The sequence below is a fragment of the Salvelinus fontinalis genome, chromosome 6 (assembly GCF_029448725.1).
Source record: "Salvelinus fontinalis isolate EN_2023a chromosome 6, ASM2944872v1, whole genome shotgun sequence".
NCBI classification, from domain to species: Eukaryota; Metazoa; Chordata; class Actinopteri; order Salmoniformes; family Salmonidae; genus Salvelinus; species Salvelinus fontinalis.
In genome coordinates, this window is record NC_074670.1 from 38,909,851 (window position 1) to 38,981,939 (window position 72,089).

The 72,089-nt window shown below is 43.7% G+C and overlaps 3 protein-coding genes across 4 annotated transcripts; 1 reads left to right on the forward strand and 2 right to left on the reverse strand.

The window, feature by feature from the left end:
* Positions 1-5,289: 5,289 nt before the first annotated feature.
* LOC129857808 (transforming growth factor beta-2 proprotein-like) lies at positions 5,290-28,195 on the reverse strand. The gene is made up of 7 exons (XM_055926402.1): positions 26,753-28,195; positions 12,088-12,251; positions 9,040-9,172; positions 8,810-8,920; positions 8,273-8,441; positions 7,761-7,914; positions 5,290-7,475 (listed from the first exon to the last, which is right to left on the reverse strand). Exons 1-7 carry the CDS (start codon positions 27,096-27,098, stop codon positions 7,317-7,319), a joined length of 1,236 nt encoding a protein of 411 aa, XP_055782377.1. The 5' UTR covers positions 27,099-28,195; the 3' UTR covers positions 5,290-7,316.
* Positions 28,196-44,573: 16,378 nt separating this feature from the next.
* Positions 44,574-60,443, reverse strand: LOC129857809 (uncharacterized). The gene is made up of 2 exons (XM_055926403.1): positions 53,271-60,443; positions 44,574-52,454 (listed from the first exon to the last, which is right to left on the reverse strand). The coding sequence occupies exons 1-2, from the start codon at positions 53,287-53,289 to the stop codon at positions 50,941-50,943; spliced, it is 1,533 nt and encodes a 510-aa protein (XP_055782378.1). The 5' UTR covers positions 53,290-60,443; the 3' UTR covers positions 44,574-50,940.
* A 38-nt stretch (positions 60,444-60,481) lies between these two features.
* On the forward strand, positions 60,482-65,037 carry LOC129857810 (alpha-N-acetylgalactosaminidase-like). 2 transcript variants are annotated; one of them, XM_055926405.1, is made up of 10 exons: positions 60,482-60,616; positions 61,029-61,185; positions 61,596-61,736; positions 62,033-62,244; positions 62,443-62,537; positions 63,165-63,326; positions 63,714-63,911; positions 64,153-64,293; positions 64,487-64,722; positions 64,852-65,037. In XM_055926405.1, the coding sequence occupies exons 2-9, from the start codon at positions 61,031-61,033 to the stop codon at positions 64,709-64,711; spliced, it is 1,329 nt and encodes a 442-aa protein (XP_055782380.1). In that variant the 5' UTR covers positions 60,482-60,616; positions 61,029-61,030; the 3' UTR covers positions 64,712-64,722; positions 64,852-65,037. The 2 variants fall into 2 exon arrangements, with proteins under 2 accessions (XP_055782380.1, XP_055782379.1); XM_055926404.1 differs by having other exon boundaries at positions 64,487-65,037.
* Positions 65,038-72,089: the final 7,052 nt, after the last annotated feature.

The window sequence follows — 72,089 nt, forward strand, 5'->3', positions numbered from 1 at the left end:
CTTAACATTAGTAAATATTTTAATGAACATAACAAAATTCAACAACTGATATGTAAACTGAACAAGTTCCACAGACATGTGACTAACAGATATGGAATAATGTGTCCCTGAACAAAGGGGGGGTCAATATCAAAAGTAACAGTCAGTATTTGGTGTGGCCACCAGCTACAGTGGGGCAAAAAAGTATTTAGTCAGCCACCAATTGTGCAAGTTCTCCCACTTAAAAAGATGAGAGAGGCCTGTAATTTTCATCATAGGTACACTTCAACTATGACAGACAAAATTTGGAGAAAAAAAATCCAGAAAATCACATTGTAGGATTTTTAATGAATTTATTTGCAAATTATGGTGGAAAATAAGTATTTGGTCAATAACAAAAGTTTATCTCAATACTTTGTTATCCTGTTGAGGCTAGGGGGTGCTGTTGTCACTATTTATGGAAATCGTGTAATTTTTGAAACGGCTTCCTACAAAATTCTTGATCTTCCAATATGCATATTATTATTATTATTGGATAGAAAACAGTCTATAGTTTCTATAGGCGTTGAAATTTTGTCTCTAAGTGGAACAGAACTCATTCTACAGCAATTTCCCTGACATGGAGTCAGATTTCAGAAATTTTGGCCCCTGTTCTGGAGTCAGTTTTAAGGCCACTGTTATTCCTATGAGTATACGGACACTGCTTACGTCTTCCCCTGGATGCCTTTACGTGATGACGATTTGAATGGTGTCGATTGCGCAATCACAGGCACTATAAATGCAAAAACCCTGTAGGCAGGAACTCTTTTCTTGGTGCGTCATGCGCGCGGTAGCCACCGACCCGCACTTGTTCCAAGCATTAGTGTAGGGAGTAATATTTCTCCGGTCATGTTTCTACTCGTTATAGGAGTTAAAAACATCATAAGGTAGTTAATTTAAAGCGTTTTATAGCAATTTATATCCGTTTAGTGCGATTTTGGGACATTTATTTCTGAGACACTGTGAATCTCTGGGCAAGCTTCCAGTTCATGCCGAACGCAGTTGGCATTTCCACATGGCAAGAGGACAGCTTTCCACCAAAAGACGATTAGACCCAAGAAAGGATGCTTTGCCCAAGATTCTGATGGAAGAACAGCTCAAAGTAGGAACAATTTATTATGATAAATCGTGTTTCTGTCGAAAAATGTTAGTGGCTTAGGACGCCATTTTTTTTTACTTAGCTTCGCTTGGCGCAAACTGTATTGAAAAGTAAGGATAATTTAAAAAATGTAATTCCGCGATTGTATTAAGAATTAAATTGTCTATCAATCGCTGTCCACCCTATATTTTTTAGTCACGTTTATGAGTATTTATGTATACGACTAGATCACTGTCTAATATGGCGCACGAACATTTTCTGACCAGCTGGGCTACTTTTCTCATTGTCTAACCATGATTTTGGTGGCTAAATATGCACATTTTCGAACAAACTGTATATGTATGTTGTAATGTGATGTTACAGGAGTGTCATCTGAAGAATTCTGAGAAGGTTAGTGAAAAAATTAATATATTTTGGCGATGTTTACGTTATCGCTCTCTTTGGCTAGAATCAATGCTGGGGTAATGTTTGCACATGTGCTATGCTAATATAACGATTTATTGTGTTTTCGCTGTAAGACACTTAGAAAATCTGAAATATTGTCTGTATTCACAGGATCTGTGTCTTTCGATTAGTGTATGCTGTGTATTTTTACGAAATGTTTGATGATTAGTAGTTAGGTAAACACGTTGCTCATTGTAATTATTCTAGTCCATTTGTGACGGTGGGTGCAATTGTAAACTATGCCATCTACCTGAAATATGCACATTTTTCTAACAAAACCTATCCTATACCATAAATATGTTATCAGACTGTCATCTGATGAGTTTTTTTCTTGGTTAGGGGCTATCAATATCTTAGTTTAGCCGAATTGGTGATAGCTACTGTTGTTGGTGGACAAAGTAAAGATGGTGGATTATGCTAATGTGTTTTTAGCTAATAGATTTACATCTTTACATATTGTGTCTTCCCTGTAAAACATTTTAAAAATCGGACATGTTGGCTGGATTCACAAGATCTGTGTCTTTCATTAGCTGTATTGGACTTTAATGTGTGAAAGTTAAATATTTAAAAAAAATATTTTTTTTGAATTTCGCGGCTCTGCCTTTTCAGTGGGGGTGGGGGGGGGTGTGCCGCAAGCGGAACGTGTGTCCTTGAAAGGTTAAATACCCTTTGTTGGCAATGACAGAGGTCAAGCGTTTTCTGTAAGTCTTCACAAGGTTTTCACACACTGTTGCTGGTATTTTGGCCCATTCCTACATGCAGATGTCCTCTAGAGCAGTGATGTTTTGGGGCTGTTGCTGGGCAACACGGACTTTCAACTCCCTCCAAAGATTTTATATGGGGTTGATTTTCTATGGGGTTCTTTGTCCTCCAAACACGACGAGTTGAGTTTTTACCAAAAAGTTATATTTTGGTTTCATCTGACCATATGACATTCTCCCAATCTTCTTCTGGATCATCCAAATGGTCTCTAGCAAACTTCAGACGGGCCTGGACATGTACTGGCTTAAGCAGGGGGACACGTCTTGCACTGCAGGATTTGAGTCCCTGGCGGCGTAGTGTGTTACTGATGGTAGGCTTTGTTACTTTGGTCCTAGCACTCTGCAGGTCATTCACTAGGTCCCCCCGTGTGGTTCTGGGATTTTTGCTCACCGCTCTTGTGATCAATTTGACCCCACGGGGTGAGATCTTGCGTGGAGCCCCAGATCGAGGGAGATTATCAGTGGTCTTGTATGTCTTCCATTTCCTAATAATTGCTCCCACAGTTGATTTCCTCAAACCAAGCTGCTTACCTATTGCAGATTCAGTCTTCCCAGCCTGGTGCAGGTCTACAATTTTGTTTCTTGTGTCCTTTGACAGTTCTTTGGTCTTGGCCATAGTGGAGTTTGGAGTGTGACTGTTTGGGGTTGTGGACAGGTGTCTTTTATACTGATAACAAGTTCAAACAGGTGCCATTAATACAGGTAACGAGTGGAGGACAGAGGAGCCTCTTAAAGAAGAAGTTACAGGTCTGTGAGAGCCAGATATCTTACTTGTTTGTAGGTGACCAAATACTTATTTCCACCATAATTTGCAAATAAATTAATAAAAAATCCTACAATGTGATTTTCAGGATTTTTTTTCTCATTTTGTCTGTCATAGTTGAAGTGTACCTATGATGAAAATTACAGGCCTCTCCCATCTTTTTAAGTGGGAGAACTTGCACAATTGGTGGCTGATTAAATACTTTTTTGCCCCACTGTACATTAAGTACTGCAGTGCATATCTTCATGGACTGCACCAGATGTGCCAGTTCTTGCTGTGAGATGTTACCCCACTCTTCCACCAAGGCACCTGCAAGTTCCCGGACATTTCTGGGGGGAATGGTCCTAGCCCTCACCCGCCGATCCAACAGGTCCCAGTCGTGCTCAATGGGATTGAGATCCGGGCTCTTCGCTGGTCATGGCAGAACACTGACATTCCTGTCTTGTATGGAATCACGCACAGAACGAGCAGTATGGCTGGTGGCATTGTCATGTTGGAGGGTCATGTCAGGATGAGCCTGCAGGAAGGGTACCACATAAGGGAGGAGGATGTCTTCCCTGTAACGCACAGTGTTGAGATTGCCTGCAATGACAACAAGCTCAGTCCTATGATGCTGTGACACACCGCCCCAGAACATGACGGACCCTCCACCTCCAAATCGATCCCGCTCCAGAGTACAGGCCTTGGTGTAACGCTCATTCCTTCGACAATAAACGTGAATCCGACCATCACCCCTGGTGAGACAAAACCGTGGTCTGCCACAGTGGTCTGCCACGGCGAGGACGATCAGCTGTCCCATCCTGTCTCCCTGTAGCGCTGTCTTAGGCGTTTCACAGTACGGACATTGCCCTGGCCACATCTGCAGTCCTCATTCCTCCTTGCAGCATGCCTAAGGCACATTCACGCAGATGAGCAGGGACCCTGGGCATCTTTCTTTTGGTGTTTTTCAGAGTCAGTAGAAAGGCCTCTTTAGTGTCCTAAGTTTTCAGAACGTTGACCTTATTTGCCTACCGTCTGTAAGCTGTTAGTGACTTAACGACCGTTCCACAGGTGCATGTTCATTAATTGTTTATGGTTCATTGAACAAGCATGGGAAACTTGATTTCTACGAAATATCTTTGAAAGACAGGGTCCTGAAAAAGGGACGTTTGTTTTTTTGCTGAGTTTATATGCCTCCCTGCTTTTCTGCGCGTGCTCTGAGAACGCGCCCTGGAATACGCGGCCTTGCGGGTGTTGACCTGATTAAAGACCTTTCTCACGTCGCCCTTGCAGAGCGAGCTCACCCAGTCCTCTGGGTCGGTGATGGCCCTCACACCCGGCTCGATATTGTTTTTTTCAAACGTCCCAGTTTTCAAAGCGTGCATAAAATGCATTGAGAATGATGTGTTGAACATTGCAGTCGTGTCCAACGGGGTCATTTGAGAATACAACTGACCCCCCATTGGTTCAGGCTCAGATGATGCCAGAGTCTCGTTGGGTCCAGCAGAGATGTTGAGACATGTTTTATAAGGGGCCAGATGTCTTTAGAGTGGAGCCAGGCACTAGGTTGGCCTAGAGGGTGTGTGCGTGTCTTCCTTAGTTACCACACAGTAAGCCCAGCTATGCCCGGGACCACACTGTCTTTATTTATCTCAGCGGTTACGTAGATATCTGCCATGTCATATTTCTCCCTGGGCAGCCTGCCTGTCTCCCTCTCACTTTCAAGGTGAGAAGCGTCATACCAGAACAAACTGACTCACACCTCCCACATACTTTTAATACTGTTCATAATCCTTCCATCTCTCTTTACTTTCCTGCACCCTATCTGTGCACACACTCCCTCTTTTTCCCTCCTCATCTGCAGACTCCCTTTCGTTCCCTTAGTCAATATCTGGCAGTTACTCTTCTGGAGAGTTATTAAATTCTGGCAAATACTGTAAATGTATATTCATGGAGTACTAACAACGTGCCATTCTAGCTTACCTCCATAGCTTTTCACAGTAAGAAATAGAGAGAGATGCATTCAGTGCTTGTGTTGGAGATGGAAATGACAGCACACTCATGCAACATAAGAAAATCATAATGTTATTGTTTTGCTCAATGGGAGTGTTTTTTGTTGTTGAAACTTCTCTCTCAATGTTTGATCAAATGTTTGTAATATCACGCTTCGTTTAACACAGATTAACAGAAAAAAGAAAAGGCGAATTGTGTTATTCCCTTGTAATTTAAATAATTTATTTACCACTAGAGTACAACAACAATAATGTGTTACAATACATCATAGTGGGTCAACAACAACAAAAACATAATTATCATAAACAACAACAACGAAAAATAATAGCTCTATCATGACAAGATTGGTGCCTCGCTCCTCTTCCTGGTTTTCCAGGAAGTCCACTGGCGCGGGTGCCCAAAGGGGGGTGGGGTTAGGGGCGGGGTGGTGTCACCTACACTTCCTGCTCTAAGTCACATCATCAAAACTCCTCATTTAATAAGGGGGAAGTAACGACTAATAAAAAATAAAAAACAGAATCAAAATAGCGTCAGTGCAATTCTTTGTATCCAACAATTTTTATTCCTACAAAGGACAAAAACCTATGACTGAATAATGGCTTTACACTTTGAGGGAGGCGGGCGAGACGAAGCTTTTCAGATGCAAATGAGCAGATATAACGCTGGTGTCCATAACAACTACTGCACAAATGCAAATATGACCTTTTGACCTCCGACCTAAAGTAATCTCAGACCTAATGGAATGGTCTCAAAGGTTCATGGAGAATCTCTGAACCAGGTCACATCTACTGTCCATTCTCACCTATTGTACCCCTTCTCTCGAATTATCACTACAACACTACTATACCTCCCTAACTAATATACCTCCCCATTCCTATACCACTGCGTCATATAGACAAGGACAACCCTGTTCCAATAAGAACAAACCAACATATCCACAGAAATCTTAAATGTGTGTTTATGGTGACATACCTTGTGTGGTTGATGGAATCACTGTTGGGCTCCCTAAAGCATTCAAGATTCAATGCACAAGGTAAACAGAGCTCAACAGTACTTTGGGAGACTTTTACATTTTTTAAAAATCAAAATGTCAGAACTGTTCATTCCAGCAGTCTGAATATGTTGCCTGCTGCAGGGTTCGGGATGGGTGTGTGCTTTTTTGATGAATATGCCTGTGTGAGGATGAGTCTCTGTTGAAAAGGTAGGCATACTAGGTGTGCTTATTTTCTTTCATTCTGTCTCTCTCTCGCAGTCTCCCCCTTACAGTCTCCGAGCCTCTTTCTGTCTTACGTGGCTGTTACAGCACATATAAACAGCATATGGGATGCGATTATAACACGACTATGTTATAACATATTAGTAAACTGACATTGGGGAGTGGATTCATCCACCACTTCTCGAGAGAGTTGAAAACGCGTTGGGTGCTAACCATAAAACACTGGATTTTAAATAGGCAATACAATTATCAAAAAATCAAAACAAAATATAAAATTACAATAGTTTCAAAAGGATGCAAAACGAGACAAACAAAATCAAGGAGATGGCTTGCTTTGAATGATGAAACCGGGGGGCGGTCGTCTTTGTTTCTCAGACGTATTATTTCACATATAGACACGTATACTTTTTTTCCAGTGTTTGCCGTACTCTTGCGTCTTTGTGTGACAAGTGTGTGATGTGAGGCATGTTAACAGGGCCTTTCTAAACACAAAAACACAGGCACGCCTGTACAAAAGCCACAGCTGTGTGTGTGTGTGTGTGTGTGTGCACATGCGTGTGTGTGTGTGTGTGTGTGTGTGTGTGTGTGTGTGTGTGTGTGTGTGTGTGTGTGTGTGTGTGTGTGTGTGTGTGTGTGTGTGTGCATGGTTGTTTCGGGAGACATGTTTTCTGTACCTAGATCTGCTCAGCACCTTTTCCACTTGTGCTTGTAGGAGATCAAATATGTCTTTACAATAGTGCAGTGATCGTGTGACTGACTGTGTGAATGTATAGTATGTGTTTGTTGATGAATGTGTATATGTACAGTATGTGTATTTGTGTGTGTGTGTACATGTGTGTGTACGTGTGTGTGTGTGTGTGTGTGTGTGTGTGTGTGTGTGTGTGTGTGTGTGTGTGTGTGTGTGTGTGTGTGTGTGTGTGTGTGTGTTTGTGTGTGTGTTTGTGTGACTGAATATGCACGCGTGTATGAATATGTATGACTGAATGTGTGTGTATGCACATGTGTGTTGCCTTGTAACAGTTCCTAGCTGCACTTGCAGGACTTGACGATCATGTTGGAGAGCTGCTCTATCTTGGGGGTCTTGCCGATGTAGTAGAGGATGGTGAGAGGTTCAAGATCCTGAGACACACAGCAGGGCGAAGCTGACGCCTCCGGGTTGATGGTGTTGTACAGACCTAGCACCTGAAGCGAAGAATCACACACAGAGGTCAAGTATGAGGCTTGATGTGGACAAAGGCAATGGTCTTTGACCAGTGCTGCTTGAAACTATGAAAAAAACAAAAAAATAGGAATGAGACGATCTACAGAAGAACTCCACTGCACAACGCTGCCACAATGATCGCTACGCCACACTGCTACTCTCACCACTGCTCTACACTACCACTCTGACCTCTGCTGGCTCTAAACTGTGGATTATTTGGATTATTATCCTGTGGATTATTTAACCTTTGACCCTTGACTTCTCACCTTGGAATGCTGGGTGTCAGCGCTCCATAGATAGGGACAGGCACCGGCGCAGAAGTTAGCGTTGTAACCCTTGGGCTCGTGGATCCACCTCCAGCCCAGATCCTTCTTGAAGTCGATGTAGAGCGACCGCAAGCAGCAGTTATCCTGGACGTTTCTGTGTGTAGGAAGACCGAGAGAGTTAGGAGTGAGGGATGGATACGGTTCTGTGGGAGCCACACGTGTGTGTGTGTTTGTCTGTGTGTGGGGGTGTGTGTGTAAGAGAGTGAATACATGCATAGCTGTGAGCAGAGAGAGTTCTGCAATAAGAACAATTGAGAAGTGTGTGTGTGTCACTGAGAGGGTGAACTGCTGACAGAGAAGGTAACTATTTACTCGGTATGTAAAGTATCTATTAGGTGTGTGTGTGTGTGTATGCGCACATGCTTGTGTGTGTGTTGAGTTCCCGACAGCAGAGTGGTGTCGGGGTCATGTGAGAATCAGTGGGATCAGTAGGGATCAGTATGGGTCAGTACCTGGAGCAGAAGGCAGCGTCCAGGGCTCGTTTGGAGCGGTGGCTCTTGTGCTGGGACTCCAGGCGGTAGGAGGGCAGCAGCATCATGAGCAGGTGTGGAGCCTGGGCGCTGTGGCGCCGCTTCCTATACACCTTCAGGTCTCCGCTGTGGTGGAAGCTGTCATCTATACCTGTCAATCACACACATACATATCATCAATATTCATCATGTTCATACAATGTCAAATCAAGTTAGGGGAAATGTGTGACATTTAAGTGTGACATTTTAAAGTGGAAATGACACATTTTTGAAGTTTAAAAAAAACCTTGAATACACTACAATTTGCATTTCCTGCTGCACAGGAAAATTCTCTGTGACACTTAAACATTTCAGACTTGATTTTCCCAAATGAAAAATGTATCAACCCCTTCAAAACTGTCCATAATAATTCACATTTCCTGTTGCTGCAGGATTCTTTTCCTGCTGTGAGAAACTGGTCAAATTAAGATAGCATCTGTATACCTGTAGAGTAACACACATATACTGTCCAATACATACCTGCAAAGTGGGTTTCCAGCTCCTCACTCTTATTGGGGATGATGTAGTTGTTTGAGGGCACAAACGTGCAGCACGGACAGTGCAAGCTGATCTTGAATCCACTGTTTCTGTCTGGGGGAGATATAGACAGGGTTGTTCATATACAACAGGCCAATGAGATTTCAGCAACATGTACTGTCTGATCAGTGATTCAGTTGTAGTACAGGAGGTAAAAAACCTCTGTGTCCTACCTCTGTGAAGCAACCATTCACTGACTGCCTCTGTCACGTCAAAAGACAGCCACTCCCCCTCCATGCGCGTGCGTACCACCTTGCTGTCGATGTAGCGCTGCGTCGGGGAAGCCAGGTCCTTGTGACTTAAAATCTGTGGAAACACGTCAAGCGCACAATACAAGTCCTATGTATGAGAACAACCTGGAGGGAAATTCTGGTAAGTCCCAGAAGTCGCTCCTGGCTCAGTTACTCGGGTCTAGTAGTGGTCCCCCCTGTCCCCCCCAGTCTCCCAGACTGCTCTCTCCCTGATCGATTGAGCAGGTCTAGGAGGAGCCGAGCTGGGCCGGAAACAGATGCCGGACAGAGCGTTGTTATTCTGCTGTCCTTCATAACCATGTATTGATGTTGGCCATGCTCTCCTTAATGTGAAAAACACTGCTCCTCTACTCCACCACTGTCTGCTACACCACTGAGATCTACTGCTGCTACAGGGAAGCCTGACGAGAGACGCGAGAGAGGGAGGGAGAAGAGGTAGGGGAAAGGCGAGAGAGAGGCAGAGAGAGAGAGAGAGGCAGAGCGAGAGAAAAAGGAGGTTGAGACCAGTCAAAATCTCTGAAAAGTAAGCCTACAGAGACTGTGGCCAATTGCTTACAAACCCTTGAGATGAGAGACAGACATGGGGGGCCCATCGACCTGGATGGTCACTTACTTCAACATATCTAGGCCCTAGCTATCTTTCCTCTAGGCCCTGGTTAGTCTTCACTAGGCCCTGGCGAGTGAACCATCTCAGGGCCCGATCACTCCTCAACAGTCATGGCAAAGAGAAAACCTTCCTAGTAGTTAATGTATAGTATCACTGTATCTCTGAAAAATACATAATTATGATAGGCTCAATTCCACTCTGTATCTGAATGTGTGTGGAACTACACACATCGGCGTAAAGTTTTGGGTGTCCAGTTCATGTACAGCGCGACTTGAATGTATTACTGAAGGTTGTCAGTTGATCTCCTTGGAGAAACTCTCCCTGGTTGTACCGGCTCTATCCGTCCTCCCTCACACGCTTTCAATCGCCTGTGTTCGCGTGAGAAAATCCTTCATGTTGAGCTGTGTTTAGGCCACCTGTCATTCACCCTGGCTGGACATAAACACTACCACGCCCTGGGAAAGGGCTGGTGCCGACGGTCCTACACTGTGTGGAGGTAGTAGACACTGGGCTGGCTGGGCCGGAGCGCAGCCCTCGGAGACTCAGCACCGGGTCTAAATCACCGCTCTGCATTCCACACTCCTCTCTCGACTCACAAATAACGCTGGACTGATCCATGAGCCGCCCGGCTCCCGACACTACTGATTCATACATTTCTAACAGGCCCACGCTGAGCTTCATAATGTGTGTGTGAGTGCACGCATGTACGTAATTTAGTGGTAAGCATTACGTACTTGTGTGAAGTGGTAAAACTTGGGGAATTAAAACAAAAAATAGTATCTTTGTGGAATACCACCATATTGTTATTCATGCTATGTCAAATGTGCTAATAGAGACACAGTATGTATATAGTATGGAGTGGTTGAGTAAAGAATAAAGGAAAATACACACCATAATGTCCATCAGCCGTGCACAGTAAATCACCTGCTGAGTGTCGATGAATGGTGGCGATTGAACATGTAGAATCGTCGGGAAATTAACAGAAAATTACAGCTGTTGTTCTGTGGTCAGAGGTGATAAAATGGCCACTCACTGCTTTTAATTCGCTGGCACGGTCTGTTTTGTCCTTAAGTGGAAATGACACTAGATCCAGCTCAGAGTGGTTCATCAACTAGGTTTTCATCCAATTGGCGAAAGATTTTCATGCAAATATTCTAAAATCCGCATAAAAACAATATGCACATTCTCCCACCGGAGATGTGTTTCCATAAAATGGACTTGTTGTGGATAAAAAGCTGTGCGTGATGACATAGTGCACATGTACCGCATAAAAAAGTTAAATGGGTTTCCAATGCATTTTCAACTCTACTGATGGTTTTCTCACAAAAGATGTTGCGTTATATAGCGAGTGTGCCCACTCTGGTATTGACACATGCGCTCTAGCCAACAGCTCGCAGATACACTGCGGTTAGGCCTATAGCCTACAAAATGAGATTATTATGGACAAAAGAGCAAGATTATTTGTATTTGTCAAACGCCAAGCATCGATGATCACGTCACCAAAATAAGACCCTCGGTATTTATTGGAAAGGAGCATCAAGCTCATCACATTGCACTTACACCAACCTGTGAAGTTCCTCTTAATTGATTTAATCTGTAACCTAATAAATTGCATGCTTTCCTGGACAAGACGTAGTGGGAGTACCACACAACATGTCATCGTGTCACTCCAAGTTTACTTCAATATGATGGTTATTATATCAATATTGGTGAATAAAAGCATTTCCACCGACATTTCTCGCATAATTAATTATACTGACACAAAAAGATGCCAACTTGTCTAGTGTACTTTGTTCAGTCTACATTTGGTAAGTTTACAGAAAATTTTCTGTTTCCATCAGCCTTGTCTTACATTTTTTATCCAACATGTACAGTACTTCACTCACATAAAAAGGTTGGAGTGGCGTCACTACAGACTTAGGTTCGAACCCAGGCTGTATCACAACCGGCCGTGATCGGGAGTCCCATAAGGCGGCGCACAGCGTCGTCCGGGTTAGGGGAGGGTTTGGCCGGGGGGGGGCTTTACTTGGCTCATCACGCTCTAGCGACTCCTTGTGGCGGGCCGGGCGCCTGCAGGCTGACTTCGGATGTCAGTTGAACGGTGTTTCCTCTGACACATTGGTGCAGCTGGTTTCCAGGTTAAGCGGGCGGGTATTAAGAAGTGTGGTTTGGCGGGTCATGTTTCAGAGGACGCATGACTGGACATTTGCCTCCCGAGCACGTTGGGGAGTTTCAGCGATAAGACAAGATCGAAATTGGGGAGAAAAAGGGGGTTAAAAAAAATCTAATACATTTTAAAAAATAAAATAAAAGTTTGGATGGATGGAAACCTGGTTAGAGATGAGGACAGAAGGGAGGTTTACCTGGTACAGCTCAATCCTCTGTTCAGACACACGGGCCTTGGTGTTCTGGAGACGGAAGACGCGTAGCTCAGCCTTGACCAGGTTAGAGGCATTCTTCTCCATGGAGGTCACGTCGAAGGTGAGCCGTCTGTAGTACGGGTTGTAGTGCATGGGAGAGATGACATCTGAAATACAGGAAGGAGGGCGAAGTTTAGCAACACGACTGACGATTGTGTTTGTGTGTGTGTAAAGACAAGATCAATCCAAATGTAATGGCTGACAGTGTGGAAATTCTTCCCTACTTTTACTCTTCCCCAGTTAATTCACTCACTGTGTTCAGTTGAGAGGTCATAAAAAGGCAAAATGACATTCCCTCTCATCTTTGCAACTTCAAAGAATTCTCATAGTTTATGAGAAACCACAGCAGTTATCAAAATGGCTCACACACCAGATTAGAATTGATGCCATTCGCTCTCTTGCAATGTTAAGACACACACATCTCCCTGTCTCTCGCGAGGGTCACTTGGGGGTAATGCTGCAGTTCATATGGTTCCTATAGGAACCCGGTACTATCGTAACACTCACAGAATACTCCCGAACATGTGTGTAGCTCTGTGTAACTATCTGATATGGGATCTGCACAGTAGTACTGTAACACTCACACACAACTCAAAACCATGTGTGGTGGAAGCGTGTGTTTGACAGAAGCTTACACAGTGGAACCGGGTGACACACTTAACATTGACAACACTGTGTGTAGTGGTGCGCCTGACAGCCGTGCTTGGGGGCAGAAAGTAATGCAACACACGTAATGTTGGGAACCATGTGTGCGGTGGTGTGTGTTTGACAGTTCCCTACACCACGGTGTATTAGGAGGCCCGGAGCCTTAAATTGATGGCTGCAACGTTAGGCAGAAGCCCAGGATTAGCCAGCCACCATGGTTTGTTTAAAGAGAGTATACAACCGCAACGACCATCAAGACAGGAGGGAGAGAGAGGAGAGAAACTGCTAAGCAGTTGTACTTGGAGCCGGACCTAAATGGACAACTACAGACAAAATACAATTTACTTTACTCAACACTGAGATAAATTAGTTGAATTATAATAGCTTGCGTGTGTGTGTGGTTTGTATGCGTGTTAAACACAAAGCTGTGACAATGCTCTTGTGTCAGAGGGACCATGGGTGAGGTGGCTGTGTCTAATGTGACCTTTGACCTTCTTAGTGAGATACCCACTCAGGTCTCTCACAGGCACCTACCAAATACCCGTCCCAGCGTCATGTTTCAGAGCAGTTTTTTATCAGTCTATCAATCTTTCTTCTCTCTCTCTGTGTGTTGCGCCAGTGACCAATGGTCTGGGCGCGCCAACACTAACCCTTCTCTGTGTGACCAGAGAGTCAGATGAGCCAAGACTAACTACGCTCTTGCTCGCTTCCTTCCCATCCGTCAACAGAGAAAGTCACACTTCCAAGTCCCAATGGGCCAGCTTAAGGCGGTGTGTAACTTCTTCACAGCAGCGCTGCCTCATGAATGAGGCCGCTGTGCTTAACACAACACTGGCCGCATTGACCGAGGGCACAGGAAATAGTGCAGCTGGACTAACCACAATGAACACACACTCACCTAATGTACAGGTCTGGATATCCATTCGCACACATACAATCTATTTGCATACACTTCAAACAGACATACATACCCCCACCAGACACGCCACAACGTGTTTCTTCATGGTACCCAAACCAAAAACAGATTTAATGCATTGCTCAGTTATGTATAGAGCCATGTCATCGTGGAATGCTCTTCCACCAGATGTTACTTAAGCAAAACGCAAGTTTAGCTTTAAAAATACATTGTGCATCACAGCGCCTCCTCTTTCTAAAGATGTAATTTAACTGTACTGTATTTAAGAATATGAATATGTATATATGAATTGTGTGTAAAATAGTATTTTTTTGGTCTCCACCTGTCTTTCCTATATAACTCTTATTTAATAAAAAAAAAGGTATAATTTAATGTATCTTGTCTATAACTGTTCTGTACTTCGTTATGTATTTGTACGTTTTATGTGGACCCCAGGAATAGTAGCTGCTGCATGTACAGTAGCTACTGGGGATTGTAATAAACTAAACCAAACACACGCAAGCACACACAAAGATACTGTATATCCGTTATGTACACATGGAATGCTCTCTCACACACAACTACTGCACAATAGGTCCTTTCACTCAACAAAACATAAACAGTCAAGCAGACACACACAATACAGTAATACATCCTCAAGTCAACTGGGGAATTCTGGGTGACTCAATAAGCTGGTTGACATGAGGTTCAGTGGCAGAGAGAGTAAGAGAGAGTCAGTCTGACCACGGTAACACTGATTTATACGAACATGACACCAAAAATGATCCACCACAACTGGCGCCGCTGTGGTCTGTCTGTGCGCACTGCACCCGGGCTCATTCAGGGAATTGAGACGCGACGAGGCAGTGGTGATGTCACACATGGAACGGAACACACCAAGCGCAGGCTCCTTGGGAGGGGGTTGGTTAGAGGGGCTGCACTTTACTTTCCTTAACCAGACCAAGGCCTCCTTTCTTCCCCCTTTCCTCCCAGAGGGGAGCCTGATGTCACATGAGAGCTGTCACACACAGCGAATAAACAGCCCCCCTGATCCCTCTCATCGTTCCCTTCATTACTCATCACTTCCATGACATTACAGGCCAATGACAAAATAGTTAGGCATGTGCTGCTGGGAGAAAAATACTATACTGCCCCCATGTATATTCAGAAGCCAAGCAATGATTGTCATGGACTTTTCAAAAATAAACAACAAGCACATAGTTTTATTTCTTATCACATATTTCAATCAGGCAAGTCAGTTATGTGGCAAGTCACATACAAGAAACTGAAGGAGGAAAAAAAGCTGGGCTTATCTTTCAGGGATCACACTGTTTCATAATAATACACCATGAATTTCTTCCTGTGCGGGGAGGAAGAACCCTGTCCTGGGATACTTCAAACATCAGCTTATAACATTTATTCATAACAACCTTTGGAAACATACAGTGCATTCGGAAAGTATTCAGACCCCTTGACTTTTCCCTCATTTTGTTACGTTTTAGCCTTATTCTAAAATGGATTCTAAAATATATAATAATCAGCAATCTACACACAATAGCCCATAATGACAAAGAGAAAACAGGAATTGTCTGTCGAAGGAATTGTCCGTAGAGCTCCGAGACAGGATTGCGTCGAGGCACAGATCTGGGGAAGGGTACCAAAAAATGTCTGCAGCATTGAAGGTCCCAAAAACACAGTGGCCTCCATCATTCTTAAATGGATGAAGTTTGGAACCACCAAGACTCTTCCTAGAGCTGGCCACCTGGCCAAACTGAGCAATCAGGGGAGAAGGACCTTGGTCAGGGAGGTGACAAAGAACCCGATGGCCACTCTGACAGAGCTCTAGAGTTCCTCTGCGGAGATGGGAGAACCTTCCAGAAGGACAACCATATCTGTAGCACTCCACCATTTAGGCCTTTATGGTAGAGTGGCCAGACGGAAACCACTCCTCAGAAAAAAAAGGCACATGACAGCCGACTTGGAGTTTGCCAAAAGGCACCGTATAGACTCTCAGACCATGAGAATCAAGTTTATATGGAGATTCAACTCTTGTTTATATCAAGATTCAACTCTTGGTCCTGAATTCCAAGCGTCACGTCTGGAGGAAACCTGTCACCATTCCTACGGTGAAGCATGATGGTGGTGGCATCATGCTGTGGGGGTGTTTTTCAGTGTCAACGACTGGGAGACTAGCTCGGATTGAGGCAAAGATACCGACGCAAAGTACAGAGCGATCCTTGATGAAAACCTGCTCCAGAGTGCTCAGGACCACAGACTGGGATGAAGGTTCACCTTCCAACAGGACAACGACCCTAAGCACACAGACAAGACATCGCAGGAGTGGCTTCGGGACAAGTCTCTGAATGTCCTTGAGTCGCCCAGCCAGAGCCTGGACTTGACCCCGATAGAACATCTCTGGAGAGACCTGAAAATAGTGGTGCAGCAAAGCTCCCCATCCAACCTGACAAAGCTTGAGAATATCTGCAGTGAAGAATGGGGAAAAACTCCCAAATACAGGTGTGCCAAGCTTGTAGCGTCATACTCAAGAAGACTCGAGACTGTAATTGCTGCCAAAGGTGATTCAACAAAGTACTGAGCAAAGGGTCTGAATACTTATGTAAATGTGATATTATATATATTTTTTCTTCTAAAAAAACGTTTTTGCTTTGTCATTATGAGGTATTGTATGTAGATTGATGAGGGGGAAAAAACAATTCAATACATTTTAGAATAAAGCTATAAACTAATAAAATGTGGAAGCAGTCAAGGGGTCTGAATACTTTCCGAAGGCACTGTATATACCTGCTCACCGAACATCTCATTCCAAAATCATGGGCATTAATATGCTCTCCTCACAAGTGGAGTCCTATAGAGTAGTGGTTCCCAAACTCTGGCGTCAGCAGAGGGTTCGCGGGGGTCCACCCCCTCTCACAATATACAGCTCTGCAAAAAATTAAGAGACCACTGCAAAATTATCAGTTTCTCTGGTTTTACTATTTATAGGTATGTGTTTGGGTAAAAATACAATTTTTGTTTTATTCTATAAACTACTGACAACATTTCTCCCAAATCCCCCCCCCCCCCCCCCCCAAATATTGTAATTTAGATCATTTAGTTGCAGAAAATGACAACTGGTCAAATTAACAAAAAAAGATGCAGTGTTGTCAGACCTCAAATAATGCAAAGAAAATATGTTGACTAGCGTTTATCTTGGGGGAATTACATTAAATATGCATCTTTCCCACGGCTCCAGAGCCGGGAGGACTGTGAACTGCTTAATGTCTGCTGTGCAGTTATCTAAACAGCAGAGTCACAGGGACCTGTGCCAACCAATGGAACCCCTCCCAGCGTCCTTCACTCCTCACACTGTCACTGACCTCCACTGACCCTACACACACTTCCTGCACCCTGGCTCCACCCCCTTGCTTCCTGTCCCCAGAGCAGTTCCAGAACTGCAGCCAGCATCATCTTTGTCTTTTAATGCACTCCAGACATGCAGGTTTTATAAAGTACACCGTGGTGTGTGTGTGTTGCCCAAACTCTCTCAGTTTATACTGTAATGACACTAAAACTGCCCTTAATTGCAGACTGTTTGTCAAATAGTGATGTGTCAAGCTGTGTCTGACTTCTACTTTAGAGAGCGACATTAAGGAGAGGTTTTTTACATGAAAGGGACTTTATGGTGCTTGGCACAGGTCAGTGAAACACCTGAAGTGGGCAAACGTTTGACCTTCGAGAAAGGAAAAAACTATTTAAGGCCGAACTGTTAAATTTGGACTAGGTCTGTGCTGGTTTCGGCTGAGCCCACTGCTCCAGCAGCACTTGACTTTGACTCCTTTTGCTAAAGGTCAGCCAATAAAAATGTCTGCACAGTTTTTACTTAGGATCTACACACTATTTTAAAATCTCATTCAACAAGCTCTTTCGTCTCCTTAACTGAAGACAACTTGATTTTTCCTGTCCTCACTCCCTGATAATAAAGAGTGAAAATCATTGAGAAACAGCTGAAGAGTGCCTACAAAAGTTTAAATACCTAACTCACAAGGTTCTGCTCTGGAGAAAACTTGCCTGGTCCCAGATCTGTGTTTGCTGTCTTGCCAATGATCACTGTCATGCCAAACATTTAGCATGACAACAACCCAAAGTTAGCTATACAGCACAAGCAGATCTGGGACCAGGCTAAAAATTGCAGTTTCAATAAAAACCTGTGATACTATCACAGGCTATTAGGATTTCATAACAACACCTGCAAGTGTTTTTGCAGATAAATTGGCATGGTGCATGCAAACACAGTCTCACACACACACGCACACGCACACGCACACACACACACACACACACACACACACACACACACACACACACACACACACACACACACACACACACACACAGAGGGGGATATTACAGGGTGTTTTGTGTAATATTAAAACATTTGAGTTGCCTGGAGACCTTTATGGCATAACATGTGGCTTTAATAAAATATGACATTAAGTGGTATATATTTTACGAGGAGACATTCATTTTCTTTATTGTTGGAATGGTCCTACAAGCCATGAATTACCAGGAAAATATCAAAATGTTTGTTCAGATTTCCCAAAAGTCTGATATATGACTTTGTAAAATTACTGGATGCAACTGTTTGCTACCTCAGAGTCATTTTCACCATTTGAAAATGGAAATTGAGACCAAATATTGGTTTGCAGGGCCGAGATACCGGGACAGACCGAAGGGAAAATTATTTGACCTACTTTGGAGCATTTCTCACTTCTGTAAGACATGCTCTCAGATTCCCCAGGCTTACTCTATGGATGGACAGTCTGTTCTCTCTCACACACACTGGACCGGCAAGTGGTACCGATGCACCAAGTCGGGAACCAACAGGACACTGAACAGCTTCTACCAGGAGTAGCCATAAGACTACTAAATAGTTAACCAAATAGCTACCCAGACTATCTCAGGACTTTACAGTGCGACCATTTACTCACATATGTGCCCAAACATTTTTTCTGTGCGACCTAATTTTTTTTATCTATTTGCCTTAAATATTTAACATTGTGCTTCAACATTTCTTTGTGTCCGCCTACATTTTCCCACTTTTTTTTGTAAAAAAAAGTCCGCGTAGAATATCTGCATTTGCAGTATCTGCATTTGACCCTCTTGCACAAACTCTTTTGACTCATCAAATACGCTGCTGCTGTTTATTATCTATCCTGTTGCCTAGTCATTTTACCCCTACCTATATGTACATACAGTTCATTCAGGAACTATTCAGACCACTTGACTTTTTGAAAATGTTGTTCCGTTACAGCCTTATTCTAAAACGGATTAAATAGTTTTTTCCCCCTCATCAATCCACACACAATACCCAAAATGTATTACAAAGAAAAAACTGAAATATCACATTTACATAAGTATTCAGACCCTTTACTCAATACTTTGTTGAAGCACCTTTGACAGCAATTACAGCCTTGACTCTTCTTGGGTATGATGCTACAAGCATGGCACACCTGTATTTGGGGAGTTTCTCCTATTCTTCTCTGCAGATCCTCTCAAGCTGTGTCAGGTTGGATGGGGAGCGCCGCTGAACTGCTATTTTTAGGTCTCCCCAGAGATGTTCGATCAGGTTCAAGTCCAGGCTCTGGCTGCGCCACTCAAGGACATTCAGCGACTTGTCTCGAAGCCACTCCTGTCGTTATCCAGTTGAAAGTCTTGGTGGTGGTGGAGTCTTGGTGGTTCCAAACTTCTTCCATTTAAGAATGATGGAGGCGACTTTGTTCTTGGGGACCTTCAATGCTGCAGACATTTTTTGGTACCCTTCCCCAGATCTGTGCCTCGACACAATCCTGTCTTGGAGCTCTACGGACAATTCCTTAGACCTCATGGCTTGGTTAAAACATTATCTAAAAACCTGTCTTTGCTTTGTCATTATGGGCTATCGTGTATAGATTGATGAGGAAAATGTTTTATTTAATCCATTTTAGAATAAGGCTGTAACGTAACGAAATGTGGAAAAACGGAAGTGGTCTAAATACTTTCCGAATGCACTGTATCTACCGCAATTACCTTGTACCCCCGCACATCAACTCGGTACTGGTACCCCGTGTATATAGCCAAGTTGTTGTTACTCATTGTGTATTTATTCCTTGTCTTATTATTTCTTCTATATTTTTCTCTCTGAATTGTTGGGAAGGGCCCGTAAGTAACCATTTCACTGTTAGTCTACACCTGTTGTTTTACGAAGCATGTGACAAATAAAATGTTATTTGAGATGAGGAGACGTGGAGAGGAGAGAGAAGATAGAAGGGAGGAATGCAAAGGTGAGCGGGAGAGGGGGAGAGACAGATCCTGTGTGGAATCAAGACGACCATCTGAGGATGAAAAAAAAGGCATGAGCAATGACAAAGGAGAGAAATATTTGTCAAGAAAAGGTAACGAAGAGGTCGAGGAAAGGAGAGGAGAGGAAAGGAGAGAGGAGAGGTAAAGTCGACTGGCTGAGAAAGTCAAACTTGACAGATGGAATAGGAGAACAACGAGACAGCGATAAAGAGAGAAGTCGAGAAGGAAACAGGGACAGACAAACAGGAGATCACAGAGGAAAGAGTGGGGGGAGAGTGAGAGTAAAGGGGAAAAAGACGACAGAAAGTGAGAGAGAGAGAGGGAATGTGAGACGGAAGAGAGCTCCCGCCTGTCTCGTTCCCTGCAGACGCCTCCGCCCAGCCACTCACCTGCCAATAGCAAATTGAAAACAACTCTGCACATAATCCCTGGGAACTAAAAATACCCGGTGCTTTGAAGCCCCTTCCACGAAGGCCTGTCAGTCTCCAAAGGCCTCTATCCCAGCAACAGACCAACACACTCACACAGAAATGTATATAAACACATACACAGAAACACACAGAGAGAGAGAGAGAGAGAGAGAGAGAGAGAGAGAAAGAGAGAGACTCAGATGAGAGGGGCTTTTGGGCTTCAGCCACCAGTCAGACACATGGTCCCTCTCCACTGTTGCTGTATGGCAACCAGAAAACAAGCAAACTAGGTAGCAGCATAACAGAGCAGCGATGGAGAAAGACGAGGAGAGATAGTGTAAGAGAGATATATAGAGAAAGGGGGAAGGAGAGAGATACCTCATGGCGGTGTGTGTATGTTTGTGTTTGTGTTTAAATGTGTGTGTATGAGAGAGAGAGAGCGAGAGAGAGCAAAAGAGAGCGAGAGAGGGCGAGCAAGAGAGGGCGAGCAAGAGAGCGAGGGTGTGCATGCATGCTGGGTAGCAGTGGCCTGGTCCAAACTCAGTGGGAGAATACCTCACCTCATTAATCGCTGAATACATAAACCTTCGGAACACTATGACACACACAGCAATACACTATCCTCTGCTCGGCGATTGCGTAACATTACAAACCGCAATCACACATTCAACAGTCCCATAAAACGTGCCTCTCTGCAGGACACATTCACTAAACTGCCCTCCACTAACAGCAGAACTAGCTCTCACTCCCTCCTACTACTCTCATGTTAGAGTATCACCTTACACGGGAACCTGCCCCATTGTTGTAAACAACGCGAAAAGTTGTCGGAGAAACAGCTGTTATTCTTTTGCTTACTCTTTCTCTCTCTTGCCACGGTATATTTTTTAAATCTTTCCCTCGGTTATGCAATGCTGCTTGGCCACGGTTGTCCTCCAGTTCAAATGGCAGCAGCGTCCAGGTCTTGCGTAAGTCTAGCGGAGGATCGAGCCCCATTCTCAACAACAATCCCACAGTGCTGCTGCTGCTGATACCTCCTGGCTCTCTGTCTCTCCCTCTCCCTCTCTCTCTGCCTCTCGAAGAACACCAGTGAGACATCAACAGGGTGCACAACGGCAGAGAAACGGACACTGACAAAGACCTACTGCAGATACCCCAGTCAAAGAACTACACAACACCAAGGCTACGTGGCATTATGATTCCATATCCAACACAGTTTCATTATGATAGAACTCAGCTCCGTGACACAGCAACAACATAGCCACCAGTATAAAGAAAGACAGGATTACGTATCACAGCCATATACCTGAAACAGGGATACTGGGGAAACACTTTGACTATGGGAGTTGCTTTCAGACAATATCCCTTCAAGACTGATGTGCAATTGCTTGAGGTACAGTGGCACCAAACCCAAGAAAATCACTCTCCCTTGAAACAGCTTGGTGAAAGTCAGATGCAGCTAATAATAGTGGCAAACACAGCGTGAGCGCGAGGCTTCGTCTCGCCCACAAATAGTTCAAACGGGCCCGCTCTCCACAGTGTGTTTGTCTCCATCTGTTTGGCTGTTGTTTGTACAGCCCTCTCCTCACGAAGCAGCAACACACGCACGAACGCACATGCGGACACACGCGCCACAAGACCATGGTATTTACCGAAGTTCAGGGGAGATAGGCAAGAATGTTCACTTAAACTAACTAAACACAATCCATCACACACATCGAGCCACACCAGGCTCAACACACACAAGGCTTTCAACATACTGAGCTAACACATCCGAACACACAAACACCAGCAGTCAAACAGAAACTAACAAAGATGCTGATATTATAGAAAAGGCCCAATGCAGTCAAAAACTAGATTTGCCTGTATTTCATATTTCTGCACTATGAGGGAATAATACTGTGAAAAAGTGCAAATGATGACAACGCTCTTTTAGTGTAAGAGCTGTTCAAAAAACTGCCTGAAATTTCTGCCTGTTTTGGTGGGATGGAGTTTTGACCTGCCTGGTGACATCACCAGGCGTTAAATTAGTTAATAGACCAATAAGAAAGAGAGTTCCAAACCTCTCTGTCAATAACAGCTCGTTTTCCACCCTCCCCACTCAGACCACTCCCAGACAGTCCTAGAGAAAATCTTGCTTGAGAAATTGCTCTTTGCTGAGAAGCTATTTTTGTTTATTTTTGACCATTTTAATTGAAACCAATCTTAATTGTTACCCAAAAATGATTTGATATTGAGATAAAAACAGCTACATTGGACCGTTAGCATACTAGACAGGCACACAGACAAGAACACAAGCACATACAGTACCAGTAAAAAGTTTGGACACACCTACTCATTCTTTATTTGTACAATTTTCTACATTGTAGAATAGTAGTGAAGACATCAAAACTATGAAATAACACATATGGATTCATGTAGTAAACAAACAAGTGTTATGACAGCTTTACACACTCTTGGCATTCTCTCAACCAGATTCATGAGATAGTCACCTGGAATGTATTTCAATTAACAGGTGTGCCTTGTTAAAAGTTAATTTATGGAATTTATTTCCTTCTTAATGTGTTTGAGCCAATCAGTTGTGTTGTGATAAGGTAGGGGTGGTATAAAGAAGATACAAATAAAGAAAAACCTTTGAATGAGTAGGTGTGTCCAAACTTTTGACTGGTATTGTACATGCTTGAATGCACACAAGCACACATGTAACACTAACACGGGCGGACACACACACATGCATGCACACAATACACACCATTAAATCTTAATACAGGCAGTGCTATTCATAAATGTGCATTTGTCTTTAAGTCCTATGTAAGTCTGACACTCTCTGCTTCCCAATACAAGTGACACATCCTTCCTGCAGACAGTTTAAAAAGCTGATTAGAAGTAATTCTGTAACTCAAACACTTGACACAAACACACTGGGCTTTTCTAAAGTGATTCAAACTTGCCATAATGCATTTTATTTTAACCATGTAAAGTTTAATGTTCAGAACCTGTTCGAAGTGTCATGTGTTATCGAAAGGCTAGGTAATTAGTGCTCCATTGAATCGTCACTACTAGATAAAGGCAGAATCAACATGCGGTCTCTATTTACATTGGTACAACAGGTAGATACTTTCCACAGACTGTGTTAGCTCCTTAACAGCTGACTTCTCTTAAAACACTGAAATGTTTGCCCAACAACGTCTCATAAATTGGAAATAAGTCAAGTTATTTGCTGTGAGTAGAATATATCAATGTCTAATGCATTGAGTGTAGTTTAGATAGTGTCGTAAATTGCACTACACTACGTACAATGTACGCTTCTATTCTACAATGTACATTTCCAAAGTTAACATGAATGTAAATCAAATGCTATAGTTTAATACAAACACTCCCAGTGATATGACTAAAATCATGGGAGGAGTAGGCTGCTCTGAACGACGATTGCACTTCTATATTGAACAAAAATATAAATACAACATGTAAAGTGTTGATCCCATGTTTCATGAGCTGAAATAAAAGATGCTGTGTACATGACATCATCTAAATCCCATTTTATAAAAGCAAGCAACACATATAGTTTAAACATACATACACAAATCATAAAGACAGCTTAGTGTAATACACAAACCATGTGCCACAGTAAAGGGAATGGCAAAACTATCCCCCAACAGACACACACACACACACACACACACACACACACACACACACACACACACACACACACACACACACACACACACACACACACACACACACACACACACACACACACACACACACACACACACACACACACACACACACTAGGGTCACTGTGTTCCTGGAAGCCTCTAGTCCACAGGAGAGCTATAACACACTGGAGACATACAATAACTTAGAGAGTAAGCAGGGCTATGCTAAACAAGCATTTATGTATAGGGCAATGAGGGCATGCTAACAGGCCAATGTACAGTCCATTATGAACGAGACTAATGCAGCATCATGAGAGACTGTCCCATGACATAGCCTAGGTGACAAGGTTGAAAAACACGCAGCAAGCACACATGCAGGCAATGCATGCAGCACGCACACACACATACGAGATTGGGAAAGGGGGGGGGGGGGGGTGAGAGAAGGCAAACATTGGGAAGAGTTTAATTGGGGGCTAATGAGTATCAATGAGGGGCAAAAATGAGTGGGGAGATGAGAAAAAGAGAGGACGAGATTGGGATGGGGGAAGGATAGGTTCTCTTTCTACCAACCACTCCACAGCCCAGCATCAGTGGGTCTCCAGCTGGAATTTTCCATGGAGCAAGTGGCAGAGCAGAGCCCAGGGCAGCATTCAGTATTATATGTACAATGCCTGCTTGCTGGTTTAAATAGTGCACTGTGGGCCCTGCCAGGCTTCTCTCTCTGCCCCCACTATGCCCTCCCCAAACCCCAGCCATCTCCCCCCTGATCCGGCCGACTCCTCCCCTCCACAGCCCATCCTCTCCCCCTTTTAGTGGGAGTTACAGTGCCGTGGTGCCCCGCAGTGCTGCCTCTGAGGACTTCCTGGCGCCCTACCAAATAAGGTTGATACCCTTGTGCGTTTGTGTGCATTACTAGCTGGCAAAGACATTCACACGTTGACACTGGATTACACACACACACACACACACACACACACACACACACACACACACACACACACACACACACACACACACACACACACACACACACACACACACACACACACACACACTGTCAACTGTTAAAAAAAGAGCCACCTGTATCGTCTTTGGCTGTGCACTATGGGACTAACAACTGGTGGTTTGACTCCCTCTCCCTCGTCTCTCTCTTTGTCATCTTTCTTCCCAGGAGCTAGAGTGGAGCAGTGTCAGAAGTGAAAATCAAAAAGGATAAATTAAAAAATAATCAGTTTTTTTTCTCTGGATGTTGACTCAGGATTATTAATACCCTAAACATGCCTTCCTGACTGCCCTTGGCACATTGCCTGATCTCTTCATATTTAGGGTATTTATACAACGGGCAGGGCCAAGGATAATATTTAATGCAAAATATACTTTGGGGGCATATAAAATATCTCCTAATTAATGGCACAATAGCAGTGTTCAATAGTATTATTGTGTTTAGACAACCATAACTTTGAAAATATGAAGGACTATGTAAAAATGTAGTTATTAACACAGTGGTTAATTACTTGCAAGCATTGGGGGGGGTAAAAGCAACTTTAAATTAGGTAATTGTAGTGACTCTGGGAGGCCAGGTTTAGCAGTCCCAGACCCCTATTAATCCAATCCAATTTGGGAGTGTAGGTCACACAAAACACACACACACCATTCTCTCAATATCACCCCCTGCCCCCGGAGACGAAAGGAATAAAACTTGATATCTCAAAACTGTTCTGACAATATATTAGATTGCCCTCCTCTTGATGCTTTATAGCAGTCAGAGAAAACAGGACTTCAGAGGCGTCCACTGAGAATAAGAGGTTGTCACTGATATAATCCACTCTGTCAATGTGATATAAATACTCATAGGCCTCTCTATGTGTTAATGAGTCATTTGCCATTGGTGCTCACCCTGTCCCTATCTACACAGCAGCTCCAGACTGGAGAGACTCAGGCAAGGACACGCTGAATTAACATAAAATTTGGGAAAACTTTCGTGTTAAGTTACAAATGTACTCACATACGCAATACAAGGTACTCCTTCTTTAGAGTGTAAGTCTTGGATCAGTGTTTCATTGTAGTCTGTTTCTACTACCTCATAACTATGCAATAACACATTGTCAAGCCGGTGCCGGGAGTCAGCCTAGAAGGAAATCGATCTCACGAGAAGTTCATGTCAGGCAACTTCTTTCGATGACCGCTCTAGCAGCACAGGCCCGCATTATCGTTGTTTTACCTGCCTGGATGCAACAGTGCCAGGAATAGTTTATAATAGTTTCCACAAACACACATGATGACATACATAAAGGGATGGCGATCTTTGAATACTTTGCAGATAATAATACTACCCACTGGGCAAAAACGTCTCCACGTCATTTCAACCCCAAAACTCACAGTGGAAAACTGCAGTCATCCAACTTTTAACCTAAATCCAATGACATGGTGACATGTTTTGTTGATTTCACTTTAGTTGACAACTCAACCAAATGTAGATCAAAACTATACATTGAACTGACTTCTGTGCCCAGTGGGTAATTCCCTGTTATTGGACCTTTTAAATTATGCCTTTAACCATAACATTACACATGTGCGCAGGCGCTCTGGCACGTATTCAGGCGCGCACACAAACACACACACACACACACACACACACACACACACACACACACACTTACTCTCAGAGGGGTAGGGGGGTTGCATGTCGATTTTGTGAACCTCTTTTGCATAGTACTCCTCCTCGCTTCGTTGGCGCTCACACGTTGCTGCCCGTTCGTTGGCTTTCTCCTGCAACAGGTCCCTCGTGCTGTTATAGATGGCGATGATATCCCGCGACACCTCCTCTGGCTTGGGGTATGTCTCCGGGGGGCTCGTGAGCTTCAGCTTGCTCAGTATCTGTCCCCGGATGGCTTCTATGCGCTTTTTCATAAACTGATCCATGTCCAGCGTACTGCATGTAGACAAACTGACGGCCACAGTGGCTAAATCCAAGGTCAGGAGAAGACTTAAAACGCAGTAGTTCATTGTGAACTCTAAAAGTAGACTACAGCAGCGTCTTGAAATATTGACAAAAAAATTATAAAGCGGCCTTGGAAAGGGAATTTAGATATAACAGTAAAAGGCAATATAAACATGAAAAAAAAGCCAAAATATTGGATTTCTTTTACAACTAAATATAGGCCTACACACTTAACTACTTGTAGCCTAAATATTGGGAAACGTGGTCGTTTTGTGATCCCAGTTTCAGCACAGTATTTCAAATTGTACCTGGACATCCATTTAACAACCATGGAAGGGAAATAATCTGTAAAATCCGTTATACGGGCAGCGGGGAGCAGACAGCAGCAGTAGACTATGTATATTACCAATCACTTCACAATAAACACATACTAAACGCGTGTAAAGTTACAATTGTCCAAACAAAAAGACCGAATTGTGGCCATTAAATGGCAACCAAAGTTCAATACAAAAACCTTGAAGTAAAACAAACTACAACCAGCTAGCTCGCTATCTCCAGCTGTACAGAACAGACGTGTAGCCTGTGGGTTAGCGCACACCTCCACCGCATCAGAGCGCTGCGAGCTTTCCAACGGTGGCCAGTAACGCGCTCAGCACAAGTCCGTCTTTGATTTCTCTATCTCAAGATCAAGATGGGCTTCGCTGAGCAGTTGCATCGCGGTTCTTGACAGAAGAACATTCAACAGTGCAAAAATCCACCCGTCCTGGTACTCGCAAGGTGTCGTCTCGAGGAGATATAACCTATTAAAGTTGTTATAACGCATGTGTTGGGTCAATATAAATGGAGAAAGTGCGGGATTATTTAAATCAAAAGTATGGCAAGTACGTTGAAGTATAAAGATAATAATTCCTTTTAATACAATGGTAAACCGTTGACGCGTTCCTCCATCCCTTCTTGCTGGAAATCGGTCCACAGAGCTGATGTTGCCAGTGGCACAACAGCATGCGGCCGGTTGTAGAGGGATATTTATAAGACTTACTTAACCACGTGCTCCCCCTTCTTCAAATTGATGTTGTGGTCGTCACTTTCAGACCGGGGGACTCCTTCAACTTCAGGTTACGAGACGATTTATTGTAACGAGTGTTTAGTGTGCCCATCCGGACAGTGCAGACAGTGCAGCGGGTAATGTCCCTGCGCGCAACCACGGGGTCCTAACGCCAGATGTTTAATTTGGCGTCCACTAGCTAAATAACCATATTCACAAGTACGGTGTAAAACACACACTTATTTTGCTACCGCATTACGCAATGGACAAAGTAGACCAGAAATATTTTAAGATTCGAGTTGGGATGGCTCGAAAGAAACATATTGCAGATGAAAACTCAGAAAATACAAGAACATACAATTTAGCTTCCTGAGAAATGATATGAACTGGATAAATAAATTATATAGGCTGATTTGATTTGTGGGCTCTGGGTAAGCCTTTTCATTTCTCAATCCTCCTCAATAACATGACAGATGTTGGCAAGAATACTGCTTCCCGTAGGTTTAAATAACTTCAATATAAAACAACATCACTACTACAAGTTGTTATTTTTTATGCCCATTCTTTTTAAAACCCTTTATCCAGCTCTTAAATGGGGGATGTTTAGAATGGTTCCCCCCTGGGTCTTTGTCAGGGAGTGGTACATTACAGCTCTCTCTTCATCCCTGCACCTGTCTTAGGGGGACTGTACCATGTCAGCCATGAGAGTCCATGGACATTCCCGCATCCACTCTATTTTTCTATTTTCTTGTATTCTCACTCTCACAGTCATAATGCACCAGGTTGATTTACATTTACGCCCCCAAGAAAATCCCACTGTTTTCATCCTTTGCCAAGGCTTTTTTCCTGTCTCTGCTAAAACCTCCCTCTCTCACCCTGCCTCCACACCTCCAACACCACTCCACTCCACCCAAACCAAAGCCTGCAATTCATCAGCCGTGACAGGCTCTCAGAAACTCTCAGAGCTCAGCCTTACTGGTGTAAACCAGATGTCACTAAATCAGTACCCACACAGACATCTTAGGCCAACAAGAGGTGTGAGTGTGTGTGTAAGGTGCATGGAAAGTAGAGGTAGATATCGCACACAGGGAGGGCAGTTCCTGCATGTCCTCTCCAACACCTGCTCACTGTGTTGAAGACACCATGACCCCAGTCAGTGTATACGGTACAGTAACAAAGACAGAACACCATTATTACTTTAAGCCCTCTAAACATATGTAGTGAGTGACCCTGTCATGTTTAATCCCCTTCTGCACCTGCAGATACCCCTATATCATTCCTTTACACCCAGTGAACCTGTATTAGTAACTCCTGCTCTACAATCCCTGTACACCGGCTCAGGAAAACCCTTGGGTCGTGTTCATTTAGGCATACTGACAAAATGATGGAAAACAAAAACAAGTGCGTCTTATTGGGCAAATTCAGGAAGTGCCTTGCTGATTACCTACACTTTCTTCCATTCTGTGCCTAATGAACATGGCCCAGGTTAGAGCAACAAAGGGACAGCTGGACCGAATAAAGAGGGACAGAGGGAAATACCATATAGACTGAAGAGGATGAGATGACATAGCAGGCTGGTTCTCTAGCAGTGTGTCAACAGAGCCAGGAGAGCCCTGGCATTCCATAGCGGCAGGTCGCAGTGTTGCCATGACAAATGAGCGTTCTATGCGGTGGAGACAGGTCGGCTAAGTCGTGGCGGCATTCTCCTTGCGGCGATAAGGGCGCTCTGCAAATATTTCCACTACTTGTATGTGTGTGTGGCAAGGGTCAGACAGGAAGAGAGGGAGTAAAAAAAAAAGAAGAGAAAGGGAGAGAAAGAGAAAAGAGGAGTCAGCAAAAGCAGTCTCCACATCAACTTGGCACTCCGGGTCACTCCGAGGCGAGGGCCGTCACCGTGGCAACCGTCCAGTAGACACACGCAGGCGAGCAGGGTAAAACGGGGTGAGCGTCACAAAACGAGAAGTTTATGTAGTGGGAGAGCATCTCTATGTCACCAGCTGTTCCGTGCTCTCTGGCACACACACATTTCCTCTCTGAGGGGTCATAAGTTGCGCACCTCACATTCTCCGACAGATAGGGAGCATGTCTACCATGTATTTTGTTTGTCATAGGATAACTACAACCATAACACATACAAATATATATACAGTATATATAATTGATGAAATACACTAGATACTGTACAAAACATTAAGTACAACTTCCTAATATTGAGTTGCACCAATCCCCCTTTTGACCTCAGAACAGCCTCCACAAGGTGCCGAAAGCATTCCACAGGGATACTGGCCCATGTTGACTCCAATGCTTCCCACAGTTGTGTCAAATTGGCTGGATGTCCTTTGGGTGGTGGACCATTCTTGATACACACAGGAAACTGTTGAGCGGGAAAAACCCAGCAGCGTTTCAGTTCTTAAATATTTTGTGTCTTGCCCATTCACCCCTTGAATGGCACACAAACAGTCCATGTCTCAATTGTCTCAAGGCTTAAAAATCCTTCTTTAACCTGTCTCCTCCCCTTCATCTACACTGATTGAAGTGGAATTAACAAGTGACATCAATAAGGGATCATAGCTTTCACCTGGTCAGTCTGTCATGGAAATAGCAGGTGTGCATGTTTTGTACACAGGGTATAAACACATTGTTAAACTAGTGCTATAACTAGTACTATAACTAAATACGTATTCAGTGAAAGGCTACATTAGCCCTCAGTTCACCTAAAAAGAACTAATCACAAAAATGAAAAGGGAAATGTTTATCAACTGGCTTTTTATTGAGGGACATGCAACTGTTATGAAAAAAAAGAAGGTCTATATACAACAGAGTTCAGACAGAAAAATGTTCAGTGGGACATTTACAAGTCAGAGAGCACCAGCATTAAACAAACTAGGCATCCTGCCGCAAATAATTGTGCGCCAGAACAGGACCTTGACCCCAGTCTTTCTTCAGCTCCTGGTTCCATATAGAAAACTCAAAAGAGGGGTCTTTGGGCCTGGTAGGGCTGCCTTTGTGGGAAGAGGAGAGGGAGGCTGGGGACAGGGCTGATCTCAGCGATGCAGGACCCTTCAGCTCCATTCCTCACAGTGGACTCAAAGGCACGGTCTTGTGTACACACACTCCTGGGTGTGCTCAGTCATACACATACTTACACAGATGGGCCTGTCTGCTCAGTCCGACTCGCTGTTGTAGTCCTCTGCACCCCCCGGTGCCTCCTCCTCGTCGCTCTCCTTGTCCCAGTCCTTCATGGAGGCTCCCATCATGAAGTCGTCTCTCAGCACGCTCCAAGCTGGCTTCTCTTCTGCCTCCCTGCCAGTCTATACACAAACAAAAGATATTAGCTTTTAACAAAGATGGTACTTATTGTCCATAAATGACCCGTTTCTTATATCAAATATATTTCCGCTTCCGGTGTATGATCAAACACAGGACTAGACCACCACTATAACTCCCAACTCTTCAGTCTCATCAACTGAGATGCAGCGGTCTAAGGCACTGCATCTCAGCGCTTGAGGCGTCACTACAGACACCCTGAATCCAGGCTGTATCACAAAACGGCCGTGATTGGGAATCCAATAGGGCGGCACACAATTGGCCCAGCGTCATCCAGGTTTGGCTGGTATAGGCTGTCAATTGTAAATAAGAATTTGTTCTTAACTGACTTGCCTAGTTAAATGAACGTTAAATAAAAATAAATACAAATTCATAACAATAGTCTCCTAGAAAGTTTCACAACATCCCAAAGCCAATGGTGCCACCATGTGGACATCTAGGGAAACTACACTTAAGACAACACGACACCAGAGAATATTTACTCAATGATATGCAATTAAATAAGATGTTTGGAAGGCAATTATTACAGACCTGCCCTATACATTACGCAGTTTATTATTGTTAAAATCCCATGTTTGTCATCAGAAAAAAATCCTGGCTTTGGGCATGGGAAAAACTTCCTAGACACAATAGATGGTAGTTTGGGGATGGACATCAATCTAAACCCTTCAATCTCCAGTGCCAGCCCAGCTATAACACTGACCCGCTAACCCTGAAGCTCAGAGGCCCTGTTAGCATATGCACATGTATGTCAACAGACTGTCCCTATGGTGCTGCTGTTAGTATGAGAGCAGCAATTGTCTCTATATATTTATACAGACGTTGTGAGATGGATTCGGCCTATGTTCCCCGTTACGGCCATCTTCACATTCCCAATCAACACAGTGGATCTCTGCACCATAACTACCAGCATATCAAACTACTTCAGTCAAGTACCCTCTTGCTTGAGAATCAGTCTTTTAGATAAAAATCAAACACTACTTATCACATGCTATATCCAAGCTAACATAGGTTTGTCACGTCTGCTCCCGCTCTCCCCCCCCCCCCCCCCTGGCGCTTGAGGGCGCCAGAATGCCATGCAGTCACTCACTCCTGCCATCCATCACGTACACCTGCCTTTCCTCGTCACGCGCATCAGCGTTATTGGACTCACCTGGACTCTCTTATCACCTGTTCATTTTCTCCCCTATATGTGTCAGTTCCCCAGCTCTGTTCCCCGCTTCTGCATTGATTGTTTTCTGTTTGCTAACGCTGTTTATGTCTCGTTCCATGTCCGTTATTTATTAAATGTTACTCCCCGTACCTGCTTCGTCTCTCCAGCGTCATCATTGTGACAGAATGCAGAAGCCATCACACGAAGCATCGGGGAGTACTGGCGTTCTGGTTGGTTTAGTGGCATCGGCTCTGGGTCACCACCGAGGGAACCGGGGGTGCCTAGCCTTCTCGTCGGGCTTCCACGCCCTAGCAGGCTCGAGAGGTTTCCTTGCCCCGGTTGGCTCGGATGGCGCCCATCCCACGTCGGGCCTCAGCTGGATCGTCAGTTCTTGTCTGCCCAGCCGGTCCAGGAGTTTTTTGTTTGTTTGTTTTTTGTTTTGTCGGTGACGTCGGGGGTGGATTCTGCCGCCGATGGAACCGGGGGTGCCTAAGCCAGCCCGTCGAGCTTTCATGCCCTGGCTGGCTCGAGAGGTTTCATTGCCTCGGTTGGCTCGGTGGCTTCCCATCCCACGTCACACTTCACCGGATCATCGGGTTTCCTCAGCAGGATCGACAGGCGTCTTGACTCAGCCGGATCGTCAGGCTCCCATGCCTCAGCCGGCTCGCCAGGCTCTCACGCTCCTGCCGGTTCGTCGGGCTTCAACGCCTCAACCGGCTTGCCCAGCGCCCATGTCTCGGCCGGTTCGCCCAGGTGGGACGCCGGGTGGCGCCCCTAGAGGGGGGGTACTGTCACGTCTGCTCCTGCTCCCCCCCCCCCCCCCGGCGCTTGAGGGCGCCAGAATGCCTTGCATCACTCACTCCTGCCATCCATCACGTACACCTGCCTTTCCTCGTCACGCGCATCAGCGTTATTGGACTCACCTGGACTCTCTTATCACCTGTTCATTTTCTCCCCTATATGTGTCAGTTCCCCAGCTCTGTTCCCCGCTTCTGCATTGATTGTTTTCTGTTTGCTAACGCTGTTTATGTCTCGTTCCATGTCCGTTATTTATTAAATGTTACTCCCCGTACCTGCTTCGTCTCTCCAGCGTCATCATTGTGACAAGGTTTTTACTTAATATATTCCTTATTTTACCAGGTGAATTGGGTTGCAAAGAGGGCTGACCCCATTTAGTCAACTGGTCGATTGTTTGGTTGACCGAGATTTCTTTAGTTGAGAAGTAGCAAAAACAATTTTAAAAATCATGGTGTACAAGACACCTGTGGACTGATCCATTGCGGAGGCTGTGGGGATGGCACAGTCCATGCTGCAACATGAATATTTTTTATTATCTTATAACAAATTAGCTTTCTACCGCATTGGATAGTGAAACCACAACTAAAGTACATCAATAAGAAAAGACTTGCTTGGGCCGAGAAACACGAGCAATGGACATTGGACTGGTGGAAATCTGTCCGTTGGTCTGATGAGTCCAAATCGGAAATTTTTGGTTCTAACGGCGGTGTCTTTGTGAGAAGCAGAGTAGGTGAACGGATGATCTCTGCATGTGTGGTTCCCACCGTGAAGCATGGAGGTGGTGGTGTGATGGTGCTTTGCTGGTGACACTGTCAGTGATTTATTTAGAATTCAAGGCAAACTTAACCAGCATGGCTACCACAGCATTCTGCAGCAATACGCCACCCCAACTGGTTTGTGCTTAGTGGGAATATAATCTATTTTTTAACAGGACAATGACCCAACACACCTCCAGGCTGTGTAAGGGCTATTTTAGCAAGAAGGAGAATGATGGAGTGCTGCATCTGATGACCTGGCCTCCACAATCACCCGACCCAATTGAAATGGTTTGGGATGAGTTGGACGGCAGAGTGAAGGAAAAGCAGCCAACAAGTGCTCAGCATATGTGGGAACTCCTTCAAGACAGTTGGAAAAGCATTCCAGGTGAAGCTGGTTGAAAGAATGTGTGCAAAGCTGCCATCAAGGCAAAAGGCGGCTACTTTGAAAAATCTCAAATATATTTTGATTTGTTGGTTACTAAATGATTCCATATACGTATGTTATTTCATAGTTTATTCTACAATGTAGAAAACAGTAAAAATAAAGGAAAACCCTTGAATGAGAAGGTGTGTCCAAATTTTTGACTGTATGTAAATAAGGTTTTTCAGTTTTTTCTTTTAGATAAATTAGCAAAAATGCCTAAAAACCTATTTTCACTTTGTCATTATGGGGACTTGTGTGTAGATTGCTGAGAAAAAACATCTTATTTAATCCATTTTAGAATAAGGCTGTAACGTAACAAAATGTGGATAAAGTTAAGGGGTCTTCCCGAAGGCACTGTAGGCCTATATTTCAATAATTACAGGCCATTCGGCAAGTATTCAGACCTCATTTTCCACATTTTGTTGGGTTACAGCTTTATTCACAAATTGACCATTGTTTTTTTCCCCCCTCATCAATTTATACACAGTACCCCATAATGACAAAGTAAACAGGTTTTTAGAAATGTTTGCTAGTAAAAAAAAATATATATATATTTAGACTCTTTATTCAGTACTTTGTTGAAGCAGCCTCAAGTCCTATTGGGTATGACGCTACAAGCTTGGCACACCTGTATTTGGGGAGTTTCTCCCATTCTTCTTTGCAGATCCTCTCAAGCTCTGTCAGATTGGATGGGGAGCATAGCTACACAGCTATTTTCAGGTCTTTCCGGAGATGTTCCATCGGGTTCAAGGCGGGCTCTGGCTGGGCCACTCAAGGACATTCAGAGACTTGTCCCGAAGTCAATCCTGCATTGTCTTGGCTGTGTGCTTAGGGTCGTTGTCCTGTTGGAAGGTGAACCTTTGCCCCAGTCTGAGGTCCTGAGCACTCTGGAGAAGGTTTTCATCAAGGCTCTCTCTGTACTTTGATCCATTCATCTTTCCCTTGATCCTGACTAGTCTTCCAGTCCCTGCCGCTGAAAAACATCCCCACAGCATGATGCTGCCACCACCAGCATCATGCTTCACCGTAGGCATGTTGCCAGGTTTCCTCCAGACGTGATGCTTGGCATTCAGGCCAAAGAGTTCAATCTTGGTTTCATCAGACCAGAGAATCTTGTTTCTCATGGTCTGAGAGTACTTTAGGTGCCTTTTGGGAAACTCCAAGTGGGCTGTCATGTGCTTTTACTGAGGAGTGGCTTCTGTCTGGCCACTCTACCATTAAGGCCTGATTGGCGGAGTGCTGTTCCCCCGATGGTCATCCTTTTGGAAGGTTCTCCCATCTCTATAGAGGAACTCTGGAGCTCTGTCAGAGTGACCATCGGGTTCCCTGACCAATCCCCCCGATTACTCAGTTTAGCCGGACGGCCAGCTCTAAGTCTTGGTGTTTCCAAAGGCCACTGTGTTCTTGAGGACCTTCAAAGCTGCAGACATTTTTTGGTACCCTTTTTGGTACTCTTCCACATCTATGCCTCGACACAATCTTGTCTCGGAGCTCTACGGACAATTCCTTCGACCACATTGCTTGGTTTTTGCACTGATTTGCACTGTCAACTGTGGGACCTTATATAGACAGGTGTGTGCCTTTCTAAATCTTGTCTGATCAATAGAATTTAAAACAGGTGGACTCAAATCAAGTCGTAGAAACATCTCAAGGATGATCAACGGAAACAGAATGCACCTGAGTTCAATTTCGAGTCTCATAGCAAAAGGTCTGAATACTTAAGTAAATAAGGTCTGTTTTTTATTTTGAAGAAACTTACAAAAAAAAATCTAAAAACATGTTTTCGCCTTGTCATTATGGGGTAGTGTGTGTAGATTGATGAGGGAAAAAGTTTCTTCAATCAATTTTAGAATAAGGCTGTAAAGTAACAAAATATAGGAAAGGGGAAGGGGTCTGAATACTTTCCGAATGCACTGTATATAGGCTACTGTATCAATCAATCATCTGTTCGTTCATGTCATCATACAGCATACGAGTCATTCATGATTTGAAATGCAATCAAGCATTTTCGTTTTAAAATAAAATAATAGAGCGACCATTGAATAATTAACATAAACAATAAATAGACCTAAAGCGTTCCATTTCGGAAATTGTATTCACAAATTAATGCGACTTTAGTTTTTGCTGTAATAATGGGTATAAAAAAATACAACCTTACAACAGACTCTGGTATACTTATAATTTATTTAGTGTTGTTTACATTGTTCCAAATGGTCAGAAAAATTATATTGTAATCTAACAGCACCTGTTTGGCACACATAAAATGCACGTAGAACTTGCTCCTTACCTTCTTTTTCTTGATCTCTGGTATTTTCCACAACTGGTTTTATTTCGCACATCTGACTTCACTTTTACCTCCAGAGCAATCAGTAAACATTCCCCCCGTTTCGAGTTTGTCACATCCTCTGCATCCATTTTGCTTTTACGTGTTACGGTGTTCAGAGGTTGTTATAACCAATTTATTGATGTTACTATGATACACTATAGGTCAGGCCCTATTGGTCACGTGCATGCGATGCATACATGTATCACGTAAAGAATGCAAGGGTCGAGGGAATGTTTTTCCCTTAACACATTAGGGATGTCGGTAACATAACTACAGTCAGAAATGGCTGTAATTATGTTGCCGCTTCAGAAACACGGACAGCGCGATACACACTGTTGATGTTCTGTGCTGGTCGCTGCAGCAGGGAGGAGAGAGAGACAACAGGTGCTTGTCACACAGTCACAGTCTTTTTAAAAATTTTATAACAGTCCAGCAAGTCTGAGCCAGGCAATCAAATCAATTGCCATCGGACTCCCTCTAATCATTTGTGTGTCTTAATTATTTCATCAAACATGTTCGCTTAAAGCATCAGACAAGCTCAGTGCATATAATTGATTTGAATAAAACACATAGGATGTGTCTATACTGTATATGGAAAAATACACGTTTAAAAATTTGGACTGAAAGAACAAACGACTCTTGGCCAAGATTAATTTTAGTCGGGGACTGCCCGAGTTGCAATACAATTAATGGAAACAGAAAGGACACATTGACTCTTTAATGCTTGTCTAGTATGGACCCCTGACCAATGGATGATTAAGAGCAAAAAACCCTCCCGAAGACAGGTGTTTAAGCAAAAAATAATCCCATGACTGAAACATAAATCGATCTCAGCTCGATTGTCTGCGGTGCCAAGTTAACTTCCCCTTTCATGTAAAAACAAGTCATGACCATCATGCTTTTAGGGAAAGAGGATCATTTTGTATATGAACCAAACTGCGAGTTTGACCAATTCCAGTCACCTTGTTTAGGGGGTCGGTCCAGTGTCCTCCCCGGGATAATTGAGAAGCTCAGTTCTGGTGACTTTTTTAAAAGGACATTCTACCCAAAACGAATGAAAATAAAAAATGTATTTATTTATTTCACCTTTATTTAACCAGGTAGGCAAGTTGAGAACACGTTCTCATTTACAATTGCGACCTGGCCAAGATAAAGCAAAGCAGTTCGACACATACAACAACACAGAGTTACACATGGAGTAAAACAAACATACAGTCAATAATACAGTAGAAGAATAAGTCTATATACAATGTGAGCAAGTGAGGTGAGATAAGGGAGGTGAAGGCAAAAAAAGGCCATGGTGGCGAAGTAAATACAATATAGCAAGTAAAACACTGGAATTGTTGATTTGCAGTGGAAGAATGTGCAAAGTAGAGATAGAAATAATGGGGTGCAAAGGAGCAAAATAAATAAATACAGTAGGGAAAGAGGTAGTTGTTTGGGCTAAATTATAGATGGGCTATGTACAGGTGCAGTAATCTGTGAGCTGCTCTGACAGCTGGTGCTTAAAGCTAGTGGGGGAGATAAGTGTTTCCAGTTTCAGAGATTTTTGTAGTTCGTTCCAGTCATTGGCAGCAGAGAACTGGAAGGAGAGGCGGCCAAAGGAAGAGTTGGTTTTGGGGGTGACCAGAGAGATATACCTGCTGGAGCGCGTGCTACAGGTGGGTGCTGCTATGGTGACCAGCGAGCTGAGTAAAGGGGGGACTTTACCTAGCAGGGTCTTGTAGATGACCTGGAGCCAGTGGGTTTGGCGACGAGTATGAAGCGAGGGCCAGCCAACGATAGTGTTCAGGTCAGTGGTGGGTAGTATATGGGGCTTTGGTGACAAAACGGATGGCACAGTGATAGACTGCATCCAATTCAGTAGGGTATTAGAGGCTATTATGTAAATGACATCACCGAAGTCAAGTATTGGTAGGATGGTCAGTCATACAAGGGTATGTTTGGCAGCATGAGTGAAGGATGGTTTGTTGCGGAATAGGAAGCCAATTCTAGATTTAACTTTGGATTGGAGATGTTTGATGTGAGTCTGGAAGGAGAGTTTACAGTCTAACCAGACACCTAGGTATTTGTAGTTGTCCACATATTCTAAGTCAGAGCCGTCCAGAGTAGTGATGTTGGACAGGCGGGCAGGTGCAGGCAGCGATCGGTTGAAGAGTATGCATTTAGTTTTACTTGTATTTAAGAGCAATTGGAGGCCACGGAAGGAGAGTTGTATGGCATTGAAGCTCGCCTGGAGGGTAGTAAACACAGTGTCCAAAGAAGGGCCAGAAGTATACAGAATGGTGTCGTCTGCGTAGAGGTGGATCAGAGACTCACCAGCAGCAAGAGAGACATCATTGATGTATACAGAGAAAGGAGTCGGCCCGAGAATTTAACCCTGTGGCACCCCCATAGAGAATGCCAGAGATCAGGACAACAGGCCCTCCGATTTGACACACTAAACTCTATCTCAGAAGTAGTTAGAGAACCATGCAAGGCAGTCATTAGAGAAACCAAGGCTGTTGAGTCTACCGATAAGAATACGGTGATTGACAGAGTCGGAAGCCTTGGCCAGGTCGATGAAGACGGCTGCACAGTACTGTCTTTTATCGATGGCGGTTATGATATCGTTTAGGACCTTGAGCGTGGCTGAGGTCCACCTGTGACCAGCTCGGAAAGCAGATTGCATAGCGGAGAGGGTACAGTGGAATTTGAAATGGTCAGTGATCTATTTGTTCTCTTGTTTGTTCCCTCCCTTTCGAAGACTTTAGAAAGGCAGGGCAGGATGGATATACAGTTGAAGTCGGAAGTTTACATACACCTTAGCCAAATACATTTAAACTCAGTTTTTCACAATTCCTGACATTTAATCCTTGTAAAAATGTACTTTCTTAGTTCAGTTAGGATCACCACTTTATTTTAGGAATGTGACGTTTCAGAATAATAGTAGAGAGAATGATTTATTTCAGCTTTTATTTCTTTCATCACATTCCCAGTTGGTCAGAAGTTTACATACACTCAATTAGTATTTGGTAGCATTGCCTTTAAATTGTTTAACTTGTGTCAAACGTTTTAGGTAGCCTTCCACAAATTTCCCACAATAAGTTTGGTAAATTTTGGCCCATTCCTCCTGACAGAGCTGGTGTAACTGAATCAGGTATGTAGGCCTCCTTGCTCGCACACACTTTTTCAGTTCTGCCCACAAATTTTCTATGGGATTGAGGTCAGGGATTTGTGATGGCCAGTCCAATACCTTGACTTTGTTGTCCTTAAGCCATTTTCCCACAACTTTGGAAGTATGCTTGGGGTCAATGTCCTTTTGGACGACCCATTTGCGACCAAGCTTTAACTTCCTGACTGATGTTTTGAAATGTTGCTTCAATAAATCCACATCATTTTCCTGACTCATGATGCCATCTATTTTGTGAAGTGCACCAGTCCCTCCTGCAGCAAAGCACACCCACAACATGATGCTGCCACTCCTGTGCTTCATGGTTGGGATGGTGTTCTTCGGCTTGCAAGCGTCCCCCTTTTTCCTCCAAACATAACGATGGTCATTATGGCCAAATAGTTCTATTTTTGTTTCATCAGACCAGAGGACATTTCTCCAAAAAGTACGATCTTTGTCCCCATGTGCAGTTGAAAACCGTAGTCTGGCTTTTTAATGGCGGTTTTGGAGCCGTGGCTTCTTCCTTGCTGAGCGGCCTTTCAGGTTATGTCGATATAGGACTCGTTTTACTGCGGATATTGATACTTTTATACCTGTTTCCTCCAGCATCTTCACAAGGTACTTTGCTGTTGTTCTAGGATTCATTTACACTTTTCGCACCAAAGTAAGTTCCTCTCTAGGAGACAGAACAGATGAACATTGTACCTTCAGGCGTTTGGAAATTGCTCCCAAGGATGAACCAGACTTGGGGAGGTAAAAAAAAAAGAATCTGAGGTCTTGGCTGATTTCTTTTGATTTTCTGATGATGTCAAGCAAAGAGGCACTGAGTTTGAAGGTAGGCCTTGAAATACATCCACTGGTACATTTCCAATTGACTCAAATGATGTCAATTAGCCTATCAGAATCTTCTAAAGCCAAGACATAATTTTCTGGAATTTTCCAAGCTGTTTAAAGGCACAGTCAACTTAGTGTATGTAAACTTCTGACCCACTGGAATTGATACAGTGAATTATAAGTTAAATAATCTGTTTGTAAACAATTGTTGGAAAAATTACTTGTGTCATGCACATAGTTTTGGCAAGACGGTTAGGACATCTACTATAGTTTGTTAACAAAAAATGTGTGGAGTGGTTGAAAAACTAGTTTTAATGACTCCAACCTAAGTGCATGTAAACTTCCGACTTCAACTGTAGGTCTGTAACAGTTTGGGTCTAGAGTGTCTCCCCGTTTGAAGAGCGGGATGACCGCGGCCGCTTTCCAATCTTTAGGAATCTCAGACAATACGAAAGAGAGCTTGACCAGAGTAGTAATAAGGGTTGCAACAATGGCGGTGGATCATTTTAGGAAGAGAGCATCCAGATTGTCTAGCCCAGTTGATTTGTAGGGATCCAGATTTTGCAGCTCTTTCAGAACATCAGCTGTCTGGATTTGGGTGAAGGAGAAGTGGGGGGGGGGGGGGGGGGGGTAGGGCCAGTTGCTGCGGGGGTTGCAGAGCTGTTGGCCGGGTTTGGGGTAGCCAGGTGGAAAGCATTGCCAGCCGTAGAGAAATGCTTATTGAAATTCTCGATTATCGTAGATTTATCGGTGGTGACAGTGTTACCTAGTCTCAGTGCAGTGGGCAGCTGGGAGGAGGTGCTCTTATTCTCCATGGACTTTAAAGTGTCCCAAAACCTTTTGGAGTTAGAGCTACAGGATGCAAATTTCTGTTTGAAAAAGCTGGTCTTTGCTTTCCTGACTGACTGCGTGTATTGGTTCCTGGCTTCCCTGAAAGTTGCATATCGCGGGGACTATTCGATGCTAGAGCAGTCCGCCACAGAATATTTTTGTGCTGGTCGAGGGCAGTCAGGTCTGGAGTGAACCAAGGGCTATATCTGTTCTTAGTTCTACATTTTTTGAAAGGGGCATGCTTATTTAAGATGGTGAGGAAATTACTTTTAAAGAACGACCAGGCATCCTCGACTGACAGGATGAGGTCAATATCCTTCCAGGATACCCGGGCCAGGTCGATTAGAAAGGCCTGCTCGCACAAGTGTTTCAGGGATCGTTTGACAGTGAGGATGGGTGGTCGTTTGACCGCGGACCCATAGCGGATGCAGGCAATGAGGCAGTGATTGCTGAGATCCTGATTGAAAACAGCAGAGGTCTATTTGGAGGGCAAGTTGGTCAGGATAATATCTATGAGGGTGCCCATGTTTACGGATTTAGGGTTGTACCTGGTGGGTTCCTTGATAATTTGTGTGAGATTGAGGGCAACTAGTTTAGATTGTAGGACTGCCGGGGTGTTAAGCATATCCCAGTTTAGGTCACCAAACAGAACGAACTCTGAAGATAGATGGGGGGCAATCAATTCACATATGGTGTCCAGGGCACAGCTGGGAGCATAGGGTGTTCTATAACAGGCGGCAACAGTGAGAGACTGGAGAGATTCATTTAAAATTAAAATGAAAAGCTCGAACTGTTTGGGCATAGACCTGGAAAGTATGACAGAACTTTGCAGGCTATCTCTGGAGTAGATTGCAACTCCTCCCCTTTGGCAGTTCTATCTTGACGGAAAATGTTGTAGTTGGGTATGGAAATCTCAGAATTTTTGGTGGCCTTCTTAACTTCTACTTGCACACAATCCCGGATCCGGGAGCACCCCCATCAGTAAAAAAGCTGACTAGCATAGCCTAGCATAGCGTCACAAGTAAATACTAGCATCTAAATATCATTAAATCACAAGTCCAAGACACCAGATGAAAGATACACATCTTGTGAATCCAGCCATCATTTCTGATTTTTAAAATGTTTTACAGGGAAGACACAATATGTAAATCTATTAGCTAACCACGATAGCAAAAGACACAACTTTTTTTACTCCACCATTTTTTTCCTGCATAGGTAGCTATCACAATTTCGACCAAATAAAGATATAAATAGCCAATAACCAAGAAACAACTTCATCAGATGACAGTCTGATAACATATATATTGTATAGCATATGTTTTGTTAGAAAAATGTGCATGTTTCAGGTATAAATCATAGTTTACCATTGCAGCCACCATCACAACTCTCACCAAAGCAACTAGAATAACTACAGAGACCAACGTGAATTACCTAAATACTCATCATAAAACATTTCTGAAAAATACACAGCGTACAGCAAATGAAAGACAAAGATCTTGTGAATCCAGCCAATATTTCAGATTTTTTAAGTGTTTTACAGCGAAAACACAATATAGCATTATAATTAGCTTACTACAATAGCCAACCACACAACAGCATTGATTCAGGCCAACAATAGCGATAACGTATAAACCAGCAAAAGATATTAATTTTTTCACTAACCTTCTCAAACTTCTTCAGATGACAGTCCTATAACATCATATTACACAATACATATAGAGTTTGTTCGAAAATGTGCATATTTAGCAGCACAAATCGTGGTTATACAATGAGAATAGTAGCCAAGCTGCCAACAATATGTCGGGAGAAATCTTGGGAGAGGCACCTATTCTAATCAGTAACTAATCCTAAACTTGACTAAAAAATACAGGTTGGACAGCAAATGAAAGATACATTAGTTCTTAATGCAATCGCTGTGTTAGATTTTTAAAATTTACGTTACTACGACATACAGCGTGCGTTAAAGCGAGACCGCACCGAAATTAATGGCGGAATATGCGTTTTACATTTTTCAACAGAACAACGAATTAACATCATAAATAGTTCTTACTTTTTGATGAACTCCCATCAGAATCTTGGGCAAGTTGTCCTTTGTCCAAAAGAATCGTTGCTCGGTTGTAGAATGTAGTCTTCAACGTTGGAATTAGCAGTAAACATTAGCCATGTGGCAAAGACGTGTCCAACTCACTATAACGCAGCACTAATAAATATCCGAAAATCGCAATATACTGATATAAACTGATATAACTCGGTTTAAAATAACAACATTATGATGTCTTTAACACCTATATCGAATAAAAACAGAGCCGGATATATCTAAGGGCTATAACGGGAGCTTTCTAGAACGACTTCCAGAGGTCCTTTTTGCGTCAGCGCGAAGATAAGAAAGGAAGGACCCCACATTGCCAGCCCATTTATAAGCTCTCAGATCTGCCTAGCGACACCATTTCAATTCTCACTATTCGCTGACATCCAGGGGAAGGCGTATGCAGTGCATCTCAACCAATAGAAGACAGGCAAATTAATAAACCGACCTCAGAACAGCTTGCAGAATTCAGCATTCTCACATCCTCATAGGAGTTCTGTTTTACTCACAGATATAATTCAAACGGTTTTAGAAACTAGAGAGTGTTTTCTATCCAATAGTAATAATAATATGCATATTGTACGAGCAAGAATTGAGTACGAAGCAGTTTAATTTGGGAACGAAATTATTACAAAGTGCAAACAGCACCCCCTATTGAGAAAAGGCTAAGCCAGTATTCAGACACGGCAAGGACATCAGGGTTGGCGGAGTGTGCTAAAGCAGTGAGTAAAACAAACTTAGTGTAACGCTCGTCCTCCTCCTCGTCTGAGGATGAGCAAGGATCGGACCAATATGCAGTGTGGGTTGAATAGATAATTATTTATTAAAGAAAGACGAACACGAAGAACACTTGACAAAATAACAAAACGACGTGAACAGACCTGTACTTGAGAACATTAAACAAGAACGCACGAACAGGAACGTACACACGAACGAACGAACGAACAAAACAGTCCCATTTGGCACAAACACTGACACAGGAACAATCACCCACAAACAAACAGTGAGAACAGTCTACCTTAATATGGTTCTCAATCAGAGGAAACGTAAAACACCTGCCCCTGATTGAGAACCATATCAGGCTAATTGAAAATGAACCCAACATAGAAACACATAACATAGAATGCCCACCCAGCTCACGTCCTGACCAACCAAAGACAAAACAAAGGAAATAAGGTCAGGAACGTGACACTTAGGGAGGAGGCATCTGATGTTAACATGCATGAAACCAAGGCTTTTTCGGTTACAGAAGTCAACAAATGAGAGTGCCTGGGGACATGCAGGGCCTGGATTAACCTCCATATCACCCGAGGAACAGAGGAGGGAGTAGGATGAGGGTACGGCTAAAGGCTATCAAAACTGGTTGTCTAGTGCGTTGGGGACAGAGAATAAAAGGAGCAGATTTCTAGTTGTGGTAGAATAGATTCAGTGCATAATGTACAGACAGGGGTATGGTGGGGTGAGGGTACAGTGAAGGTAAACCCAGGCACTGAGTGATGATAAGAGAGGTTGTATCTCTGGACGCGCTAGTTATGCTGGGTGCGGTCACCGCATGTGTGGGAGGTGGACAAAGGAGGTATCTGAGGCATGTTGAGTGGGACTAGGGGCTCCGCAGTAAACTAAAACAATGATAACTATCCTAAACAACAGTATACAAGGCATATTGACATTTGAGAGAGACAAAGCGAGGCCTAAAGCAATCACAGGTGTTGATTGGGAGAGCTAGCTAAGACAACAACGGGTAAGACAACAACAGCTAATCAGCTAAGACAACAACAACAGGTAAAATGGCGATGAATGGGCAGAGAAGGTTGGTTAACTACATACAGGGCCTGAGTTCGAGGCTGGGGCCAACAGATAAACAAAAAAATAAACAAAATGGAGTACCGTGATTAATGAACAGTCCAGCAGGCATCAGCTACATAGCCAAGTAATCATACGGTCCAGTGAACAGCAATAGATGGAACAGGGAAGCCGCAGGGTAGTTGTTACTACGCTAGCACGCGGGAGACACAGCGTTTAAAGTTAGCAGGCCGGGGTTAGTAGAAGCGTCTGTTCCGATGTCCGGCAATGGCCGGTTGAGGGCACAGCAGATGGAATTCCGTCGGCAGACCAGTCGTGGTGGTACGGCGGGGCGCCGTGTCGACAAAGGGTTCAGGCCAGATGGCGAAAGGGGTATTGTAGTTGTAGTAATTTAGCTTGTTAGCCGGGAGATGCGCCTGGCTCGCGGCTAACTGGTGCTAGCTTTGGGGCAAGGGTGTTAGCCACTATAGCCACTCCGTAGCAGCTAACTAGCAGCGATGATCCGATGCAAAGGTCCAGAGCTTATGGCAAGGATCCGGTGGAGTAGTGGATTCTAGCCGTGTTGGGGTAGAGTCCAGGAGGCATCAGCTGTGTAGCCGAGTGATCACTGAGTAGGCCGGGAGGTGGGCCTGGCTCAGGGCTAGCTTCGAGGCTGGGTCACTCGGTGACAGCTAGCTAGCTGTGTTGATCAGGAATATAGGTCCAGGGCTTACGGCAGGAATCCGGCGTTGTAGTGGAGAAAACAGTCCGATACTGGTAAGCTGGCAAGTATTATCCAGGCTTTAAAAAACGTCTGGTGTCTGTGCGGAAGGTTTCTTACGTGCTGTTCCTGATTTTTCCGTAGTGTATTTTTGTGTTGTTTTAGTGATTCACCATAGTCAAGGCGTAGACTCAGGTTTTCTGGGTCTCTATGTTTTTGGTTAAATAGGTTTCTTAATTTCATTCTTAGGTTTTTGCATTATTCATCAAACCATTTGTCATTGTTTTTAATTTTCTTAGGTTGTCTCCTTGACATTTTTTTATGTGATAGGAAAGCTGAAATGTTAAATATACTGTTTAGACGTTCTACAGCCAGGTTTACACCTTTACTATTACAGTGAAATGTTTTGTCCAGGAAGTTTTCTAAAAGGGATTGATTTTGTTCTTGCCTAATAGTTTTTTGGTAGGTTTCTACACTACTTTCCTTCCATCTATAGCATTAATATTGAGCAGTTCCTTTTGCTTTGATGCCTCATGATAGAGTATTGCTCTGTTCAATTAGACTGTGATTTTGCTGCAATGGGGGTTTCAGTGGGCTGACTGTGAATGCTCTGAGAGACTCTGGTTTGAGGTCAGTGATAAAGTAATCTACAGTACTACTGCCAAGGAATGAGCTGTAGATGTACCTACCAATGGAGACTCCTTGAAGCCTACTATTGACTATGTACAGACCCAGCATGCGACAGAGCTGCAGGAGTTGTGACCCGTTTTTGTTGGTTGTTTTGTCATAGTTGTGTCTATGGGGGGCATATTTGGGAGGGAATACTGTCACCTCCAGGGAGGTATTTGTCCCCGTGTGCTGAGAGTGTCAGGTTCTTGTCCAGTTCTGGCATTTAGGTCACCACAGACTAGTACATCTCCCAATTAAGTTGTCATTGTTAAAGTATGATGATTCTATTGGGGGGATATAGGTAGCACACATGAGGACATTTGTCTCTGTTGAGATAATTTCCTTATTAATTTTGAGCTGGAAGTAAAATGTTCTTGTTTGGACTAATTCAATAGTGGGTTAGGTCTGCTCTATACCAAATTAGCATACTCCCTTGAGTCTCTTCCCTGTTTCACACCTGGTAGTTTGGTGGATGGGACTACCAGCTCTTTGTAACCGAGAGGGCAACCAGTGGGTCCGTCTCCTCTATACCATGTTTCTTGTAGAGTGACAATGTCTGTATTGTCCTAATGTGTCCTGATTGCAGGTTCATGGGACATAATCACAGTGTACCAGTCCCCTCTGTCCAGCCTGGAGACACTGTGCAAATTCTCTGTAGAGCCTCACAAGACATTGGCAATGATATGGAGGTGCACCAGTTTAAACCTGGACAGGCACCCAAAACTCTTTTTATGATGGTAACCAGAGGTATTTATGCTCACCCGGGTCAGTTTGGTGGCTCCTATACTGGAGCTCACACCACCTTCACTATCAGTGGAGGTTAAGCAGAGGACGAAGTTAGTATTACTGTCAACACAGTGAAACATTTCCATCCACACAGTGAAATACAGCTGTACATAAACCTCAGATCACCGTTCTCATAAGAGAATGTTGGCGAGCTCCAGTGCACAGTTTAGCTTCATTGAAAAACTGTTCCATGCTTGTAACCTCGGTTTACACTAGACTCTACATTCGGTCAAAACAGCCTTTCTCGTATGTGTTAGAGGTCATATGGACATTTGGGATCTACATTTCCTCATTGAAAACATGTTGTTTCTGGATATTTTGCTTCCATCAATAATGACATATCTACTGTACATGGACAACCTCTCAGACTCCTTATGCAGGAGCTATAAAGTCCCATGTTACCTGGGACATGATACAGCTGATCCTGGAATAAAGGCTGTTGTGATTTTTTAAATTTACATTAATGGATATTGAATTGAGAAATGGGACCAGGCTAGGAATCACTGTGATGACATGATCAGTATGGGATGATTCCTGGTGCCAAATCTTTCAACTGTAATGAGCTATTTGTGTACACAAATATACATCCACTGGATTGATCAGTAAGATAAGGATTCATGTTTGAAATTGTAATGTTATTGAGTAAAACTATTTGAAAACAAATCCTTAACTCCCACTGTAAGATTGTTCATAGTTTATAACAAATCAATAGAAATATAATCTCTCTCACTGAAAAGAGTTGTAAAAAATGATGATAAACAATTGAATAGTTACATTAAATGATGGATAATTTGTATGATACTGTCGTGGTTGATATTTGTTTTGAAATTCTACCAACTAGTGCCATTCATGGTCCAGTGATTTTAGTGGAGAGAGGTTTTTGAACCTCCTCATCTGTTTAAATCACTGTGGTACATGTTTGGGCAAACGACCAAACGGACCGTTAAGAGTAAGTTGCAAATATTTATACAATGTTTCTAATCAATAAACTATATTGTTTATAGACATTTCTGTTATTATTGTAAGTGGAACCATCATGGTGTAATTGTGAACAGATATTTTACTGTAACAAACAACTATTTTCATAAAAAACAAGGGCTTGTTATTCTTTCAGAGACATTTTCATTTTGATATTGGCCTCTCTATGCTGCTGAATTGGAATGGATCCATCAAAACACTGCAGTTGTGTACGCTGTTTAATGATTTTCTTTATTCAATCAATTTCATAAATCTAATGTTTTGGTAACACTTTATTTCATCCTATCATATTATAAATTTCATGAAGCCTTCATAAATGCTTATAAATGCTTTAAAAATGATAATAAATGTTCTAAATTATTATGGAATGGGAGGCTTAGAATGCTTATAAAATGTTTACACATCTATTCATGATAGTTATTATAATAAAGTGTTACCAATATTTTTCTTAATTATATTGTATTTTACAAATGTACAAAATATGTTATTATGTAAATCAAGAATAGATGTATTCATATTGTCTATCTGCATTTATACATATTTCAATCTGTTTATGCTGGAGGCTATGGAAATACTAAAGGAGAGGGGGGGGGGGGTGTTCTACTAAGGTATAAGGTAACATATGGAATTGTTTTAAGATGGTCATACCATGGATCATTTAGCTATTTGATATTGAATTTTAGGACCCCTGTAGGTATCAACATTTTAAATGTTTGATAAAATATAGAATTTGGCCTTTACTACTATAGCCCATAGAAATGCATAGAATGGCAAAACAAAAAAATTATAATAAGGAATAAGGTTTTGAAGTGTCTGTCCAATATCTAGAAGATATAAGAAAGCTCAGGAAATATATATATTTTTGGACACATATTTAACTATTTAAATAATATAAATACTATTTTTAACTATATTTAAGTCCCGGGTTCCCTCCCGACGAGTTCTGTGACACTAGTGGGGGTCGTAGAGCAAAATGGAGAACACCATCGTGTTCGTGGGAGTCTCCCCATTCCAAAGAGTGGTTAAAGCGTTCGGATGCTACAAATGTTTTCATGAGAAGACTGATTTTCGGGAGGTCTCCTGGTCTGACAAACAGCGCTGTACTGTAGCTCTGCCACTTTCCACCGCAGATGAGGAAGGCCAGCACAGGCGGATGCGGTGGATTGAGATGCAGCCCATGCAGAAACATATCTCTTGATTAAACAGATTTTTGATGGGGATTTTGTATTATGTTCATTAATCGACTCTTAAGGATTAAACACTTGCTAGTTTGATTTTCAGGTTGTATAATATCTAACCTTTTTAATTCCAAGAGAATTGTTTTAAATATGTTTTTAATTACCATAATGTAGTATACTACCAGATGCTGATGCTTTGCATTTCCATTTATTCATGAATATATTTTCCACAGGTCATGCCACAGCCGCCGCTCAGGTCAGTGTCCCAACTGGTAAGGGCCTGACCAGAACTCGTGGTCAGATCAGGCTGCTGTGTCTGATCAACAACTTCTACCCTGATCAGGTCACTGTGAGTTGGACAATGGATGGGAAGGGTGTCTCCGGAGACCAACAGGACAGCCAGTCTATACGTATTCCTGATGGGACTTACAGCACAAGCAGCACTCTTACTTTACCCCACTCTACCTGGGAGTCTGGAGAGAAGTACGTCTGCCAGGTCCAGCATTGAGCCAGAGGGAACCCATCACTGGAACCCTTCTGAGGAACCAGTGTGTGACGGAGGAGTTGCATCTTTATCTCTGTACTTTCATGAAGTATAGACATTCAGCTGGTGTTTTCCCTTCTGCTTTTCAATAGACTGGTTCTGTTACTGTAGCGATACGTGCATTCGATTACTTTGACAACAACTAACAATGTTTCACTTCAGTAGGCTATTTGAGAAGTGTAATTACTTTTTCATCTTAAAAATGACATTTATTAAGAGGCATTTCTCTATTTTCACTTACATTCAATTAAAACGTTAACACATTAATTAATCATTACAATCAAGGATGAAATTAAGTGGTGTACAATTGTTAAACGTTATCGTTTTTGCTTGACAAGAAGCATTTGATAAAAAATAAAAAATAAATGCCTGAGCGTGACTTTTTGATAGGTTGTTTGATTAGCTTATCGAGACAAGTGGGTATGCTGGCATGAAACAGGTTATACTGCATTGCTCATGATTGCGACATGCCACAAAGCCACAAAACCATATCTCATTCTCCTGTTTGATGCTCTGTCAAAAAAGATCGGTCATAGAAAAGATATAAGCCACCGGCATCTGCAATCCAATGTTGACAAAGTGCCACTTACCCATCGCCAACGCTCCTAAAACCATCCCTGCTGTAGTCCCTAGCGTACCTGCCCATGTGGACCACCCCACTGCCACTGATGCTGTGGCCCCAACAGACACCCCTGCTGCCCCTACCACCCCTAACAGTGCCCCTGAGGTCCCTCCCGCTCCCAGCACTACAGGGGAAGAGACCCTCACTACTATCAGAATGACCACTGCCAACCCAGCTGATCCTACGATAACCTTCCCCTTATCTTCCCCCCTGCCCAAAGGGCCTCCTATGGTAGCCCCTAAGCCTAGCTGATATAGCTTTGACACAAAAAATCCTGCGCCCAAGGCCTCTAGAGAAGATCTGTGGTTCATCTGGGTGCTAATGTTCCCTCTTGATATATCCTGACCAACCCTGCGCATTTTGATAGATTCCGACACCACTTCCTGATGTGCGTGCACAGTGAGCACCGCTATGGCAAACGTGGCAAACATTCCCATGCACCCTGCGAACATCCAGAAGTAAAAATTTGATGATTTCATGAACATGAAGGACATGAACAGGACCAAAGCTAAAAGGACCACAAACACAAACCGGTAGTCCCCGAATCCAAACACCCCAAATCCTGCTGTGACCATGGCGGTCATAGTCATGGGTATACCTGAAAATGCCAGGAAATCCATGTATTTCACTACCACTTTGTTGATCTGCTCTTGAATGGTCCTTTGCTCATTTACCTCCTCCGTCCATTCTCTCCTCTTTCTCCCCATCTCATTTCTCTCTCTGCGCTGTGCCTCCCAGTTTGCTCTATGCTCCAGGCCCTCTGTCCTCTGTCCTTCCTTGTCCAATGTGACAATCATCTGCTCAATCTCCACTGTCACTCTGTCTCTCTTCTTCACCTCCCTCGCCTCCATCTCTCTTAGCTCTCTCTCCCTGGCCTCCAGAGAGCTCTGTCCCAGGCGGACACAGGACTCTCCTTGTCTCCATATGAACTTGAGAAGGAAGTGCAAAGCAGGTTTGAGCAGGGTGAATATGCTCAGTGCCAAGAGAAGTCCCACCAACCCTGAGCCCTCCACGACTGCCTCAATGATGACTCCAAGTGTTGCTCCACTGGCTGTGGTCCCGAAAGCGCCAGCCAGTCCAACTGCGATCCACACAACCACAGATTCTGCCTGGGATGCTCCACCACCACTGCTCCTGGCACCCAGCAATACGGAAGCCATAGCCACTGCGAATATGACTCCAGCCACCACTGAAGTCATGACTGTGGTTAGTGCCGTTGCTCCCAGGAGGGTACCCAGTCCCAAGGGCCCCACAGTCTGGACTCCGTCAGACACATGCTTAAGCAGGGCCCCTGAGGTCATCACTGACATAGCCTCATTCACTGGCTCCTCAGTGGCCCCCAGCACACAGCCTCCCACCACTCCCAGGACAAAGCCCAGAACTGCTTCCAACATGGGGCTCCTGGCCTCTGAAACAAAGCAGGAAAAGGGAGGGTCACTGACAAAAACACTGGATGTGGTATAACAGCTTTGTGGTATAGTTTCTATATATTGCCTGAAGATGTGTAATAAGTAAATATTGATGAAAAAGTAAGTAAGTAAAGAGATCCAATCATCCCTGATATTTAATTGTTAAGTGGTTGGCAAATTGAGTACATTAATCATATTCTTCTATTGTACTTACAGTATTGACAGTATTTATACTGTAGGCCTATGTATTTGTATTGTACCACGCAACTGAATGAAACCCCCATTTGTCACTTCAACCGTGAAGTGCCTGTAGCAAGTGACTGTCACCAGACTTGCTGATCGGGTTTAACCAGCAGAGCTGCCATGCATGGTGCCATGATATGTACTGTATATGGTGTTCACATTGCTCACATGGTTCCAACACTTACAATACTAGGATTTAGCTAATGCTCAAGCACTTTACTGGATATACTGTATATGTCCCAATGACTTCTCTCTGAAGCAGCAAAGTTGTTCTCCAATACTTGTTTGCTATAAGATGTCATAAAATAAGTGCATAGTCAACATTATTCACAGTGTGCTGTCTGCACATGTATGTCAATACAAAACAAGAGTTTCCATCTCCTTGATAAATAGAATCATTTACATATTGCGAGGTGCAGTACTTAATGGCAAACACGTCAATTCAAAACCACCTATCAAACTATTTGCCTCATATGAAAAGGTTGTTGCACACTACCTTATACAGCATAGGGAAATCATTCACCACCCCCATTATATGAAATGAAATGTTCAGGAAAATGCAGGTGACTTACTCAGCCTTGATGGAACCATGATGATACAGGAAGCTCAGTGTACAGTAGATGAGTTCCCTCTTCTTCCAGCGATTACAGTGCAGCCTCTCCTCCAGCCCTTTGTCTCAGGTGAGACTCTAGCTCTGTCTGTGTGTAATACAGGTGAAGTACTCCTCTGCTCCCTATTTGAGAGGCTGACTAGAACAGGATATACCCATTAACTGTTCCACGAATTCTCCCATCATTCTGTTCATACTAATCTCCAGGATCTCTACTACATCAAATGACTATCAACACTCACAAGAGCATCGCTGTTCTTCCTTTGTCTGGCATCTGCCATGACTCCTCCCTGCCCCTGTCCTGTCATTCATCCACACCCTACTGGTGTGTGAAGGTAAAATGAGATAAAGATATAGTAGTAATGTATTAATCTTTATTCATCAATTGCTTTCTTTCATAAGTGTAATAGAGTTCAAGTGCCTGTGCAGTTGTCTAAATGGGTTTGAATAAAAGAAGGCAGCTCAAATGACAACATATTTGTCATTGTATAAGTACACTTTGACGAATTAGACTCAGAAATAGTTTTTGAGGGAGCATGATCAGAGTGACATCCAGTGACATCCAATACGAATGGTTGTAAACAGTATATTTCCAGTCCAGCCAGCTGACCCCAGTTCAGTTGTTAGTAGTTCTGCTGCTCCCAGCACCATAGCCCCTAATGCCGCTAAAGCCAAGGCAGCTGAACTATGTTCTCCTCATCCAAGCAAACGCTAGTATTGGCAAGGCTAGCGTTCGCACCAGAGCTGTATCTACTTTGCTCAATGTCACTGTTAGGTCTCCCAAAATGGTGCCAATCACTGACCCAAAAACTGCCAGCCCAAGTCCCATCTATGAATGTTGTTTCCCATACGACCATAACAACTGCTTCTAGAGACACCCCCGATGCCCCAGCCATGCCCTATCGCCTATCGCTCTTCCAGTAATAAGGTATGAGTCTCCTTCATGGCCGACCAGTGACATATCCACCTGTATGTTGTTGAGCACCACAACCTTCATAAGAGATAAACTCACCCAGCCAGCTGTCTGCCTCCATGGAAGTAACTGAAACTGCCCCCAGAACAGAGCCAACCACCCTAACTAGCATCACTGCAGTATTAACCCTTGTGTCATGGATGTTTCAAACTGAGGGTGACTGCCTTCCTCAGCACTCAGTCCGAACAGGAATACTGCCAAACCGACAAACTGTCCACACAGGGCTCAATTCCCTGCAACTGTACTTGGTTTCCCCAAGATAATCTCTGCCAAAAAGGTCAGATGACCAGCTATAGGTAACAGAAAAATGCCTGCTAAAGGAATGGAAGGCAGGACACCCCCAGCAGACCTTGTAAACACTACCAGCCAAACTCCTATACGCATAGTCATGAATGCCACAGCCTTGAATAACAGCAACAGTCCAATCTGAGTAGTTGTCGTTGGCCTCTTTATTTGCCGTCTCAAGGGTAATAAGGAGAAGCTGAGAATCAGTCCCATGACACAAAGCCCCTTTGGTCCCACTTTCATCAAAGTAGATTCTAGTACTGCTCCCCTATTCTGGATCCCATTGCCATTTACCAGACCAGTTAAACCCATCTCTACAGCTGATCCGACTCTTGTTCTCATGACCAGTAACATAGCTCCAGCTCCAAAGATAATGCCACATGAGATGGATAAAAAGACAGTCCAAGTACTAGGAAGCCCAACAGTGCAACCAGTCCAGAAAATTGCCATGCAATCATCACTTCCACAGTCTTCATGGCTTTTGCTGCTGCCATGATCAGAGCATAAGTACCTAGGCCTGTGCTCAGCCCGATGTGATACTACCTCTGTATTGATAGAAGCAACATAAGTGCAACATAAGTATCAGCAATATGTGGCTAAAGCCTCTCTCTCTCTCTCTCAAACACACACACAGTCAATGACAATCACAGTTTTTTCATACCTGAATTAAAATTTGTAAGAAAAGCAAATTAAGCCTTACCCATCTATGGCCGTCTGTAAGAAGATACAGACAGTTACTGACAACCTGTAAAAAAAAACAGGCCTACAGCAAGGACAAAGTGCTGTTCTCAATTGATTCCAGTTGGCTAGACAGTGGGGAGACAGTACGGACTTCATCAGAGTGCAACGCATGCTGAATGCGGAACAAGAGAGCGCTCAGTTTGCTGTTTTGAATGTTTCTGAAAAGATTTTTCCTTGAAAAAACTACTATCTTTCCCAGGACACTGCCAAACCATAAAGTCTGAAGAGCTGGTGCTTGGCAAAGCAGCTAGCCTAGCTGCTAGCTAGCAAGCTAGCCAGGTTTCCTTGTCAGTTTGAACACAACCCGCTACCGTGGATAGTCCCAGACTTGTAGCTGTTGAATCTCTGCTGTTTGTTGCTGTTTCCATTGGCCCTGCGAGCTGTGCTGGCTGGTATTGCGTGGAGTACCAGTGTTAGTCTACGTTACTACCACCATGCCGCCCAAAGTTAAAGAAGGTTGGAGTAACGGAGGGGACAGTGTTTCGCTATCACAGGTGAGTGATCTTTTAAATCAACAAAAATATGTCTACAAACAATTGTCACAGCAACAGGAAAATAGCTGACACGTGTTGCTCACCCTTGTTTCCCCCTAACTGGAGACCAGCCCATTTTGTGTTTATTTATTTTGAGTTTGCAGGGATCTTTATTCTACATCTACTATCTTTATTGGCATACATTATTTTAGCCTTTGCTTTCCTTGGTGTTCTGTGCCATTCTTTTGTGTGTCTCCTAATTATAGTGTCCTCCCATTTGGCTGGTCTCCATGGGGATCGGCATACCCCTAATTTACACACCTGAGCCTAATGCCCTTAAGGAGCCATGTTCCCTGTACAAAAAGGTGCTCCCAGCTCACTTCAGCCCTTCTTCTGATGTTGAGAACATCCATTATTACCGAGACTGCTGCCATGCCACCGCTAGACGACCGCAACAGAGCCATGCTGTCACCTAGAGGGGCGATGGAGGACAGAGCCCAGACGGTCTTTCCTGAACTGAGTGAATGAAGATTAAGTTCTACAGAGAGAATGCTGGCCTCTCACCCCTGCTCTGGTCTTTGTGCCAGTGGCGAGGCAGCATGTACCAATGACAGAGTGATGCGACGGGCAATCTACCCCCTAAAAAAAATATACAAGTGGACACCCAATGGATGGACAATGCACAGTGGTGGTGCTCATTTTTGTTCTACCTTAGCAGCAGCCAGGATTTAATCATAGGACTGAGTGTTTGTGTGGGCCGTTTGTTTGCTGAACTTTTGTAAACCCCTGAGGCCTCAAGTAAAGGGTATCTAAACTCTTATTAAACATTGTCTGTGTGTTGACCTGGGATCGAACTTATCTTTGTTCAAATACTGCTGGGCTCAACTAACAAAATAATGGATGATCTGACCAGATAGGTCCAAGACCTAAGAACAGTTCAGAGTTCTCCCAGGTAGAGGTGCATGTCCTGAAAGAAACGTGCAGCAAGATGACATAAGCACTGTCTGTGAATTATTATTACAGATGACTGGGAAAACAGACTTGTCTAGAGGGACAACCCAGGAGGAGTAACACTGTTACCAGACTCTCCACAGGTCTGGAAAACCTGTAACCAGCCCAGGTGACAGACCCAGGCCAATAGTTGTCAGGTTCAAGGACAAGACGGTTGTTCTGGAGAGAGGCAAGAACTTGAGAGGAACCATCTTCCTCAATGAAGATGTGCAGAAAGAACTTATCCCAGCTATGAAAGTTGCCAGAGATCACGAGGACATTGCTTACATCTTCTACGAAAAGCTCATTGTCCACCCTCCCTCTCAAAAGCCTGGGAGGAGTGAGAGCCACACTTCTGGGTCAGTAGCTTCAGCACATCACACACACCAACTCACACAAGTCCCTGATTGACTGACTCTATAAGCTAAAGAATGTTTATTTTTGGGTGAGCTACCTAAGGGCTAAGAATAGCCCATATTAATATATGTAGCTTTAAAAATAAGGTTCATGAAATCGATAACTTGCTAACATCGGATAACATTCACACAATGGCCATCTCTGAAACTTACTTAGATAATTCCTTTTATATAGCAGTAGCAATACAAGGACATAACATCTACAGGAATTCTTATGGGGGAGGTCTTGCTGTATATGTTAAGATACATATTCCTGTAAAGCTTAGAGGACCTTATGTTGAAGTGTTGTGGTTGCAAGTTCACCTGCCTCATCTAAAGCCTTTTGTTTTGGGGTGCTGCTATAGGCTGCCAAGTGCTAAGTCAGTATTTGGATCAGTTCCCATTGGCTGTAGTGACCATAACCTTGTGGCAATAACAAGAAAAGCCAAAGGGTGGGCCTAACGTAGTTTATAAGAGATCATACAAAATGTTTTCTCATGACTCTTTTGTTGAAGATGTAAATCATTAATGTTGGTCTAATGTGTATGAGGAAGGGAATCCAGATGCAGCACTGGGGGTATTTGTAAGCCAAGATAAATGACATAAAGAAATGGAAAAATACTTTGGACTACCTTAAATGATATCAAGGGCAGAAAACCCAATTTAAGCTCCAATGTTCATTGAAGTTGATGGTTCATTTATAACCAAACCTTCTGATATTGCCAATTATTTCAATGACTTTCAATAGTAAAGCAGAAAAACTCAAGTGAAATGACAACATTGAAAAGTGAACCCTTATAATGAAAGGGAAGGATTGCTGTTTTAAATTTGGTCAAGTCCATGTGGGAGAGGTGGTAGGCTATTGTTATCATGAATAACAATAAGCCACCAGGAATAGACAACCTTGATGGGAAACTATTGAGAATGGTAGCAGACTGTATTGCCCCCTCCCCCATTTGCTGTATCTTTAACCAAAGCCAAAATGAGTGTGTTTGTTCACAGTTGTGGAAGGAAGCTAAACTAATCCCACTGCCTAAAAGCTGCCCAATCAGTTTGCTGCCTGTTCTTAGTAAACTGATGAAGATAATTGTATTATCAACTGGAGTACAAAATCGAAAAGCCCCAACAGTATTATTTTTGGCTTTTATAAAACAAAAAAGGAAAGTAATGTGTGGCTGCAGCCTGATGTCCCAGTCATCCATCCCTCTGGAGCAAGATGGAAAGGAAAGAGAGATCCATCATGAATCCAGTACATCAAGGGAGTTTAATTCTACTATTAATGAATCATTCACTAGTATTATAATTTGATAGTCAGTAATGGAGTTAATCGGTTCCTCTCTGTCCTCACCGCTCTCGTTTTCCTTTGACTTAAACTTTCTGGCCAATGTTAGCAGGGCTCAAGACTAACCTTTTTCATCACCATCCCAATTGTATTTTTTTTTTAATGCTAGGATGGGTCTACTCTAGGACTTATAGGTCATTCATAGTGATTTAATGTTAATTATCCTACATTATAGTTGTCACACATAACTGGCGTTTAGCCGATATTTATTTAATTAAAAGTCTGTTTGGCTATATTTTCTGTTGCCTCCCTCATGTCAGCATCGGTGTGGACATGAGGCTGTAGCCAATACACAACCTAGGCTGCACTTACATTTAGGCTAATTATTTATGTACACTAAATTTATGCTAAATATAATTCCAATGTTGTATTTTAGAGGCATTTTTGGGGGGAAATTTCTGGCTCAGTTGGCAGCCCATTTAGGCCTATCTATTTCAGTAGTAATCTACTCTTATCTTTTTAAAACTTCTTCGGGATCGGTGTCCCATCCACGGGACGGTTGAGCTAACATAGGCTAATGCGATTAGCATGAGGTTGTAAGTAACAAGAACATTTCCCAGGACATAGACATATCTGATATTGGCAGAAAGCTTAACCCTTGTTGTCTTAATGGTCAAAAATGACCCGCCACTTTGTTTAACATTAGAGAGAAGCCCATAAATGATGCACACAAAATGAGGTGGAAACTAAGCTGCACTTCCTAACCTCCTGCCAAATGTATGACCATATCAGAGACCCATATTTCCCTCAGATTACACAGACCCACAAAGAATTTGAACTCCCAAATGTATTGGGTGAAATACCACAGTTTGCCATCACAGCAGCAAGATTTGTGACCTGTTGCCACAAGAAAAGGGCAACCAGTGAAGAAAAAACACCATTATAAATACAACACATATTTACAGTATGTTTATTTATTTTCCCTTTTGTACTGTAACTATTTGCACATCGTTATAACTGTGCATAGCCATACTATGACATTTGAAATGGCTCTATTCTTCTGATACTTTTGTTAGTGTAATGTTTACTGTTAATATTTTATTGTTTATTTCACTTTTATTTTATCTACTGTATTTCACTTGCTTTGGCAATGTACAAAATGTGTTTCCCATGCCAATAAAGCCTTTTGAATTATATGGTGTGATTAGAATCACTCATGTTTCAGTCATGATCATTTGATATGTGGCATTACATGACCAGACTGGACACGTCGCGTGCGCTAGCGTTGCAAAGTAAATGTAGAAATCCATGTTATTCAATTATTGCACCAACGAGCTTCTGCGTTGCCAAGGCCTAAAATAGAAGTTATTCCTATTTCTGACGCAGATCGCACTGCGAGTCCTGCCTCTCCCATCTCCTCATTGGTTTATAGAAGCAGGTACCCACGTGCCATCTCCTCATTGCTTATACCCACGTGGGTGATTGAAAGATGAACTGTTTTGCCGGTCGTTGTGGTAATACTATGAAAGTTTAGATGCCAATCACCATATAAGTTCAAAGATGAAAAAGCCTGGAAGGAGGAGAGATGACTAGAAAAGATTCGGTTTACCGTTTTATGTGTAGATCAATTGTCGGAGTAGAGGACCTTGTGCATTTCAGGTAAAATAACAACTCAATGTTTATAGCCCAGGACAAATTAACTAGCAACAGCAAGCTAGCTAAATATGACAAATTAGCTAACATGCGCAAGCTAGCTAGCTAAATTGCCATACATGTTTAATGCTTTTCGACCTGTCCCCAAATTAATGCAATTGGTTCAGAGTTTGTTTTGATATTTTAACCTGCGCGTTGTGATCGCGTTTGGTGTGGGGGGACAAAATACCTTTATGCACGATGGTGCTTGCGCGCAGCCGATTTGGGTTCCGTGTTAGAAGCTGTGCACAAAATGTGTGTGAAGCAGTATTCTCGTTCAATTGCAATGTGCTGCTAAACTAGTAGCCAGCAATCCCTCCCCCTCTGGTGGCAATGTGACAGAGATAAGTCACATGACCCAGGCTCTGTGTACAGGAAATAGAGACCAACAAGAGAAAATAGAAGGAAAGTAGCTACAGTGAGGAATTTGCACCAATAAAGTGGGTTTACTGACTGCAAAAGTTAAACGTTGAGCAGGTATAGTACCCGAATTTAGTTTTGTAATATAATTTGTAATACAACATTATTGAATTAGGACTTATTTCCTTTTACTGCTTCAATGTTGGTGATCCGGTTCTTGATTGACCATAATTCAATTATTGGGAACTATGCAGAAATCTGTTATTATGGTATGTAATAAACAACCCATGTGCAGACTCAGGGCAAAGTGCTTTCTGGCTAAACAGTTTTTTCACTTTCCCAGTTAACCAACATCAGTATTGTAGACACCACAAATATGATCCGTGCATCAAATCTGGGTGGTGCTTTCAGATGATCTTTGCTGAGCAACACAATTTGTTGTTTGTTTTGCAGATTTTTTCCTACAACCTAAATATAAACATATAGGACAAACCTTACATTTGCTTTGCATATCACTATTTCTCCTCAGAGATGAAGCTGTTGCCAGTGATTTTTCTACTGGCATTAACCTCAGCTACCTCTGCTTTGGACAATGGTTTGATGAGGACCCCACCCATGGGATGGATGTCTTGGGAGCGTTTTCGCTGTAACATCGACTGTGAGAATGATCCCAAGAACTGCATCAGGTACATAATGGTAGACATATTTATGTTTTACAGACTGACTCTGCAGTCACTCCTATTGTAGAGCTATTAACCTCATCCCCAGGCTAATTGCAACCACATATCAGTTAGCTTCCCTGTATACAGATTAAGATTAGTCTTGGACTAATAAGCACTTTCAATCGAGAATCTCTTTTGAATGTCATTTTTTGTCTATAACTAGGCTTAATCTGTGTCCGATAAACTGGCCAATAGAGTATAACTCGACAGATAGTGACCAAGCTGGTGGATGAGACTATTGAGGTGTATATAGGCCTGGTTTACTTGTAGATTAATTTTCTTCTCATAGTGACTCTGATATTAATAGGATGCTGAACATTTTACATCAAATAATATAATTGCATGAATATGAATATATGAATATCTCCCTACAGTGAGAATCTCTTCAGAGACATGGCAGACAGACTGGCTGAGGATGGGTGGAAAGAGATGGGATATGATCATGTCATGATAGATGACTGTTGGTCCTCCATGCTCCGGGATAAAGATGGACGGCTGCAGCCTGACCCACAAAGGTTAGCCTCTGTCTCACCCTTCTCCTAACTCTCTCCATCTTTGACTTTCTTCCTTATTTCCTGGCCTTCTACCTCTTCCTTACCCTCTCCATTTTTGCCATTCCTTCTCTTCTTCCCATTCAACCTTAATTAAAGACTGTAAATCTAGTGTACTAAAACTGTGCTGCTTGTAATGAATACCTTAACATGGGCTTATAAAGGATATTGACTTGAGCTTGTCTTATCTACTACAACATTATAAAAGGACAGTATTAGGTATGAGACCCAAGACTTCACTGCCATCTCTCTAACCCCAGGTTCCCTGGGGGCATTGCCAAGCTGGCGAGGTACCTCCATGACCGCGGACTGAAGCTGGGCATCTATGGGGACCTGGGCACACACACCTGTGGTGGGTACCCTGGCACCACGCTTGACAAGATTGATACTGATGCCCAGACGTTCGCTAGTTGGGGTGTGGACTTCTTGAAGTTGGATGGCTGTTACTCCAATGAAGAGGAGCAACAGAAGGGTGAGTGAATCTTGAGGGTGAACTGTAACTGTACATTGGGAGTTACTATATAGAGTGTATCAGCATTGGTGGTCCTTTGGGTAGACTGGCATGGTAGTATCTAAAGAGATGGGTGCAAGAGAGGGTAGAGGGAAATAGACTCAGAGGGGGGATAGTGTGGATTTCTATTGACACGTACTATGTTCTTCTGTCATACAGGTTACCCTCTCATGTCCAAGGCTTTGAATGCAACAGGCCGTCCAATTGGCTACTCCTGTAGTTGGCCAGCCTATCGCGGTGGACTCCCTCCCAGTGTATGTTTCATTATGCTACCGGTGACACAATAACAGAAATAAGGGACCACGTATGCCCCCTGGCGACAGGGGTTTGTGCCCTGGCTCGGCAGATTGTCTGTGCCCTTCCTCTCTGTCTCCCTAGCCTTTGCTTCCTACTATGCTGTCATGAAAATAATAAAATACAGAAGGATATCAACAACAAAAAATAAGGGTTAGTGAATAGCTATGTGTTGCAAAGATTTTTAGTTTTACAATAACAATTATGGCTTGGAGGAAAAGATAATGGATGACCCTTCTCTTTGAATAATGCTCCATTCATTGTCATATTTTCACTGATTCCGATTTCTCGCATGAGCTACTTTTGCATGGTTACAGGTATTCCTCAACAGCACTGCTGTAGTTAAATGAGAAACTGTTGCTCCTTCACGTTTGATCCATCACTCAGATCATTCTTGATCAGAGGTGTTTGATGATTGTGTTTTTTTTCCTGAAGAATCAGGATGTCTTCCAAAGACAGGCAGGCAACGGTATCAAATCTAATGTCTTTATAACATTTGTACCCTTTTGGAAACAAATCAAGGTGTATGTAAATACATTTTTATTGCTCACAAACACTCATACAGTCCATATCTTTTTTTTCTTCAGGTGAATTACACTCTGCTGGGGGAAATCTGTAACCTGTGGCGTAACTATGATGACATTCAGGACTCATGGGACAGTGTACAAGACATTACAGACTGGTTCTTTGACAACCAGGAGATACTGCAGCCTGAAGCCGGCCCTGGACGCTGGAACGATCCTGACATGGTCTGTCCACTGTCTTTCCTATGTCTGACCATTGTCTGTCCCTTACTTACACCAATCCCTCTGTCCTTCTTTCTGTGCTCTCCTCTCTGTTCATGTCTAATACTGTACTCTCCTCAGAATTGTATTGGTAGAGTTTTCACCCTATTTCACATTTACTTTGGTCTGAATCTTACATTTATTGAAGTCTGTATACATTACTTGCTGATAGTCGCGGTATTGCTAAGTGTCCACCTCTCTTGTCAATATTCACCTTGTTCCTGCATTTGGAAGGGACTAGGAGTCACTCTCGCTCACATTGTTTTATTTATTTAATATGTGTATTTGTTCCACCATCAGTATTGTTGTACAACTCATTAACCTTACATATTTATAATTTTTCTCTCCCAGCTGATCATAGGAAACTTTGGCCTCAGTGTGGACCAATCACGCTCTCAGATGGCTCTTTGGGCGATCATGGCTGCACCTCTTATTATGTCTAACAACCTTCGAACCCTAAGCAGTGAGGCCAGGGCCATCCTGCAAAACGGTGCCGCCATCGCCATCAACCAGGACCCGATGGGCGTCCAGGGAAGACGCTTGCTACAGGTGACCCTCAATGACAAAATTACACATTTGTTTATGATTCTGGCAATATGAAATTCACTTCATTCAGACAGTTGGTAGACAGGCCAGTGGGAGAACAGTAGGAAGGGGATTGAACCCTGGTCTCCAATTGGGAGTGGAGTATGTGACTGACAGGGGGCGTTACTGCTAGACCACGGTCTCGGCACGAAATTCACTGTTTACTCTCCTATTCTTTGTCTGTATGTCACTCTCTTTTTTTCAGGAGAGGAGTCATATTGAAGTGTACTGGCGGCCCCTCTCCCAGTCGGCCAGTGCTCTGGTGTTCCTCAGCCGTCGCCAGGACATGCCCTATCGCTACCACACCTCCCTGGCCAAGTTAAACTACACAGCAGGCAGCTACGAGGTGTGCTCCTCTTTCCTGGTTCCTTTCCTAGTTCTCTCCAACCACGTTGTAGTGCATGATGACTCTATTTCTTCCAGCGTATGATGACTGTATTTATTCCTGTTGAGGGAAGTGGAAGTTTGAGCTGTGAGCTGTGTTTTTGTAAGTGACACAGTATTGTACCTCTTCATTTGTACTCTTCTATATCTTTCAGGCGTATGACGTGTTCACTGGGGAAACATTGAGTGGACTGTCTGCCACCACAGAGTTCACCGTCTCCATCAACCCCTCAGGAGTCGTCATGTGGTACGTCTATCCCAAAATGCACTACGAGCATCCGCAGGATGATGGTAGATACCCTTACATGCGACAGAAATACAGGATGTCCTCCTCGCTCCGCTTCCACAAGCCGAGGGTTGTGCCTCCTAGTCTGCTCTGAGTGGACATGAAGTAAGCAAGCAGGAGGGCGAATCTGTTGTCCATCAATCCAGATCCAATCAAAGATATTTGAATCAGGAAGAAAATTTGAATTTTTTTGTGTTGTTGTGTTTTAACCCATATGTAATCTTGGCAACCCAGAACTTACATCGTGCGGCAGCTACTCGGTTAGGGTCTTGGAGTAGACGAAAGAGTAAAGATACTGGAACCAGTGGCGGAAACAGGTCGGCATCTTCATCACCGTCTCTGTCTGCAACAATTTCTGTTATGTTTGTCTGCCCACGAGAGATTAAACCATGTGTAATGTTTGAACATTTCTAAAAAGTCGATTTAGTTTTTTGTTGTGTGACTTTATTCTAACAGGAAGGAGCGGTTCATATCTTGCCTATGTTTTTATAAAAGGAGGGTGCCATAAGGTGCAGAATTGAGACTGCATAGAGTAAGATGATGAACGAACATGCCATTAAGACTTCAATGTTTGCACTTTCAGTCATGCAATAGTGTACAAGGTTTGGAGCCGTGTCAAAAGAGGACGTGTGTGCCCATAGCAGTCATTCCCCCTTTCCACCACTGAGTGGCAGTGTAGACAGAGGTCCACAACAACCATTAGTGGGTTCCCTTTACCCTTGAAACACCAGCATGGCTATATCACAGTAGATTAGGTTGCACAAGGAAATTAGATGTGCTCCAGATTAGGCCAGGCATGTTTATTTGGTGATGGGATAAACTGCTGGTGATGTCAGTATGGAGAGATGAGATTGCTTCCCAGTCAATGCCGGTCTGATAGGGCTTCTGGATAAGCGATACGGTGGGTCTTGTTGGTATAACCTCTAGGTAGGTATGCCTTATGTCAGTTCTGTGAAGGTGGCACACATGCACACACACATCTACCCGGTACAGCCAGAAGAGGATGGGCCACCCCTCTGAGATGGGTTTGATTAAACATGATCAAACCTGCACATCAAATCACATGCACATATGCACATGTTATACAAGGGACACATACATGTTATACCAAACCATCACACATCCTTACTCATCTCCAGTCCACATACAAAAATAATTTAGCCTGTTCCTCTCTCTTCCAAATGGTCCTCTTCTTTCCTTCCTCTGGCCTCCCTCTGTTTTGGCGTACGTGTAAGGAGGGAGCATCAAGGCTGGCAGGAGTCCTGACATCCTCTCCTGGTACAGAGCATCTCTGTCCACAGTGCTTTGTCTGTGTATTTCTGTGTATGTTATTTTCCATGTGCCCATACAGTAAGCAGAACAAAATGTTTCACTGTGGGTGCATGAGTGTGTCATGCCATGCCATGTTGTTATGTTCCATTCTGTCTATATGACACTGAAATTAGCAGGTTTATGTGTTGGCTGTGCTACACTGCAGTCCAGATCTCAGAGAAGGCCTTCAAACTGTCCTACATTATCACAGACGTTATCCAAAATTCTAGAGGCAAGCCGTGTTTTTGGGCAGTAATAAGCAATTTAACCACTTTACCCATACCCTAACTAAGCCTAAACCTAGCCGTAACCTTAATCCTAATTGTAACAGAATTCTTATGCCTCAATTTTAGCTAAATTCAGTAACTTCCAGGTCTGCAATAATGGTGAACGGGAGAGTTGGCAGGAGGAAGAGGCAAACTAGCCAACCAGAGCTCAGATCATAACATGTTGTGGCAAGTTTGTAGGTCTACTCTATGTTTTACCTCCATATTTTCCTCCATTTTCCCTCCATTCCTCCACAGAAATCTTCCTGAACTCTTATACTGTTCTCCATACATTACCACAGAAATCCTCCTGAACTCAGAAGAAAGTCACAACAGCCAGGTCACACAGCAGATGCCTCCCAGTAGGACAGCATCTCCCGGGCCGCTGTTCAGTATATGGCATCCACTGCCAGCCCCATCCGCAGCCCCACGCATCCCCAGTGCTCAGCCCGGTCTTTATTGTGTCGTAAAACAGGAGGCATGCGGTGCCCAGGTCTCATAGAGGATGTCACACAGGTGTTCCTATGCAGCCCTGTGATGTGGGCTCTATGGATGCTGCACATTGGGGATTCTGTGGGAAAAGGCTATGAGCAGTTCTCATATACAGTTATCAGCCTGTCACACAGTAGTATTAGATATTTGAGGGCATTGTGGAACTGAATTAAAACCACAAAGAAGAAATTTAAATTGCGTCATCCAGTGGTCACGTGGCCAATAAAATGGGCTCACGTACAAGAGACACATGCAACAATTACAGTGCTGCATTCAGAAGCTTTTGGATTCATAATTAGATCATGTGTTTTGCTGATATAGGATGGAAAGAGTGAGCATAATATGCGGTAGGGGACTTTGTGAACTGCTTTGTTTTGGTGAAATGGGCCGGTCCCTCCTGCTCCATCTATGACAGCGAACAGATGAAGGGGCCGATTGTCATTCTGTTGCGGAACCCATCGGAGCTTGGCAAGGGCAGCTGCTCCACAAACTCTGTGGTCGACTTTGACTTTGAGGTACCCATTGTATTTGGTGTCATCTGTTCATCTGAGTTCAATGTTTCCGAAATGCTGTATTGTAAATGTCATCAAGGGAAGCAATGATACACCATACACACATACACATGCTCAGCCATACACACACACACAAACACAAACACACACACACACACACACACACAATGACACTGGTGATGTTTGTCATGTGTCTGATTAGGGCCCATGTGGGAATCAAACCCCTCCGCACTCTTCCGATGTCCGGAATCTCGTCTCAGAAATCCAACACTTGCCCCATTGTTACACTGTCTCATTAGGCTAGTGTAGAGAGAGAGAGAGAATTGTGGCGAGCGAGACAGGCTGGTATTGAGAAATGTATCCCTGACTGTACTCACGTAGACACTCTCTCTTTCTTCCTCTGACTCTCTCTCCTCTCTATTTCTCTCTTACTCTTTCTCCCGCTTTCTCTCTCACTCCCTCCACCATGCTCACCTGCTGCATTGCTGTGAGGAGATGGCTTTATCCTGCCTCCCTCACACTGCTTCTTTTGAAGAAAAGCCTCTCTTTCTTTCCTCTGTCTGTTTCATCCTCAGGGAGCTGCAGGTGGATGAAATAGGCCATGCCCGTTAAGAGAGGAGTGGTCGAAAAGTGAGAATGACTGAAAGGGCTGGAGCAGCTCAGTCGCATCACAATAATGGCTGACATGGTGGAAAAGATATACAAAAATAGCCCGCTTTCCCAACCACCATTTTCTAGCCACAACACAGCACCTGATGTAAACACCCACATCATAGCACCTACAATCACAGACGAGTCATTTTGCACTTTTGAAATATAGCCTAGTCTTCCAAAGCAGCTGAGTCAGACTAAAAACCACATATATCATTTGAAGAGAGATGAGCCAGTCTAGTTGTCTCCTCACATCTCCACACCATCTTCTTCTCCGGCTGCTTCTTCCCGCAGATATCTGGCACCTCGGCGGTTCTCTGCCCTATTGTGGCGTCCTGGCCTGCTTTTATTTATGGCCTCTGAAGGGAAGTCATCTGTTCAAATAAACCTGGAGACTGTTCTGCAAATAGGATTCAGGTGTTTCTACAACTTTCTGCTTTTTGAATGGAATTCGTACAGGCTGCTAGGTTAACCTGCTGCTGTTTTAGCTGGAGTCACTGAAAAGGGGTGCGTGGGTGTGTGCCTGGGTATTTATGTGTGCCCCGTGTGTGCCTGGGACTGTGCATGCATGTGCTAAATGACAGCCTTAAGTAGTTTAGAAGAGTGGGTGCTTTCTATAAGGGAATTTTCCCTGGGGAAATAAAAATGCCAGGGTAGAGCGCTTCCCTAAAACCCCACAGCATTCAAATGTATAATCTCTTGTAGCTTGACCCCACTGCTCTTCTACCCTGTTTCCTCTTGGCCTACATTCACGTTTAATATAAGCCAAAGACAATAATCTGTACAGAGCTCTCCATTGTGAATTAAACTTCTCCTCTCGTGTGGTTTACAATATTTCACCTTTATTTAACTAGGCAAGTCAGTTAAGAACAAATTCTTATTTTCAATGACAGCCCAGAGGGTTAACTGCCTGTTCAGTGGCAGAACAACAGATTTGTACCTTGTCAGCTCAGGGATTCAAACGTGCAACCTTTTGGTTACTAGTCCAACGCTCTAACCACTAGGCTACCCTGCCGCCCTGCAGGATGCTGGGCTAAGACCTACATGGAGCCAAATTCCACAGATTACATGCATGAGGGAAAAGGTCTTCCAACTGTGTGATCTCAAGTTATTTTTCTGAAGAGATCCATAGAGTATATCCAATTGAAAACCCAGGTCAGTGCATGTATCCTTTGAGGTTGTGGTACAGAGAACGTCCTATAGGGCGCAGTGTTACTTGGTCAACGGGGAGGTTGGAAAAGAAAAATCGACGAGGAGACTAGACCCAAACCCAGGTGCCTTTTATGAGAAGGACATTGTGTTAGTGCAATGCTATTTGTTTTAGTGCTCATGCATTGTATGGCCCCTCTAATGCTTTCTGCCTCTGTGTGCACTTTGGGCTTGAATACTGATTACTGGATCACTGTATTCTGATCCAAAACTTCTCGCGGGAGATTAACCTGGGTGATCTTCGCATCGGCATTAATCCAGCCCATCATTATGACTTACTGCCCTTAATACCATCCCCTCTGCTCTCTCACCCCACTGACCACTGTCTGAGGGCAGGGTAGGGATGTGCCAGGGATGGGGCCATGGGTCACACTCACCATGAAAAAGTAGTACCAGCAAGATGAAATAATCTCATGCTTGCTTTCCTAGAACCCAGTGCTATGGGGCTGACATACAACTAACATACAGTTTCATATAGGCTGCATGGGATTTAATACTGACCCCACTGCTCTTCTAGACTGTTTCCCCTCATATCTGTCTCCTCTTGGCCTACATTCAAGTCTATCCCTGTCAATAAAACAATACAAATACCTAAGGAGAGTAGATTTCCACTACCACTCTCCTTTAAAAAAAAAGTTGACAGAAGCTGTTCTTGTGGCCTGATTGTTGGCATTTACACTGTCGTGTTTAGATATTGACGTCATACTGGAGGTGTTGTGAAATTTCTGGTTCCTATTTTGTGACAAATGCTTTGCCAAGACTCTGGGTCCCTCACCATTATGACCAGGCAAATGAGAACCAGTGACGCAGATTGACACTCTGGACCCGACTGCCGGCACGTAGAACCAAAACCAATTAACAACCTCAAATGACCCATTATATAAACAATTGCAACACACAATACAGTCCTCCCGCTTGGGTGGACCCAACTCAATCACACAATAAATGCCATGTAACTCCATCACATTTAACCTCTGGTGAAGCAGGACATCACTCTGTGGGTGGCCTGGATATCCTTGAGCTGCTGGCAGTGGCAGTGGTTGGAGGAAGTAGTTGATCATATACACATCAGCATACAGTCCAGTAAGTATTCTCTGTTTTTATGAATGGGTCTCTTGGTTTGCCCAGCAGTGGCTGCTCTTGACCTGTGAGGACAGACTTGGTTAACCCTTGCACAACTCCCACCCACCCACCCCCCTCTCTTTCACACCCCAGCCAAGCCTAATCCCTGGGCTTGCGCCCAGGCGTATACATGGCCGGCTGCACGTTGCAGAAGCTTAAGTCCCTGGGTGGCAGAGGGCCAGCCTGTCAGCTGCCTTCTGGCAGGAGAGAGTAGGTCAAAGTCAGAGCCACCTGCCAGTAACCAGCCCATAGAGCAGCAGGCTAGCAAAACCAAACCACACAGAACCTGCTTGGTAACCCTAGCCTAGAGAATGCTAACAAAGTAGGGCATACAGTAGCATGCTAGCAAAGTAACATAGCACATGCCAGCAAAGCAGCATAATGTAGATCAGGCAGCATAGAGTGCACTAGGCAAACATGTGGGTCCAATGTGGGCCGAAATATTGGCCCCATGTAGGCTGCTAACATTGGTTGTTGCTATCCTACATATATTGTTTTACATAATATGCACTTATTTATAGTACATTTGGAATGTATTCATACCCCTAGACTTCTTTATTATGTCTCCTCCCCTTCAATCACTGTAGATAATGTGGATTTAACTAGTGACATGAATAAGGGATCATAGTTTTCACCTGGATTCACTTGGTCAGTCTATGTCATGGGAAAGAGCAGGTGTCCTTAATGTTCTGTACACTCAGTGTATATACAGTGCATTCGGAAAGTTCCCAGACCCCTTTTTTCACATTTTGTTACGCTACAGCCTTATTCAAAAATAAATTCAATATTTTTTTGAAATATTGGACTGGGGAGGACGACTGGACTGGGGAGGAGCCTTCCTCTGCGCCGGTGCCCAGTCGATGCCCAAATCTTTGGCCTGAGTGCCAAGTATCACATCTGGAGGAAACCTGGCACGACCCCTATGGTGAAGCATGGTGGTGGCAGCATCATGCTGCCGGCATGTTTCTCAGCGGCAGGGACTGGGAGACTAGTTAGGATCGAGGGAAAGATGAACAGAGCAAAGTACAGAGAGATTTTGATGAAAACCTGCTCCAGAGCGCACAGGAACTTAGACTGGGGTGAACGTTCACCTTCCAACAGGACAATAACCCTAAGCATGGTGTGGGATAGCCCATGTTGGGCTTGGTGTGGGCTGGCCCGTGTTGGGCTTGGCTTAGGCTGACCCATCTTGGGCTGCTGTGGGCTAGCCTGTGTTGGACTGTTGTAGGCCAGCCCATGTCGGACTGGTGTGGTGGTGGCCCGTGTTGGGTTGGTGTAGGCTTGCCCATGTTGGGCTGGTGTGGGCTTGGTGTGGGATAGCCCATGTTGGGCTTGGTGTGGGCTGGCCCGTGTTGGGCTGGTGTGGGTGGCCTGTGTTGGGTTGGTGTGGGTAGCCTGTGTTGGGGTGGTATAGGCTAGCCTGTGTTGGATTTGTGTAGGCTTGCCCATTTTGGGCCGGTGTGGGCTTGGTGTGGGATAGCCCATGTTGGGCTTGGTGTGGGCTGGCCCGTGTTTGGCTGGTGTAGGCTAGCCCATGTTGGCCTGATGGGGGATTGGTGTGGGCTAACCCATGTCGGGCTGGTATGGGCTTGTTGTGGTCGTAGGAGCCCACTGTTGGGCAGATGTGGGATTGCTGTGGGCTAGCCCGTGCCCACCTTGCCCACCAAATACCCACAAAGGGCCAACGGAGTCATGTTTGCTGGGTGGCCTATACTAGCAAAGCAGCATAGATCATAATAGCAATGCAGCATAGAACATGCTAACAAGCAGTGCACATTTCAGTTTCGTCTCTTATGTGGTTATTATTATGCTCTTAGGGATGGCGTGACAAAATAACGATTGGATCTAAAGAAGTGGAAGCAATTGCATCATTTCACCATTCAAACATTCAACCATTCATAACATTACT

Excerpts from the sequence above, each read along its gene's own strand:
- LOC129857810 (XM_055926404.1), top strand. The coding sequence starts at position 61,031 with ATGAAGCTGTTGCCAGTGATTTTTCTACTGGCATTAACCTCAGCTACC. Across the intron at positions 61,737-62,032 it reads CTGCAGCCTGACCCACAAAG|GTTCCCTGGGGGCATTGCCA; the intron begins GTTAGCCTCTGT and ends CTCTAACCCCAG. Across the intron at positions 63,912-64,152 it reads AGGGAAGACGCTTGCTACAG|GAGAGGAGTCATATTGAAGT; the intron begins GTGACCCTCAAT and ends TCTTTTTTTCAG.
- LOC129857808 (XM_055926402.1), bottom strand. The coding sequence starts at position 27,098 with ATGAACTACTGCGTTTTAAGTCTTCTCCTGACCTTGGATTTAGCCACT. Across the intron at positions 12,252-26,752 it reads ACCCCCCTACCCCTCTGAGA|ATGTCATCTCTCCCATGCAC; the intron begins GTAAGTGTGTGT and ends CCTGTATTTCAG. Across the intron at positions 8,442-8,809 it reads GCTGGAAACCCACTTTGCAG|GTATAGATGACAGCTTCCAC; the intron begins GTATGTATTGGA and ends TGTGATTGACAG.